The sequence below is a fragment of the Bos taurus genome, chromosome Y (genome assembly GCF_002263795.3).
Source record: "Bos taurus isolate L1 Dominette 01449 registration number 42190680 breed Hereford chromosome Y, ARS-UCD2.0, whole genome shotgun sequence".
Classification (NCBI taxonomy): Eukaryota; Metazoa; Chordata; class Mammalia; order Artiodactyla; family Bovidae; genus Bos; species Bos taurus.
In genome coordinates this window covers 18,357,006-18,427,674 of record NC_082638.1, presented here as the reverse complement: position 1 = coordinate 18,427,674, position 70,669 = coordinate 18,357,006, and the positions used below count along the sequence as shown (strand labels likewise).

The window sequence follows — 70,669 nt, the reverse complement described above, 5'->3', positions numbered from 1 at the left end:
AGAAGAGGACACTGACTTGATCAATTACCGAGTGAAAACATCAACCGGGGCAAAAAAAAAAAAAAAAGAGTGGTGCTTACCAAAGTCCATTATCCTGGATCAGTAAACCAAAGTTCCGCATGTGTGCAAGTTGCTTTTCAGAATTGTTGGTGTGTGAGTGTGTGAGTGTGTGTATGAGTGTGTGTGTGCGTGCACGTGCGTGCAAACACATGTGCGCTGGGCAAAATGTGTGTGTGAACTCTCTGAACTGGCCTGGCTGGGGGATGGAAGAATGCACACTGAAAACATGAAAGAGCTTGTGTAAAGTACGACGATCTTGGGGCGGCAGAAACACTGGAGAAAAGCCCTGGAGGAAAGCCCAGGGATCTCACCCACGGAGCAAGCTGTACATGTAAACAGGCATGTAAGTGTAAACACGGATCCCTGAGGAGAAAGGAGAGGCAGGCCAAAAGCACCTGAGGCAAGTCAGGGAGGATGCTAAGGAGCAGAGCCAGAGTGGGCCAGACTCCCCGGCACAGAAGAGGGGCTACGCACAGCCCTTAGGACACCCGGCCACAAAGGGTTTTCTGTCCTCAGGTGAAGGAGCATTCTTTCCCCGACATGACCAGCCATATGAACACAGCTTGCCCTTTTCTCTAAGGTTTGGGAACTGTAGCAGCACTTAGCGCTGCTATGTGCAGCCTTTGCCAGTTTGAAACATCACTCCTTAAAAGGGTGTCCTAGGTTGATCCTCTCACCTGTCCCAGTCCCACAGGCCTGGGCTGATGGGGTAGGCTGGCGTGTGTTCTCACCTGGGGGCTGGATGAGAACAGAGCTACTTTGAAAGCGCCTCTGTACAATAAATGGGCAGACTTCAATTCCTCTGGCACTGGTGAGTCATGGCTCTTAGCGGGACACTGTTCTTAGCATCTCCGGATTGAGAGATGTTTCATCTCTAAATCTCTCTCTACACAGAGAAGTCCAGGTTTGTGTCACATTTGGACACGTGGGCAACAGTCTTTTACGTGAAGCGCGGAACTCGTTATTTCCCGAAAGAATACATGCATTAAGTTTTCTGCCAAGAAATGTGGCATTCTCTCTGTTTCACCTGTGAAAATCTCACCACAAACTTCCCAAAAGGGAAATGGAATTCTCTATATGTTATATGAATCATGGGTGCACGTGTTATTTGCCGGCATGAAATTTGGAATTCTGTGTATTTCCCGTATGAAAACCTGGGTGCTGACTTTTGCACATGAAATCTGGAATGTCGTGTATTAAACTTAGGAACATCAGGCCACTGATTTTAGCACACAAAATACGGAATTTTGATGACTTTACGTATGTAATCCGGGGCACTGATTTTTCCTCTGTTGAGTACGGATTTCCTTACATGTCTTTATCTTTCCTCTGTAAGAAAATCGTGGCAGAGACTTAGTCCATGAGCTAATGAACTGTTTATATTTCATGTAGGAGAATCTGGGTCGTGATTTTCCTACATGAAACATGCAGTTCTCTGTATTTAATGAATGAACATCCAGGCACCGATTTTCCTAATGAATGAACATCCGGGCACCGATTTTCCTGCCTTGAATATGGGTTTCTCTATGTCGGCATTTGAAACTCCAGGCACGGAGCTTTTCCCCGCGAAATATGAAATTCTGGTATTTCACGTTGAATTGGGCATAAACAAGGTAACACGAAATACGGAATTTTTCATCTTTCTCATTTGAAAATCTGTGTGCTGACTTGCGTTATGAGTTACAGAACACTGTATATGTAACAACTGAAAGAATTGGCCTCGATTTTCCTACACAAAATATGGAATTTTCTATTTCATACATAAAGTGATTTTCACGCTTGAGGTATGAAGTCACTGTCAATGAAAACACGAAGTCAATCCTTGTTCAAGGTGATGAACAGGTAAGTCAAAAACCTTGAGCATGTGACCACACCTGAAAGGGGAACCCTGAATGTTCTGAAACTCTGAGACTGGATAAAACCTGGTCTTTTATGCAAAATGGGGGGACAGAAGTACTAACTAAGAGCCCTAACCCCAAGACCTGGATGTTTCCTCTTTAGCCACACTCACTCTTGAGCAGGGTTGCTTTAAAAAGCCACATGTAAGAACAATCAGTCTGGGGACAGCGGACAGCCGTGGTCAGCCGGCCTGGTGTGAATTCACAAGCAAGCTCTAAGGCAGGTCAAGTGGGGATTCTAGATCCTGGCTGCTACCATTCAAAATGCCAATTAGACATTCACGGATTATGTGACCCCGGACAACCTGTTTGACCTGGCCAGATCTCAGTGTGCTCATCTGTAACATGGGAGTGAGGACGTCCCTGAAACCCCACTGGTTGAGACCTAGCCTTCCAATGTGGGGGGTACGGTTTTGATTCCCTACTCAGGGAGATAAGATTCCCCAAGCCTTGTAGTCAACGACACCAAAACGTTTTGAAAGAAGGAAAGTACAGCAATATTACAACAAATTCAATAAAGACCTTACAAATTGTCCACACTAAACAAAAGTGTTACTGATATGAAGCCCAATGAGACATTAGGCTTTCTCTCAAAAGACATTAGGTGTTCACTCAAAAACCCGCTTTCATTCTACAGCTGTCTAGCAACTCCTGTTCTAGGCCCCAGCAGGGAGCAGAAGGGACTCCCCAGAGAGCTGCAATTCTGGTGGTGATTTTCACTCCCCGGGTTCTCCAGACATGAACCTGCACATCACTCCAGAGCACCCTCATCCGACAGCAAGCTTTACTTGCCCGGATTAGACAGTGAGCATGAAAGCACTCGGCAAATTAAGAGAGAAGTAGAGAGGAGGGCTGGGGTGGTGGACGGGACGCTTTGGGAATCTGGGATTACCAGGTGCAAACTCTTATACGTAAAATAAACAACAAGGTCCTCCTGTGTAGCACAGGGAACGACAATCAATATCCTGTGGTAAGCCATAATGGAAAGGAATATGAAAAAGTATGCGTGTATATAACTGAATCATTGTCTTGTACCGTCGAAATTAATACACCCTTCTACATCACCTATACTTCAATAAAATAAATTTTAAAAGACAGAAGACAGAACCTAAATGGAGAGTGTGCCCACAAGTGAACACAGAGCAGGCAAGCCTGGCCACCACATCCCTAACAAGGACCAGGCCAAGAGAACAGGTGAGTTGGGGAGGGATTCCACCACTTCCTGGTCCCCTTTAATTCCTGGAAAGACCCAAAGCTGGGCTTCCCCAATCCAACCACGGGCACTCACTCTGCTAGCGTACTCGGCGGTGCCTGCAGCGACATCAGCTGAAGCGGTGGCGATGGGCGCGCTGACCGAAGATGCAAGGGTGCTCGTGGGTCCTGAGCTGGGGACCAGGGGCGACGAATCCGTGTTGGTCACCAGGGTGATGGTGGAGGTTGATGGCTTCTGTGTGATCTCGTTCTGCTGGACACCTGAAAAAGCAAATGTGCTTGGTCTCCCCACCGCCTGGGGAAGGCTGTCCCAGCTCCAAGCGGCGGTGGGAGCAGGGCCCAATCCACACTCTTCGAGTTTCTCTGCTTTCAAGGGAAAACGACTCTCACCTTAGCCAAATTTGAGCAAGGCTCCACGGAGCCCTTTCTCAGTAAGGCCTGCACCTGGGTCTTTAAGTTTCCAACAGCTCAAGGCTGCATGCCTTGGATGACCCCCACCCCTTTAAAGTCCCCACCTACGAAAACTCAAGGCTGCCAATAGAAGTGACTATGTGCTCCACTCAACACTTAAGGATAGGGCCCGTTGCCCAGTCTCTACGGGAGGGCAGAAAGCCCGCCTTTAAGAGGTAACAGGGTTAGCAAACCCAGATATTCCGCATGGACCAACACCCCCTGCGCACGTTCTGTCAAACTGTCATTTTCTGACTCTATAGACTTCCCATGATTCCCCTTGCCTATTCCCAAATTCTCCCTTTAAAACCCCAGTTCCTTGTGTACACATTGGTGTTGGTGTCAGTTCATGCTGGGCATTTGGCCCTCCTGCAATAGTAAATAGTGGACTAAAATCTATCAAAGAAGAATGAAACTGCAGGAATCAGCCTGCCTAACTTCAAGCTATACTACAAAGCCACCGTCATCAATGCAGTATGGTACTGGCACAAAGACAGAAACATAAGTCAATGGAACAAAAGAGAAAGCCCAGAGATACATATCCGCACCTACGGACACCTTATCTTTGACAAAGCAGACGAGGATGTACAATGCAGAATAGACAATCTCTTCAGCAAAGGGCGCTGGGAAAACTGGGCAACCACGCATAAAAGAATGAAACTACAACACTTGCTAACACCGCACACAAAATATAAACTCAAAATGGATCGAAGATCTAAACATGAGACCGCAAACGATTACACTGCTGGAGGAAAATTTAGGCAAAACACTCTCTGGTGTAAAGCACAGTAGGATCCTCTCTGGCGAACCTCCCAGAATAATGGGAATAAAAGCAAAACTAAAACAAATGGGACCTACTTAAACTTAAAAGCTTATGCTCAACGAAGGAAACTACAAGCAAAGTGAAAAGACAGAATTCAGAATGGGGGCAAATAATAGCAAATGAAGCAACTCGTACAGAATTAATCTAAAAAATATACAAGCAACTCCTGCACTCAATTCCAGAAAAGTAGGCGACCCAGGCCAAAATAAAAAAATAATAATAATCATGGGCCAAAGAAGTAAACAGACATTTTTCCAAAAAAGAAATACAGATGGCTATCAAACACAGGAAAAGATGCGCAACATCCCTTACTATCAGGGAACCGCAAATCGAAACCACAACGAGGTACCATCTCAGGCCGGTCAGAATGGCTGCTGTCCAAAATCTACAGACAATAAACGTTTGAGAGGGGGCAGAGAAAAAAAGAAACCCTCTCACACTGTCTGTGTGAATTTCAAACTAGCACAGCCACTATGGGAACAACGTACAGACTGCTCAAAAACCTGGAATTAGAACTGCCATACAACCCAGCAATCCCTCTGCTGGGCATACACACCGAAGAAACCAGAATTAAAAGACTCTCGTGCCCCAGTGTTCGTCGCGGCTCTCTTTACAACAGATAGGACGTGGAAGCAGCCTAGATGTCCATGGGCAGACGAACTGGAGACGAAAGCCGGGGTAGATATAGACAGTAGAATATTACTCAGCTCTTAAAAAGAATGCATTTGAATCAGTTCTAATGAGCTGGACGCAAGTGGAGCCTCTTATGCAGAGAAAAGTCAGTCAGAAGGAAAAACCCACGCATATATATGGAATTGAGACAGATGGAATTAACAGTGACCCTATATGCGAGACAGCAAAAGAGACACAGATGTAAAGAACAGATTTCGGGACTCTGTAGGAGAAGGCAAGGGTGCGATGGTTTGAGAGAATAGCATTGAAACATGTATATTATCACATACGAAATACATCGCCAGGCCAGGTTCGATGCACGAGACAGGGAGCTCAGGGCTGGTGCACTGGGATGACCCAGAGGGATGGGATGGGGAGTGGGAATCAGGACGGGGAATGCATGTACACGGCTGATTCGTGTGAACGTACGGCAAAAAGCACCACAATAATGTCAAGTAACTCACCTCCAATTAAACTAAACTTTTTAAAAAACGTACAGGATAACAAAGAGTGAGCAGAAAATACTTTAAACGAGTGAGAATAAAAACACAGCGTATCAGAATTCGTGAGATGCAGATCTAGACGTGCTTATAATTTTAAATGCTTGTATTAGAAAAGAATAAAAGCCTAAGCCAGTGGAAAGAGAAATGGCAAACTCCGTCAAGGCTTTCAGCAAAGGCCACATAGAGGAAACGTGAGGGAGGGGTGTGATTAGCCGGTGCAAACTTCTTGCTGTCACATCTTGTGTTCTTGAGGTGAGCTGGTGGCCAGCTAACTGTGTCCTGCAATCCTCAAGGGAAACAAGTATGATTCCCTATCCCCTGAAAGGAGATTCCCCAGATTGACTTTCACCCTCCAAGGTCCTGGTTGCGAGAAGGGGGTCCCCGTATAGCCTGGTAGTCCCAGCTGGAAGAGGCAGGTCTCAGTTCTCTGTGCCCTCCTCTTACCAAGGCCCCCACACACTGCCCGGCCACCTGCCATGAGGGAGCCAGGTACCCAGCACGCAGCTGACCCTCAGCCTCCTCCGTCTACCCAAATGGGGAGCTCGGTCCTGTAGACTGTGGCCCATGGACATTGCCACAACCATTCGGACATGGAGGTGGGCATGGGACACGGTGGCCGTTGCTTTGAAACCTGGGCCAGGCCGCTGAGTGGCTCCAGCAAGGCCTCCGGGACTCTGCAAGACACAGCCTTTCCTCACGCTTGTCCAAGCACCACAGTTCATTACCCAGCCCAAGGCCCAAGGGCCTGGAAGGCCCTGTGGGAAGGCTTTGATATCTCTCTCAGTGCATTCAGCTGAGAGGCTTTCTGTTGGTGGTGTTGGGTTTGCGAACTTCCCTAATGGTCTTGGGCTGAGGCCTGCAGCTCCGTTTTCCATCCTGCCTCTTCTACAGTGTCTTCCTGGATGAGCTGAGTCAACCTGTGACTAAAAGATGGTAACGTGGACCATCGGGGGCCATTTCCACTGGCCCGATGACCACATCCTACTCTCTTTCTATAACGCAGGGCTTTCAACGTGACAATGTCGTGTGATGTAAAAGCCTTCATCTTCCTCGAACTCAAGTATTTAACTCAGCATACTCTCCTCAAGAACATGTACTGCAAACGGGGCTACCATTTATTTTTTCACTGCCGGAATTATACTTGACATGTGATGTACTTCCAACCATTATTTTGGGGCCATAGTCACGTTACAGTGTTTCTTTGGTTTCTGCTGTGCGTGAATCAAGTTTTAGCTGTACGTGTATCCCGTCAATTTTGGATTTCCTTCCCATTTAGGCCACCACAGAGCAGTCGAGTCCCTTTCTTCTTTCACTTTTTCTTTTTATTAAATTTAACTGGGGGTTAATTATGATACAATATTGTAATGGCTTCTGCCATGCATCAACATTAATAAGCCATAAGTACACAGGGGTCCCAGCTATCCTGGAGCCGCTCCCACATCCCTGCCTACGCTATTCTTCGGGATTGCTCCAGAGCACTTGCTCTGCATTCCCTGATTCATGCAGATGAAAACCAGAAAGATGATTTTTCTGCATAAAATATGCAATTGTCCTTCTTTCACATGTGAGAACATGGGTGCAGAGGTTTCTACCTGAAATAGGAAATCGGTATTTCATGTATGAAAATCGACTTGCATCATTTTCTTCATCATATGTGGAATCTTGTGTCTCCCAGACGTATATCTGTGCACACGTTTTCCTACATGAGTGGGGAATTCTATATATTTTACATATGAAAAGTTGAGCCTACAATTCCCTTCTTGAATCCTGAAATTGTATACATTTCGTATATGAAGATCTCAATGAAAGTTTACTGACATGAAGTGTGAAATTAAGATCTGGCGAACCAATATGGAATTGGAATTATCTCTATTTCATAAATGAAATTCTGGGCACCACTGTTTCTTCGTGAAATACTTAACTCCTTGTATTTCTCATGCATAAATCAAGGACTGTCCACCATGAAATAAGGAGTTCTCTATATTTCCTGTATCCAAATCTAGGCATGATTCTCTCTCATGGAAGATGGACTTCTCTATATTTCACATCTGAAGATCAGAATGAACATTTTCCCGTTAGAAATAAAGACATCTATGCATTTCATGCGATCCACTGGTTCTTCAGTCTCTGAAACACCTGTTGGCATTTGTGGCTCTGTGTGTTGCACGCATGTGTGTACTTGTGTCACATGTTTGTGTGTGTGTGTGGGGAGGGAGGTGGGGTGTGGTGGGTCTGTGAGTGTGTCAGGACTAAGGGAGGTAGGTGCTCAGTGTGAAACAGCAGACGTCCTAGGAGAAAGAGCGTGAGCAGTGGAAACTGTCCAGGCACTTAACCTGAGTGTGCCCACCTGAGCTAGGCGGCCCGGACGTAGGAGTAACTAATGGTCAGGAGGAGCACTTTGGTCCACTTGAAACACTTGCAGGAATAGCTCTGTGCCTCTGGCAAGTGCATCTGCAGGCGCACATCCTTAGCTACGTGGGCGCCTGCCCTAAGCCACGGGCCGGGGGAAAGGCCGAGGGCTGACAGACCGTAGGCCAGGGGCTCCAGGCTGGTTGGGCTTGGGGCTGCAACGTGGGGCTTGGACAGCTAGCCGAGGAAAGTGCTCTGCCTCTTCCTCAGAGGAGGGCTGCATTCCTGACAACTGCTCAAGCCTAAGGCACAAGTTTAGCCGTGACTCTGCAGCAGGTGCACATGGGTGAGGTCGGCGTAAGCCCGCCCCCACCCGGGCCCCCGCCCCGCTTCCCCATCCCCCTCCACCGCGCACTCCTCCCCCAAACCCCCTACCCTGCCCGCCTCCCTCCTACTCCCCCCACCCCCACCCCGTGGCTTGCGGTTTGGATCGGAGGAGAGCAACTCTGTCCCTGAGGTACCCAGGAACCCTGTCTTCCTGAGTGGGTCCCTGAGCACACGAGCGGGCTGCCCCAGGGGCAACTTCAAGCTTGAGGACTGTTGCAGCTTCAGGTGGCCCTGGCTCTCCCAGTCGCTGCTCGGGCGCGGCTGCACTGCTAGGCAGGCAAAAGGCTTGCCAGGACACGCCCTCTTTGCGCTGGGCCGACATTAGCCGCCTGTCACAGGCTGGCAGAGGGCCCAGGATTCCAAGGGGCGTGTCCAAGGAGCGAACCGCTTTAGACTCCATTTGATTGGTTCTGGGATGAGGTCAGGAGGTCAGGGTAGAGAGTTCAGCCCCTTCCCGTCGCCATAGTAGGCGGGCCTGGTGGCAGAGGGTTCTGCGCATGCGTCTCTCCCTTTCGCCGTTCCCTGGCTCTTGCCCAGTAACCGGTCGGGAGTAGGACCACGTAGACTGCGGCCGGCGGGCGGCCCGTGAGGGCCGTCTGCCGTGCTCTAGCGTCCAGCTTGTTTGCAGTTCCGGGCTTCGGCGAGAATACCATGGAGAGTGAGACGGGGCCAGAGGAAGGCGGCAGCACTCCGGGATCCTGGATCTTAGTTGTGAGCCCGGGTCTTCATGAGGGAGGGGCCCTGGGGCCTTCCAGTCCGGTGGGGGCGGCAGAGGCGATGCAGGCCGCAGGTGGTGCGCCAGGCGAGGAGGCCGCCCTCTTCTGGGTGGAGGCAGTGGAGGAAGGTACGGCTGTGGAGGAGGGAGAGGTGGCGGGACTCGGGCAGGAGTTCCAGCTGCTGGTGTTGGACGTCATGGAGGAGGTGGAGGTGGTGGCATACGAGGAGCAGGAGCAGGTGTCCTCGGAGGAGCATGTCCACGACCATCCAAGGCCCGGAGCCCTGAGTGACCGGCCTGCACTGGAGGCGCTGGCGGCCCTGCAGCTGGAGCTGGAGCCCGTGAATAAGAAAGCCGAAAGGGCGCATGCTCGCCTGAAACATAAGACCAGTCAGCGGCGGAAGGTGCATCTAGAGCACAGAAGCGCCATCATCCAGGGCATCCGTGGCTTCTGGGTCGAAGTTGTATCCCTTGGTGTGGTGCTTGTGAGTTTTGTGTTTGTTTGTTTGTTTGTTTAAGCCGGGCTATGGCAGGAACAGTTTACAGATCTGGCAGTTCTGGTACCGTATTTACTTTTCTGGATGGTGGGTATTGGTTACCGTCCTGCATATCTGTTCCTGATCGTAGGTGTGATGTCCTTGCTGTTCTGGCTAGCCCAAATTGATAGTTGGGCTATACTTTGAGAGGTCCCTATCAGAATTGTCATTAGCACCAGGGTCTCTTCGGAGAGAAGGCTTGTCTGGAATGGGGGAGGGGTGGGGAAGTGTAAGTGGTCCTACGGGTTCTAGCTAGGAGTGCTTGTTTTCCCGAAGTAAGCTAACTTTCAAGGGGCTGAGATGAAGCTTATCCGGTTAGGAAGAGAACCTCCTCGTGGTAGGGCATTCATGGGCACAGCCTTGGACCTTGTGCGGCATTCATATAGCCCCGCGTGAACCGAAATGTGACGAGTTAACCAGTAGCAAGTTGAAGTCAAACAGGGAGGGCCATTCTACTCTTTAGGCTAGCTTTGTTCTCCCAGCACTTTTACCTCTAGCATCTAGAGGCTCCTTGACCTAAAGCAGTTTATGAACCACCCCCAAATGTCAGTTTTGATGAGCAAGCAAGATGCAGACATGCTTCACTTCATGACCAACTTGGAGGTCAGGCAGGGGACACTGATGATTGTGGAGGGGAGGTGACTGGGGAGGGGAGAGGGCATGGTCTATCCCTAACACAGGAAAGGACAGCTCTTCTGTAAAGAGGTTTCACACCCACCCCACCCCGCACACTTTGTCCTGGCAGGTGGAGGAATTCAGGCATCCCACTCATCACTGCAAGATCACATTGTCCTTTCGGAGGAATAGGTATTTCCAGAATGAAGTGATTGTCAAGGAGTACCTGATGAAGGTCACTGGTGAGAAGCTGCTCCCTGGATCTTGGGTGGGGGCGGGGGTGGGTAGGGGTGGCGGGCGGTGGCCCGGTGGTTGGGGGCAGAAAAGTCTAGGTTGAATCGAAAAGTGATTTAGGTCTTTCTCCCAAACTGCTTTTCCTGCAGGATACCACGCATCTCGTTCCACTCCAGTTCAGTGGCACCAGGGCTTTGAATGGAAGGCATACAGGCGCAGGCACCACGACAGCAGCGTTAACTTCTTCAACTGGTTCTTTGACCACAATTTCACAGGATCTGACTGGATTGCTGAGGTGGGGTCCCACGTGGCCACTGGGCCAGAACTGGTGACTTATGTCGGAGTTGTTGGCCGTGCACGGGAGGGCTCATGGTCTGGCCAGGCCTGTGCTGACCTTGCTCATTTCCCTGGCAGATCATCATAAGGGATCTGTGGCCCAATCCTTTGCAGTACTATGTGAGGAGGAAGGCTGCACCACAAAAGGTACCAGGAGGACGAGAGGTGAGGCGCCCAGGGGCCGAGCACTGGCATAAGTGTTGTCAAAAACTTGGGTCATTTATTCCACTTGTGAAGACAGTGAGACTCCGTGGAGTACAGAGTGACACCAGGGCATGAGGGAATCAGCAAGGGACAGCAAGGGTAGAGAACTGGGGTGAAGAACAGGTTCTAAGTAGAGAAGCTTGAGGTGGATGAAGTGGCCTGGACAGGCCAAAGCCACTGCAGTTTATATCTGAGGCAGCTGCACATGGCTGAACCGTCATTCCATGGCCAACAAGTCCAGCCTCAGGCTGCTCTTAAATTGGGACCCACCTGCTCTTCCTCATGAAGTCCCATTTCCAAAAAGGCCTGTGAGTCTCCTTTGTGCAAGGCGGTTCCCCCAGTGACCCATCATTTGATTCGATTCTGATCACCACACTCGTTTTGGTTTTTAATTTGCGTTTGCATCTTTTTCCTGCCACCCTCATTCTGAGCATACTGACCACTCTGCAGGATTATGGAGAATCCTCTTTTATTTATTTTAACTGGAGGATTATGACTTTACAATACCGTGACAGGTTTTGCTGTACATGGGCCAACATGAATCACCGATAGGGATACACGTGTCCCCCCAAATGCCGAACCCGCCACCCACCGACCTCCCCTGCCTGGCTGTCTGGGTTGCCCCCAACATGACTTTGGTTGCCTTGCTGCACGCGTCAAACTCGCACTGATCATCTGTTGTGCATAAGCTAATGTAAACGTTTTGGGGCTACTCTCTCACATTGACCCACCGTCACCACCTCCCACTGAGGCCAAAGTCTGTTCTTTATATGTCTGTTACTTCTTTGCTGCCCTGCATGTTGGATGTTCAGCACCACGTACAAGGTCCTCAACTCCATATATTTGTGTGAACGGACAGTGTTTGTCTTTCTCTTTCTGACTTACTTCACGCGGTATAGTAGGCTCCACGTTCATTCCATCTCATTAGAACTGACATGGACGCGTTCCATGTTAGTGCTGTGTAAGACACCGCTGTGTATGTGTACTCCAACTTCCTTATCCCTTCATCTGCTGATGGACACGTAGGCTGCTTCCACGTCCTAGCTATTGTAAATAGTTCTACGCTGAAGACTGGGATACCTGTTTTTTACTCTGTGCTTCTAGGGCATGTAAACGTCCACAGACACACCCCCCTGGGAACTGACTTGAAAGAATCAAGCTGTCTTTAGAGTTTCCGGGGAGGGTAAGTGTACATATCTCTGTCTCTCTGTTTTGAAAGGAACCCGATCCCCCCAGCTTTTGAGACACTTAACGATGGCGTGCCCCCCTTCACCTAAAACAGAAAACCGAAGAAGCTGCTTCACGTGAAGACCAATGGCCAGCATAGTTCTCTTGGACGGGAAAGTAGTGAAGAGTGGTCTGGTGCTGAAGTGGATCGACAGTGAGACACCAGTAACCCTGAATTCACTGCAAAGGAAAAATAAAAAGCATCAGCTGCATGCGTGCGTGTATTGTTTGGGCAGGTCCTCAGGACAAACACTTCAGCTGCATGTACGAGTGTCAGTTCACCGCGTGGGAATTACCAGTCTGTGGAGATTCATAGAGGGGGCTAAGTCGTATGTTGGGGTTGTGTCAGGGGGTGACGTTCTTCCTGTGGGGTGGGGGTTGGGGAGGACGGAGAAGGAGGATGAGGGGCCTATTGACTGTGGGTCTGGCAATTTTACAAGGGAAATGTGGCTGTTCGTGGAAAGGGTCTGGTGAACAAGGGCCAGAGATTGAAACAGTGGAATGCAATTCTGTTGGAAGGTGGTGGCCCAGGTATCTTCTCTGTTGCCTATCATCAGACACTTTAATAAGGGTACAGAACAAAGGAAAAGCCTTATCATTGAACTCGCTATGAACCTCGAAGGCCACGTGTGTATGAGTGTGTATATGAGTGCACGGTCAGCTTTGCTGAGAGTCTGCTTCCCAGAGCTAGGGTTCCAGGTAACATCTTAGGGCATTGTGTATAAGGTATATGGAGGGGGGCTGTGGCCTAGGGAGAAAGTGAGGGGTGGGAAGGCAGTGAGGATACTAGTTTCTGGCAAAGGTGACCAGGGGAAAAGAGAAATTGCAAGGAATCAGATAAAGGAAAACAGATCCCGTCGTAGATGTTAGAGCTCATGTGAACTCTGTTATTTTTTCCAAGAACTCAGCTTCGGTATAGCGTGTCCAGGGGCAGAAGTGAGGGGAAAGAGGCTGTTAGGGTGAGCCTATGCAGCCATGTGGTCTGTGTCCCATGCTGCTGCTGCTGCTGCTGCTGCTGCAGCTCAGGGGTCAATATCCCTTTTTCCAGGAAGGCTTAAGGTCTTTGCCCAAGGCCCTCTGTCAGGCCAAGCTGTAGAAAAAGCATTTTTTCTCACCAGCCCTCTGGTGACAGTTTCTCTTCCTTGTGGAATGGCTCAGCACAGAATGTTTTCAACCACAAAGGAGCTGTCCTTCATCTAGGGCTTTGCCACTACTGTGTGGGCCAAGGGCCAGTGGGAACAGCTGGAGCACATGGAGCTCACTGAGGGACTGGTCGGCACTTAGGGTGGTCCTTCTGAAGTAGATGACTGCTTTCTGGAATCGCGTCCACCTCTGGATTGAGCAAAAGACAGACTGGCACAAATGGAGTAGGCAGAGTTCAGCGTCTGTCCCCCCACTGTTGTCCTCTCATCCCAGATAGAAGGGCTCCACCGTGGGCATGCCTGAGGGTGATGTCCCACATGAAGTTCTGTCTCGCATGAAGTTCTCACTCTACAACTTTTCTCCCTGAAGCAGCATCTCTTTTGAGGGCAAAGGGTAAAGTTCACAGGTTTTATGGATGTCCTCTTCACGGTGCCCTGCATGAGATCTCCTGCCCAGGGCCAGCTTTTGCATTTGACCATGTACACCCCAGCTTTGCCCCTTCTCCAGAGACGCATCTACAGCGCTAGAAGGCAAGGCTTGGCCGTCTCTGGGTGCTTTCTGAACAAGCAGCCCAGGAGACACTGGAAACATGTCTTCTTACTTTCTGAATCTGTCAACGTCCAAGAATCCGTGGGGCTCCGGCAGGCTGGTACCTGTCTTTCCCAGTCCTAGTTCAAAACAAAACAGAGCAGAAACTATGGTGTGATAACTCGACAGCGGGTGTGAGATGGCATACTGGGGCATGGTTTTCGGGACCTTAGACTGGGCTCATTCTAGGGACTGCATGGCATTTACCCACATTCAGAAGTTTCCGTAAGGCATTGCAAAGAAGTTAAAGACAAGAACAGTTTAGGACAGGGTCCCCCAGTGCCTAATATTTCCTGCCAGTGCTTCAGGACCAGGGTTGGCATTAGCTCTAACCTGTCCTCGAGTGGAGTGCAGAGATAGTCTTCGTTGACTGGATGGTCATCCTCTGGAGACTTGCCGTGACTTGTGTCCCAGGCTCTCTAGGGCTTTCACTTGGGCCCTAAAGGCTAGGTGCTCTTAGAGTTGACTGCACACTTGGATGTGTCGTGTGAGGTTTTCTTCCGCCGAATATCGATGCGTGTGAGACTCGCCGGTTTAGTGATGAATTCACGCGCATTCTGGCTCAACCAGCCTGAGCTGCATTTGCTTCCTGTGCCCTGGATGTGTTCATGTTTTCCTCTGTTTAGAATGAAGACTGGGTGTCTCCATTGTGTTTGCCCATGAATGTGAGTTGATGTTTCTTCCTGTGGGTCTGCCTATGCCTCCTGTCCTCTTTCATGTTGCACCCATGCTTGTGCCATTATGCACAGCTCTGCTGCCATATCTGTCTGAGTTCTTGCACGTCCCTATTCAACCTACATGCGTGGTGTTGCTCGTATTTACTCCTTCTTTGGTTAAGTTTGCGTATCTTTGTTAGACTGCATGTGAATTGGACCTATTCTTTCCTTCCTGGATCAAATGCTTCCAACATCTTGAATTGTGACTTTTTGAAAGACTTCCATGATATTTGTGCACATCAAGAAATGCTTTATCACAGGAATAGTTAACAGTGACCCACATGTGGAAACAAGAATACCCACACACTTACAGTAATGCCTGACGTGCAGGAATATCACTCATTGCAGGGAGAATATTGATTAGGATCACAGAGGGCAAAGATGTTGCAGGAATGCATATGTCAGGAAATGTTTTTGTTTTTCTCTGTCAGGAACGGTTTGGGGTTGACTTGTTAAGTGTTCTATAAACAGCGCCGCACGGTTGAAATACACTAACGTTTACCCCTACCCATGTGTCCTTGTGTTGATCATTCAACTGGCATTGCCCATGCAGAATTTCTTCATGATTGTCAGTAAATCATCCCCCAGGTGATAGGAATTGGGGCTTGCCTTTCTGTACAGAGAAAGTTGTGAAAGAGTTCTTGTCCTCAGTGACCTTCTATAGCCTAGGGAAAAGGCGGTGCGAGATCAATTTCAAGTTCAAAGTCCCTTGCTATTTCTGTGTCGTTTCTGGAAGGAAAGCCCAGGGAATGGAATCACACCAACCCGACTGGCACGGTGAACCAGTCCAAGGCAACAGGAGTAGAGAACACAGGCACAGGTCACTCCGCTGTCCACAGTGAGGACTTCCAACCCTGCCAACCTCTTTGGATATCAGTCCCACTCATGAGCCATTCCCATTCACCTTCCACGATATACCATAGAAGTAGAAGAGGACACTGACTTGATCAATTACCGAGTGAAAACATCAACCGGGGCAAAAAAAAAAAAAAAAGAGTGGTGCTTACCAAAGTCCATTATCCTGGATCAGTAAACCAAAGTTCCGCATGTGTGCAAGTTGCTTTTCAGAATTGTTGGTGTGTGAGTGTGTGAGTGTGTGTATGAGTGTGTGTGTGCGTGCACGTGCGTGCAAACACATGTGCGCTGGGCAAAATGTGTGTGTGAACTCTCTGAACTGGCCTGGCTGGGGGATGGAAGAATGCACACTGAAAACATGAAAGAGCTTGTGTAAAGTACGACGATCTTGGGGCGGCAGAAACACTGGAGAAAAGCCCTGGAGGAAAGCCCAGGGATCTCACCCACGGAGCAAGCTGTACATGTAAACAGGCATGTAAGTGTAAACACGGATCCCTGAGGAGAAAGGAGAGGCAGGCCAAAAGCACCTGAGGCAAGTCAGGGAGGATGCTAAGGAGCAGAGCCAGAGTGGGCCAGACTCCCCGGCACAGAAGAGGGGCTACGCACAGCCCTTAGGACACCCGGCCACAAAGGGTTTTCTGTCCTCAGGTGAAGGAGCATTCTTTCCCCGACATGACCAGCCATATGAACACAGCTTGCCCTTTTCTCTAAGGTTTGGGAACTGTAGCAGCACTTAGCGCTGCTATGTGCAGCCTTTGCCAGTTTGAAACATCACTCCTTAAAAGGGTGTCCTAGGTTGATCCTCTCACCTGTCCCAGTCCCACAGGCCTGGGCTGATGGGGTAGGCTGGCGTGTGTTCTCACCTGGGGGCTGGATGAGAACAGAGCTACTTTGAAAGCGCCTCTGTACAATAAATGGGCAGACTTCAATTCCTCTGGCACTGGTGAGTCATGGCTCTTAGCGGGACACTGTTCTTAGCATCTCCGGATTGAGAGATGTTTCATCTCTAAATCTCTCTCTACACAGAGAAGTCCAGGTTTGTGTCACATTTGGACACGTGGGCAACAGTCTTTTACGTGAAGCGCGGAACTCGTTATTTCCCGAAAGAATACATGCATTAAGTTTTCTGCCAAGAAATGTGGCATTCTCTCTGTTTCACCTGTGAAAATCTCACCACAAACTTCCCAAAAGGGAAATGGAATTCTCTATATGTTATATGAATCATGGGTGCACGTGTTATTTGCCGGCATGAAATTTGGAATTCTGTGTATTTCCCGTATGAAAACCTGGGTGCTGACTTTTGCACATGAAATCTGGAATGTCGTGTATTAAACTTAGGAACATCAGGCCACTGATTTTAGCACACAAAATACGGAATTTTGATGACTTTACGTATGTAATCCGGGGCACTGATTTTTCCTCTGTTGAGTACGGATTTCCTTACATGTCTTTATCTTTCCTCTGTAAGAACATCGTGGCAGAGACTTAGTCCATGAGCTAATGAACTGTTTATATTTCATGTAGGAGAATCTGGGTCGTGATTTTACTACATGAAACATGCAGTTCTCTGTATTTAATGAATGAACATCCGGGCACCGATTTTCCTGCCTTGAATATGGGTTTCTCTACGTCGGCATTTGAAACTCCAGGCACGGAGCTTTTCCCCGCGAAATATGAAATTCTGGTATTTCACATTGAATTGGGCATAAACAAGGTAACACGAAATACGGAATTTTTCATCTTTCTCATTTGAAAATCTGTGTGCTGACTTGCGTTATGAGTTACAGAACACTGTATATGTAACAACTGAAAGAATTGGCCTCGATTTTCCTACACAAAATATGGAATTTTCTATTTCATACATAAAGTGATTTTCATGCTTGAGGTATGAAGTCACTGTCAATGAAAACAGGAAGTCAATCCTTGTTCAAGGTGATGAACAGGTAAGTCAAAAACCTTGAGCATGTGACCACACCTGAAAGGGGAACCCTGAATGTTCTGAAACTCTGAGACTGGATAAAACCTGGTCTTTTATGCAAAATGGGGGGACAGAAGTACTAACTAAGAGCCCTAACCCCAAGACCTGGATGTTTCCTCTTTAGCCACACTCACTCTTGAGCAGGGTTGCTTTAAAAAGCCACATGTAAGAACAATCAGTCTGGGGACAGCGGACAGCCGTGGTCAGCCGGCCTGGTGTGAATTCACAAGCGAGCTCTAAGGCAGGTCAAGCGGGGATTCTAGATCCTGGCTGCTACCATTCAAATGCCAATTAGACATTCACGGATTATGTGACCCCGGACAACCTGTTTGACCTGGCCAGATCTCAGTGTGCTCATCTGTAACATGGGTGTGAGGACGTCCCTGAAACCCCACTGGTTGAGACCTAGCCTTCCAATGTGGGGGGTACGGTTTTGATTCCCTACTCAGGGAGATAAGATTCCCCAAGCCTTGTAGTCAACGACACCAAAACGTTTTGAAAGAAGGAAAGTACAGCAATATTACAACAAATTCAATAAAGACCTTACAAATTGTCCACACTAAACAAAAGTGTTACTGATATGAAGCCCAATGAGACATTAGGCTTTCTCTCAAAAGACATTAGGTGTTCACTCAAAAACCCGCTTTCATTCTACAGCTGTCTAGCAACTCCTGTTCTAGGCCCCAGCAGGGAGCAGAAGGGACTCCCCAGAGAGCTGCAATTCTGGTGGTGATTTTCACTCCCCGGGTTCTCCAGACATGAACCTGCACATCACTCCAGAGCACCCTCATCCGACAGCAAGCTTTACTTGCCCGGATTAGACAGTGAGCATGAAAGCACTCGGCAAATTAAGAGAGAAGTAGAGAGGAGGGCTGGGGTGGTGGACGGGACGCTTTGGGAATCTGGGATTACCAGGTGCAAACTCTTATACGTAAAATAAACAACAAGGTCCTCCTGTGTAGCACAGGGAACGACAATCAATATCCTGTGGTAAGCCATAATGGAAAGGAATATGAAAAAGTATGCGTGTATATAACTGAATCATTGTCTTGTACCGTCGAAATTAATACACCCTTCTACATCACCTATACTTCAATAAAATAAATTTTAAAAGACAGAAGACAGAACCTAAATGGAGAGTGTGCCCACAAGTGAACACAGAGCAGGCAAGCCTGGCCACCACATCCCTAACAAGGACCAGGCCAAGAGAACAGGTGAGTTGGGGAGGGATTCCACCACTTCCTGGTCCCCTTTAATTCCTGGAAAGACCCAAAGCTGGGCTTCCCCAATCCAACCACGGGCACTCACTCTGCTAGCGTACTCGGCGGTGCCTGCAGCGACATCAGCTGAAGCGGTGGCGATGGGCGCGCTGACCGAAGATGCAAGGGTGCTCGTGGGTCCTGAGCTGGGGACCAGGGGCGACGAATCCGTGTTGGTCACCAGGGTGATGGTGGAGGTTGATGGCTTCTGTGTGATCTCGTTCTGCTGGACACCTGAAAAAGCAAATGTGCTTGGTCTCCCCACCGCCTGGGGAAGGCTGTCCCAGCTCCAAGCGGCGGTGGGAGCAGGGCCCAATCCACACTCTTCGAGTTTCTCTGCTTTCAAGGGAAAACGACTCTCACCTTAGCCAAATTTGAGCAAGGCTCCACGGAGCCCTTTCTCAGTAAGGCCTGCACCTGGGTCTTTAAGTTTCCAACAGCTCAAGGCTGCATGCCTTGGATGACCCCCACCCCTTTAAAGTCCCCACCTACGAAAACTCAAGGCTGCCAATAGAAGTGACTATGTGCTCCACTCAACACTTAAGGATAGGGCCCGTTGCCCAGTCTCTACGGGAGGGCAGAAAGCCCGCCTTTAAGAGGTAACAGGGTTAGCAAACCCAGATATTCCGCATGGACCAACACCCCCTGCGCACGTTCTGTCAAACTGTCATTTTCTGACTCTATAGACTTCCCATGATTCCCCTTGCCTATTCCCAAATTCTCCCTTTAAAACCCCAGTTCCTTGTGTACACATTGGTGTTGGTGTCAGTTCATGCTGGGCATTTGGCCCTCCTGCAATAGTAAATAGAGGACTAAAATCTATCCAAAGCAATCGATAGGGTCAGTGTAGTCCCTATAAAGCTATGAGCAGTATTTGTCAGAGCACTAGGACCAGTCATTTCACAATTGGTATGGAAATCCAAAACACCTGGAAGAGCCAAAGCAATCTTGACAAAGAAGAATGGAACTGCAGGAATCAGCCTGCCTAACTTCAAGCTATACTACAAAGCCACAGTCATCAATGCAGTATGGTACTGGCACAAAGACAGAAACATAAGTCAATGGAACAAAAGAGAAAGCCCAGAGATTCATATCCGCACCTACGGACACCTTATCTTTGACAAAGCAGACGAGGATGTACAATGCAGAAAAGACAATCTCTTCAGCAAGGGGCGCTGGGAAAACTGGGCAACCACGCATAAAAGAATGAAACTACAACACTTGCTAACACCGCACACAAAATATAAACTCAAAATGGATCGAAGATCTAAACATGAGACCGCAAACGATTACACTGCTGGAGGAAAATTTAGGCAAAACACTCTCTGGTGTAAAGCACAGTAGGATCCTCTCTGGCGAACCTCCCAGAATAATGGGAATAAAAGCAAAACTAAAACAAATGGGACCTACTTAAACTTAAAAGCTTATGCTCAACGAAGGAAACTACAAGCAAAGTGGAAAGACAGAATTCAGAATGGGGGCAAATAATAGCAAATGAAGCAACTCGTAAAGAATTAATCTAAAAAATATACAAGCAACTCCTGCACTCAATTCCAGAAAAGTAGGCGACCCAGGCCAAAAAAAAATAATAATCATCATCATGGGCCAAAGAAGTAAACAGACATTTTTCCAAAAAAGAAATACAGATGGCTATCAAACACAGGAAAAGATGCGCAACATCCCTTACTATCAGAGAAACGCAAATCGAAACCACAACGAGGTACCATCTCAGGCCGGTCAGAATAGCTGCTGTCCAAAATCTACAGACAATGAATGTTTGAGAGGGGGCAGAGAAAAAAAAAACCCTCTCACACTGTCTGTGTGAATTTCAAACTAGCACAGCCACTATGGGAACAACGTACAGAGTGCTCAAAAACCTGGAAATAGAACTGCCATACAACCCAGCAATCCCTCTGCTGGGCATACACACCGAAGAAACCAGAATTAAAACACACTCGTGCCCCAGTGTTCGTCGCGGCTCTCTTTACAACAGATAGGACGTGGAAGCAGCCTAGATGTCCATGGGCAGACGAACTGGAGATGAAAGCTGGGGTAGATATAGACAGTAGAATTTTACTCAGCTCTTAAAAAGAATGCATTTGAATCAGTTCTAATGAGCTGGACGCAAGTGGAGCCTCTTATGCAGAGAAAAGTCAGTCAGAAGGAAAAACCCACGCATATATATGGAATTGAGACAGATGGAATTAACAGTGACCCTATATGCGAGACAGCAAAAGAGACACAGATGTAAAGAACAGATTTCGGGACTCTGTAGGAGAAGGCAAGGGTGCGATGGTTTGAGAGAATAGCATTGAAACATGTATATTATCACATACGAAATACATCGCCAGGCCAGGTTCGATGCACGAGACAGGGAGCTCAGGGCTGGTGCACTGGGATGACCCAGAGGGATGGGATGGGGAGTGGGAATCAGGACGGGGAATGCATGTACACGGCTGATTCGTGTGAACGTACGGCAAAAAGCACCACAATAATGTCAAGTAACTCACCTCCAATTAAACTAAACTTTTTAAAAAACGTACAGGATAACAAAGAGCGAGCAGAAAATACTTTAAACGAGTGAGAATAAAAACACAGCGTATCAGAATTCGTGAGATGCAGATCTAGACGTGCTTATAATTTTAAATGCTTGTATTAGAAAAGAATAAAAGCCTAAGCCAGTGGAAAGAGAAATGGCAAACTCCGTCAAGGCTTTCAGCAAAGGCCACATAGAGGAAACGTGAGGGAGGGGTGTGATTAGCCGGTGCAAACTTCTTGCTGTCACATCTTGTGTTCTTGAGGTGAGCTGGTGGCCAGCTAACTGTGTCCTGCAATCCTCAAGGGAAACAAGTATGATTCCCTATCCCCTGAAAGGAGATTCCCCAGATTGACTTTCACCCTCCAAGGTCCTGGTTGCGAGAAGGGGGTCCCCGTATAGCCTGGTAGTCCCAGCTGGAAGAGGCAGGTCTCAGTTCTCTGTGCCCTCCTCTTACCAAGGCCCCCACACACTGCCCGGCCACCTGCCATGAGGGAGCCAGGTACCCAGCACGCAGCTGACCCTCAGCCTCCTCCGTCTACCCAAATGGGGAGCTCGGTCCTGTAGACTGTGGCCCATGGACATTGCCACAACCATTCGGACATGGAGGTGGGCATGGGACACGGTGGCCGTTGCTTTGAAACCTGGGCCAGGCCGCTGAGTGGCTCCAGCAAGGCCTCCGGGACTCTGCAAGACACAGCCTTTCCTCACGCTTGTCCAAGCACCACAGTTCATTACCCAGCCCAAGGCCCAAGGGCCTGGAAGGCCCTGTGGGAAGGCTTTGATATCTCTCTCAGTGCATTCAGCTGAGAGGCTTTCTGTTGGTGGTGTTGGGTTTGCGAACTTCCCTAATGGTCTTGGGCTGAGGCCTGCAGCTCCGTTTTCCATCCTGCCTCTTTTACAGTGTCTTCCTGGATGAGCTGAGTCAACCTGTGACTAAAAGATGGTAACGTGGACCATCGGGGGCCATTTCCACTGGCCCGATGACCACATCCTACTCTCTTTCTATAACGCAGGGCTTTCAACGTGACAATGTCGTGTGATGTAAAAGCCTTCATCTTCCTCGAACTCAAGTATTTAACTCAGCATACTCTCCTCAAGAACATGTATTGCATACGGGGCTACCATTTATTTTTTCACTGCCGGAATTATACTGGACATGTGATGTACTTCCAACCATTATTTTGGGGCCATAGTCACGTTACAGTGTTTCTTTGGTTTCTGCTGTGCGTGAATCAAGTTTTAGCTGTACGTGTATCCCGTCAATTTTGGATTTCCTTCCCATTTAGGCCACCACAGAGCAGTCGAGTCCCTTTCTTCTTTCACTTTTTCTTTTTATTAAATTCAACTGGGGGTTAATTATGATACAATATTGTAATGGCTTCTGCCATGCATCAACATTAATAAGCCATAAGTACACAGGGGTCCCAGCTATCCTGGAGCCGCTCCCACATCCCTGCCTACGCTATTCTTCGGGATTGCTCCAGAGCACTTGCTCTGCATTCCCTGATTCATGCAGATGAAAACCAGAAAGATGATTTTTCTGCATAAAATATGCAATTGTCCTTCTTTCACATGTGAGAACATGGGTGCAGAGGTTTCTACCTGAAATAGGAAATCGGTATTTCATGTATGAAAATCGACTTGCATCATTTTCTTCATCATATGTGGAATCTTGTGTCTCCCAGACGTATATCTGTGCACACGTTTTCCTACATGAGTGGGGAATTCTATATATTTTACATATGAAAAGTTGAGCCTACAATTCCCTTCTTGAATCCTGAAATTGTATACATTTCGTATATGAAGATCTCAATGAAAGTTTACTGACATGAAGTGTGAAATTAAGATCTGGCGAACCAATATGGAATTGGAATTATCTCTATTTCATAAATGAAATTCTGGGCACCACTGTTTCTTCGTGAAATACTTAACTCCTTGTATTTCTCATGCATAAATCAAGGACTGTCCACCATGAAATAAGGAGTTCTCTATACTTCCTGTATCCAAATCTAGGCATGATTCTCCCTCATGGAAGATGGACTTCTCTATATTTCACATCTGAAGATCAGAATGAACATTTTCCCGTTAGAAATAAAGACATCTATGCATTTCATGCGATCCACTGGTTCTTCAGTCTCTGAAACACCTGTTGGCATTTGTGGCTCTGTGTGTTGCACGCATGTGTGTACTTGTGTCACGTGTTTGTGTGTGTTTGTGGGGGGGTGTGGGGGGTGGGGTGGGGTGTGGTGGGTCTGTGAGTGTGTCAGGACTAAGGGAGGTAGGTGCTCAGTGTGAAACAGCAGACATCCTAGGAGAAAGAGCGTGAGCAGTGGAAACTGTCCAGGCACTTAACCTGAGTGTGCCCACCTGAGCTAGGCGGCCCGGACGTAGGAGTAACTAATGGTCAGGAGGAGCACTTTGGTCCACTTGAAACACTTGCAGGAATAGCTCTGTGCCTCTGGCAAGTGCATCTGCAGGCGCACATCCTTAGCTACGTGGGCGCCTGCCCTAAGCCACGGGCCGGGGGAAAGGCCGAGGGCTGACAGATCATAGGCCAGGGGCTCCAGGCTGGTTGGGCTTGCGGCTGCATCGTGGGGCTTGGACAGCTAGCCGAGGAAAGTGCTCTGCATCTTCCTCAGAGGAGGGCTGCATTCCTGACAACTGCTCAAGCCTAAGGCACAAGTTTAGCCATGACTCTGCAGCAGGTGCACATGGGTGAGGTCGGCGTAAGCCCGCCCCCACCCGGGCCCCCGCCCCGCTTCCCCATCCCCCTCCACCGCGCACTCCTCCCCCAAACCCCCCTACCCTGCCCGCCTCCCTCCTACTCCCCCCACCCCCACCCCGTGGCTTGCGGTTTGGATCGGAGGAGAGCAACTCTGTCCCTGAGGTACCCAGGAACCCTGTCTTCCTGAGTGTGTCCCTGAGCACACGGGCGCGCTGCCCCAGGGGCAACTTCAAGCTTGAGGACTGTTGCAGCTTCAGGTGGCCCTGGCTCTCCCAGTCGCTGCTCGGGCGCGGCTGCACTGCTAGGCAGGCAAAAGGCTTGCCAGGACACGCCCACTTTGCGCTGGGCCGACATTGGCCGCCTGTCACAGGCTGGCAGAGGGCCCAGGATTCCAAGGGGCGTGTCCCAGGAGCGAACCGCTTTAGACTCCATTTGATTGGTTCTGGGATGAGGTCAGGAGGTCAGGGTGGAGAGTTCAGCCCCTTCCCGTCGCCATAGTAGGCGGGCCTGGTGGCAGAGGGTTCTGCGCATGCGTCTCTCCCTTTCGCCGTTCCCTGGCTCTTGCCCAGTAACCGGTCGGGAGTAGGACCACGTAGACTGCGGCCGGCGGGCGGCCCGTGAGGGCCGTCTGCCGTGCTCTAGCGTCCAGCTTGTTTGCAGTTCCGGGCTTCGGCGAGAATACCATGGAGAGTGAGACGGGGCCAGAGGAAGGCGGCAGCACTCCGGGATCCTGGATCTTAGTTGTGAGCCCGGGTCTTCATGAGGGAGGGGCCCTGGGGCCTTCCAGTCCGGTGGGGGCGGCAGAGGCGATGCAGGCCGCAGGTGGTGCGCCAGGCGAGGAGGCCGCCCTCTTCTGGGTGGAGGCAGTGGAGGAAGGTGCGGCTGTGGAGGAGGGAGAGGTGGCGGGACTCGGGCAGGAGTTCCAGCTGCTGGTGTTGGACGTCATGGAGGAGGTGGAGGTGGTGGCATACGAGGAGCAGGAGCAGGTGTCCTCGGAGGAGCATGTCCACGACCATCCAAGGCCCGGAGCCCTGAGTGACCGGCCTGCACTGGAGGCGCTGGCGGCCCTGCAGCTGGAGCTGGAGCCCGTGAATAAGAAAGCCGAAAGGGCGCATGCTCGCCTGAAACATAAGACCAGTCAGCGGCGGAAGGTGCATCTAGAGCACAGAAGCGCCATCATCCAGGGCATCCGTGGCTTCTGGGTCGAAGTTGTATCCCTTGGTGTGGTGCTTGTGAGTTTTGTGTTTGTTTGTTTGTTTGTTTAAGCCGGGCTATGGCAGGAACAGTTTACAGATCTGGCAGTTCTGGTACCGTATTTACTTTTCTGGATGGTGGGTATTGGTTACCGTCCTGCATATCTGTTCCTGATCGTAGGTGTGATGTCCTTGCTGTTCTGGCTAGCCCAAATTGATAGTTGGGCTATACTTTGAGAGGTCCCTATCAGAATTGTCATTAGCACCAGGGTCTCTTCGGAGAGAAGGCTTGTCTGGAATGGGGGAGGGGTGGGGAAGTGTAAGTGGTCCTACGGGTTCTAGCTAGGAGTGCTTGTTTTCCCGAAGTAAGCTAACTTTCAAGGGGCTGAGATGAAGCTTATCCGGTTAGGAAGAGAACCTCCTCGTGGTAGGGCATTCATGGGCACAGCCTTGGACCTTGTGCGGCATTCATATAGCCCCGCGTGAACCGAAATGTGACGAGTTAACCAGTAGCAAGTTGAAGTCAAACAGGGAGGGCCATTCTACTCTTTAGGCTAGCTTTGTTCTCCCAGCACTTTTACCTCTAGCATCTAGAGGCTCCTTGACCTAAAGCAGTTTATGAACCACCCCCAAATGTCAGTTTTGATGAGCAAGCAAGATGCAGACATGCTTCACTTCATGACCAACTTGGAGGTCAGGCAGGGGACACTGATGATTGTGGAGGGGAGGTGACTGGGGAGGGGAGAGGGCATGGTCTATCCCTAACACAGGAAAGGACAGCTCTTCTGTAAAGAGGTTTCACACCCACCCCACCCCGCACACTTTGTCCTGGCAGGTGGAGGAATTCAGGCATCCCACTCGTCACTGCAAGATCACATTGTCCTTTCGGAGGAATAGGTATTTCCAGAATGAAGTGATTGTCAAGGAGTACCTGATGAAGGTCACTGGTGAGAAGCTGCTCCCTGGATCTTGGGTGGGGGCGGGGGTGGGTAGGGGTGGCGGGCGGTGGCCCGGTGGTTGGGGGCAGAAAAGTCTAGGTTGAATCGAAAAGTGATTTAGGTCTTTCTCCCAAACTGCTTTTCCTGCAGGATACCACGCATCTCGTTCCACTCCAGTTCAGTGGCACCAGGGCTTTGAATGGAAGGCATACAGGCGCAGGCACCACGACAGCAGCGTTAACTTCTTCAACTGGTTCTTTGACCACAATTTCACAGGATCTGACTGGATTGCTGAGGTGGGGTCCCACGTGGCCACTGGGCCAGAACTGGTGACTTATGTCGGAGTTGTTGGCCGTGCACGGGAGGGCTCATGGTCTGGCCAGGCCTGTGCTGACCTTGCTCATTTCCCTGGCAGATCATCATAAGGGATCTGTGGCCCAATCCTTTGCAGTACTATGTGAGGAGGAAGGCTGCACCACAAAAGGTACCAGGAGGACGAGAGGTGAGGCGCCCAGGGGCCGAGCACTGGCATAAGTGTTGTCAAAAACTTGGGTCATTTATTCCACTTGTGAAGACAGTGAGACTCCGTGGAGTACAGAGTGACACCAGGGCATGAGGGAATCAGCAAGGGACAGCAAGGGTAGAGAACTGGGGTGAAGAACAGGTTCTAAGTAGAGAAGCTTGAGGTGGATGAAGTGGCCTGGACAGGCCAAAGCCACTGCAGTTTATATCTGAGGCAGCTGCACATGGCTGAACCGTCATTCCATGGCCAACAAGTCCAGCCTCAGGCTGCTCTTAAATTGGGACCCACCTGCTCTTCCTCATGAAGTCCCATTTCCAAAAAGGCCTGTGAGTCTCCTTTGTGCAAGGCGGTTCCCCCAGTGACCCATCATTTGATTCGATTCTGATCACCACACTCGTTTTGGTTTTTAATTTGCGTTTGCATCTTTTTCCTGCCACCCTCATTCTGAGCATACTGACCACTCTGCAGGATTATGGAGAATCCTCTTTTATTTATTTTAACTGGAGGATTATGACTTTACAATACCGTGACAGGTTTTGCTGTACATGGGCCAACATGAATCACCGATAGGGATACACGTGTCCCCCCAAATGCCGAACCCGCCACCCACCGACCTCCCCTGCCTGGCTGTCTGGGTTGCCCCCAACATGACTTTGGTTGCCTTGCTGCACGCGTCAAACTCGCACTGATCATCTGTTGTGCATAAGCTAATGTAAACGTTTTGGGGCTACTCTCTCACATTGACCCACCGTCACCACCTCCCACTGAGGCCAAAGTCTGTTCTTTATATGTCTGTTACTTCTTTGCTGCCCTGCATGTTGGATGTTCAGCACCACGTACAAGGTCCTCAACTCCATATATTTGTGTGAACGGACAGTGTTTGTCTTTCTCTTTCTGACTTACTTCACGCGGTATAGTAGGCTCCACGTTCATTCCATCTCATTAGAACTGACATGGACGCGTTCCATGTTAGTGCTGTGTAAGACACCGCTGTGTATGTGTACTCCAACTTCCTTATCCCTTCATCTGCTGATGGACACGTAGGCTGCTTCCACGTCCTAGCTATTGTAAATAGTTCTACGCTGAAGACTGGGATACCTGTTTTTTACTCTGTGCTTCTAGGGCATGTAAACGTCCACAGACACACCCCCCTGGGAACTGACTTGAAAGAATCAAGCTGTCTTTAGAGTTTCCGGGGAGGGTAAGTGTACATATCTCTGTCTCTCTGTTTTGAAAGGAACCCGATCCCCCCAGCTTTTGAGACACTTAACGATGGCGTGCCCCCCTTCACCTAAAACAGAAAACCGAAGAAGCTGCTTCACGTGAAGACCAATGGCCAGCATAGTTCTCTTGGACGGGAAAGTAGTGAAGAGTGGTCTGGTGCTGAAGTGGATCGACAGTGAGACACCAGTAACCCTGAATTCACTGCAAAGGAAAAATAAAAAGCATCAGCTGCATGCGTGCGTGTATTGTTTGGGCAGGTCCTCAGGACAAACACTTCAGCTGCATGTACGAGTGTCAGTTCACCGCGTGGGAATTACCAGTCTGTGGAGATTCATAGAGGGGGCTAAGTCGTATGTTGGGGTTGTGTCAGGGGGTGACGTTCTTCCTGTGGGGTGGGGGTTGGGGAGGACGGAGAAGGAGGATGAGGGGCCTATTGACTGTGGGTCTGGCAATTTTACAAGGGAAATGTGGCTGTTCGTGGAAAGGGTCTGGTGAACAAGGGCCAGAGATTGAAACAGTGGAATGCAATTCTGTTGGAAGGTGGTGGCCCAGGTATCTTCTCTGTTGCCTATCATCAGACACTTTAATAAGGGTACAGAACAAAGGAAAAGCCTTATCATTGAACTCGCTATGAACCTCGAAGGCCACGTGTGTATGAGTGTGTATATGAGTGCACGGTCAGCTTTGCTGAGAGTCTGCTTCCCAGAGCTAGGGTTCCAGGTAACATCTTAGGGCATTGTGTATAAGGTATATGGAGGGGGGCTGTGGCCTAGGGAGAAAGTGAGGGGTGGGAAGGCAGTGAGGATACTAGTTTCTGGCAAAGGTGACCAGGGGAAAAGAGAAATTGCAAGGAATCAGATAAAGGAAAACAGATCCCGTCGTAGATGTTAGAGCTCATGTGAACTCTGTTATTTTTTCCAAGAACTCAGCTTCGGTATAGCGTGTCCAGGGGCAGAAGTGAGGGGAAAGAGGCTGTTAGGGTGAGCCTATGCAGCCATGTGGTCTGTGTCCCATGCTGCTGCTGCTGCTGCTGCTGCTGCAGCTCAGGGGTCAATATCCCTTTTTCCAGGAAGGCTTAAGGTCTTTGCCCAAGGCCCTCTGTCAGGCCAAGCTGTAGAAAAAGCATTTTTTCTCACCAGCCCTCTGGTGACAGTTTCTCTTCCTTGTGGAATGGCTCAGCACAGAATGTTTTCAACCACAAAGGAGCTGTCCTTCATCTAGGGCTTTGCCACTACTGTGTGGGCCAAGGGCCAGTGGGAACAGCTGGAGCACATGGAGCTCACTGAGGGACTGGTCGGCACTTAGGGTGGTCCTTCTGAAGTAGATGACTGCTTTCTGGAATCGCGTCCACCTCTGGATTGAGCAAAAGACAGACTGGCACAAATGGAGTAGGCAGAGTTCAGCGTCTGTCCCCCCACTGTTGTCCTCTCATCCCAGATAGAAGGGCTCCACCGTGGGCATGCCTGAGGGTGATGTCCCACATGAAGTTCTGTCTCGCATGAAGTTCTCACTCTACAACTTTTCTCCCTGAAGCAGCATCTCTTTTGAGGGCAAAGGGTAAAGTTCACAGGTTTTATGGATGTCCTCTTCACGGTGCCCTGCATGAGATCTCCTGCCCAGGGCCAGCTTTTGCATTTGACCATGTACACCCCAGCTTTGCCCCTTCTCCAGAGACGCATCTACAGCGCTAGAAGGCAAGGCTTGGCCGTCTCTGGGTGCTTTCTGAACAAGCAGCCCAGGAGACACTGGAAACATGTCTTCTTACTTTCTGAATCTGTCAACGTCCAAGAATCCGTGGGGCTCCGGCAGGCTGGTACCTGTCTTTCCCAGTCCTAGTTCAAAACAAAACAGAGCAGAAACTATGGTGTGATAACTCGACAGCGGGTGTGAGATGGCATACTGGGGCATGGTTTTCGGGACCTTAGACTGGGCTCATTCTAGGGACTGCATGGCATTTACCCACATTCAGAAGTTTCCGTAAGGCATTGCAAAGAAGTTAAAGACAAGAACAGTTTAGGACAGGGTCCCCCAGTGCCTAATATTTCCTGCCAGTGCTTCAGGACCAGGGTTGGCATTAGCTCTAACCTGTCCTCGAGTGGAGTGCAGAGATAGTCTTCGTTGACTGGATGGTCATCCTCTGGAGACTTGCCGTGACTTGTGTCCCAGGCTCTCTAGGGCTTTCACTTGGGCCCTAAAGGCTAGGTGCTCTTAGAGTTGACTGCACACTTGGATGTGTCGTGTGAGGTTTTCTTCCGCCGAATATCGATGCGTGTGAGACTCGCCGGTTTAGTGATGAATTCACGCGCATTCTGGCTCAACCAGCCTGAGCTGCATTTGCTTCCTGTGCCCTGGATGTGTTCATGTTTTCCTCTGTTTAGAATGAAGACTGGGTGTCTCCATTGTGTTTGCCCATGAATGTGAGTTGATGTTTCTTCCTGTGGGTCTGCCTATGCCTCCTGTCCTCTTTCATGTTGCACCCATGCTTGTGCCATTATGCACAGCTCTGCTGCCATATCTGTCTGAGTTCTTGCACGTCCCTATTCAACCTACATGCGTGGTGTTGCTCGTATTTACTCCTTCTTTGGTTAAGTTTGCGTATCTTTGTTAGACTGCATGTGAATTGGACCTATTCTTTCCTTCCTGGATCAAATGCTTCCAACATCTTGAATTGTGACTTTTTGAAAGACTTCCATGATATTTGTGCACATCAAGAAATGCTTTATCACAGGAATAGTTAACAGTGACCCACATGTGGAAACAAGAATACCCACACACTTACAGTAATGCCTGACGTGCAGGAATATCACTCATTGCAGGGAGAATATTGATTAGGATCACAGAGGGCAAAGATGTTGCAGGAATGCATATGTCAGGAAATGTTTTTGTTTTTCTCTGTCAGGAACGGTTTGGGGTTGACTTGTTAAGTGTTCTATAAACAGCGCCGCACGGTTGAAATACACTAACGTTTACCCCTACCCATGTGTCCTTGTGTTGATCATTCAACTGGCATTGCCCATGCAGAATTTCTTCATGATTGTCAGTAAATCATCCCCCAGGTGATAGGAATTGGGGCTTGCCTTTCTGTACAGAGAAAGTTGTGAAAGAGTTCTTGTCCTCAGTGACCTTCTATAGCCTAGGGAAAAGGCGGTGCGAGATCAATTTCAAGTTCAAAGTCCCTTGCTATTTCTGTGTCGTTTCTGGAAGGAAAGCCCAGGGAATGGAATCACACCAACCCGACTGGCACGGTGAACCAGTCCAAGGCAACAGGAGTAGAGAACACAGGCACAGGTCACTCCGCTGTCCACAGTGAGGACTTCCAACCCTGCCAACCTCTTTGGATATCAGTCCCACTCATGAGCCATTCCCATTCACCTTCCACGATATACCATAGAAGTAGAAGAGGACACTGACTTGATCAATTACCGAGTGAAAACATCAACCGGGGCAAAAAAAAAAAAAAGAGTGGTGCTTACCAAAGTCCATTATCCTGGATCAGTAAACCAAAGTTCCGCATGTGTGCAAGTTGCTTTTCAGAATTGTTGGTGTGTGAGTGTGTGAGTGTGTGTATGAGTGTGTGTGTGCGTGCACGTGCGTGCAAACACATGTGCGCTGGGCAAAATGTGTGTGTGAACTCTCTGAACTGGCCTGGCTGGGGGATGGAAGAATGCACACTGAAAACATGAAAGAGCTTGTGTAAAGTACGACGATCTTGGGGCGGCAGAAACACTGGAGAAAAGCCCTGGAGGAAAGCCCAGGGATCTCACCCACGGAGCAAGCTGTACATGTAAACAGGCATGTAAGTGTAAACACGGATCCCTGAGGAGAAAGGAGAGGCAGGCCAAAAGCACCTGAGGCAAGTCAGGGAGGATGCTAAGGAGCAGAGCCAGAGTGGGCCAGACTCCCCGGCACAGAAGAGGGGCTACGCACAGCCCTTAGGACACCCGGCCACAAAGGGTTTTCTGTCCTCAGGTGAAGGAGCATTCTTTCCCCGACATGACCAGCCATATGAACACAGCTTGCCCTTTTCTCTAAGGTTTGGGAACTGTAGCAGCACTTAGCGCTGCTATGTGCAGCCTTTGCCAGTTTGAAACATCACTCCTTAAAAGGGTGTCCTAGGTTGATCCTCTCACCTGTCCCAGTCCCACAGGCCTGGGCTGATGGGGTAGGCTGGCGTGTGTTCTCACCTGGGGGCTGGATGAGAACAGAGCTACTTTGAAAGCGCCTCTGTACAATAAATGGGCAGACTTCAATTCCTCTGGCACTGGTGAGTCATGGCTCTTAGCGGGACACTGTTCTTAGCATCTCCGGATTGAGAGATGTTTCATCTCTAAATCTCTCTCTACACAGAGAAGTCCAGGTTTGTGTCACATTTGGACACGTGGGCAACAGTCTTTTACGTGAAGCGCGGAACTCGTTATTTCCCGAAAGAATACATGCATTAAGTTTTCTGCCAAGAAATGTGGCATTCTCTCTGTTTCACCTGTGAAAATCTCACCACAAACTTCCCAAAAGGGAAATGGAATTCTCTATATGTTATATGAATCATGGGTGCACGTGTTATTTGCCGGCATGAAATTTGGAATTCTGTGTATTTCCCGTATGAAAACCTGGGTGCTGACTTTTGCACATGAAATCTGGAATGTCGTGTATTAAACTTAGGAACATCAGGCCACTGATTTTAGCACACAAAATACGGAATTTTGATGACTTTACGTATGTAATCCGGGGCACTGATTTTTCCTCTGTTGAGTACGGATTTCCTTACATGTCTTTATCTTTCCTCTGTAAGAACATCGTGGCAGAGACTTAGTCCATGAGCTAATGAACTGTTTATATTTCATGTAGGAGAATCTGGGTCGTGATTTTACTACATGAAACATGCAGTTCTCTGTATTTAATGAATGAACATCCGGGCACCGATTTTCCTGCCTTGAATATGGGTTTCTCTACGTCGGCATTTGAAACTCCAGGCACGGAGCTTTTCCCCGCGAAATATGAAATTCTGGTATTTCACATTGAATTGGGCATAAACAAGGTAACACGAAATACGGAATTTTTCATCTTTCTCATTTGAAAATCTGTGTGCTGACTTGCGTTATGAGTTACAGAACACTGTATATGTAACAACTGAAAGAATTGGCCTCGATTTTCCTACACAAAATATGGAATTTTCTATTTCATACATAAAGTGATTTTCATGCTTGAGGTATGAAGTCACTGTCAATGAAAACAGGAAGTCAATCCTTGTTCAAGGTGATGAACAGGTAAGTCAAAAACCTTGAGCATGTGACCACACCTGAAAGGGGAACCCTGAATGTTCTGAAACTCTGAGACTGGATAAAACCTGGTCTTTTATGCAAAATGGGGGGACAGAAGTACTAACTAAGAGCCCTAACCCCAAGACCTGGATGTTTCCTCTTTAGCCACACTCACTCTTGAGCAGGGTTGCTTTAAAAAGCCACATGTAAGAACAATCAGTCTGGGGACAGCGGACAGCCATGGTCAGCCGGCCTGGTGTGAATTCACAAGCAAGCTCTAAGGCAGGTCAAGTGGGGATTCTAGATCCTGGCTGCTACCATTCAAATGCCAATTAGACATTCACGGATTATGTGACCCCGGACAACAATCTCTTCAGCAAGGGGCGCTGGGAAAACTGGGCAACCACGCATAAAAGAATGAAACTACAACACTTGCTAACACCGCACACAAAATATAAACTCAAAATGGATCGAAGATCTAAACATGAGACCGCAAACGATTACACTGCTGGAGGAAAATTTAGGCAAAACACTCTCTGGTGTAAAGCACAGTAGGATCCTCTCTGGCGAACCTCCCAGAATAATGGGAATAAAAGCAAAACTAAAACAAATGGGACCTACTTAAACTTAAAAGCTTATGCTCAACGAAGGAAACTACAAGCAAAGTGGAAAGACAGAATTCAGAATGGGGGCAAATAATAGCAAATGAAGCAACTCGTACAGAATTAATCTAAAAAATATACAAGCAACTCCTGCACTCAATTCCAGAAAAGTAGGCGACCCAGGCCAAAATAAAAAAATAATCATTATCATGGGCCAAAGAAGTAAACAGACATTTCTCCAAAAAAGAAATACAGATGGCTATCAAACACATGAAAAGATGCGCAACATCCCTTACTATCAGGGAACCGCAAATCGAAACCACAACGAGGTACCATCTCAGGCCGGTCAGAATGGCTGTTGTCCAAAATCTACAGACAATGAATGTTTGAGAGGGGGCAGAGAAAAAAAGAAACCCTCTCACACTGTCTGTGTGAATTTCAAACTAGCACAGCCACTATGGGAACAACGTTCAGATTGCTGAAAAACCTGGAAATAGAACTGCCTTACAACCCAGCAATCCCTCTGCTGGGCATACACACCGAAGAAACCAGAATTAAAAGACTCTCGTGCCCCAGTGTTCCTCGCGGCTCTCTTTACAACAGATAGGACGTGGAAGCAGCCTAGATGTCCATGGGCAGACGAACTGGAGATGAAAGCTGGGGTAGATATAGACAGTAGAATATTACTCAGCTCTTAAAAAGAATGCATTTGAATCAGTTCTATTCTCAGCCCTGTACCCTGGCGACTCAGAAACCAGTTTGTTTTCATGTGTGTGTGTCTGTGTGTCTGTGTTTGTGCGTGTGCTCTTCTAAGCCCTGTGCCCTTGAGACTGTGCAAGTGGTTTGTGTCTGTGTGTTTGTGTGTGTGGCATTCTCAGCTCTGTGCACTGGCTACTGTGCAACCAGTTGTGTGTGTGTGTATGTATGTGTGCTGTTCTCAGCCCAGTACCCTACCAACTGTGCAACCGGTTTTTGGGTGTGTGTGTGTATGTGTGTGTGTGTTTGCTCTTTTAAGTCCCGTGCCCTTGCGACTGTGCACCTGGTTTGTGTCTGTGTGTTTGTGTGTGTGCTGTTCTCTGCCTGGTGCCCTGGCTACCGTGCAACAAGTTTGTGTGTGTGTGTGTCTATGTGTGTGTGTGTGCTGTTCTCAGCCCTGTGTCCTGACAACTGTGCAACAGGTTTGTGTGTGAGTGTGTGTTGTTCTCAGCCCTCTGCCCTTGCGAATATGCAACAGGTTTGTGTGTGTGTGTGTGTGTGTGTGTGTGAGTGTGTGTGTGTGTGTGTTGGCATTCACAGCCCGGTGCCCTGGCGACTGTGCAACCAGTTTGTGTGGTTGTGTGTGTTTGTGTGCTATTCTCAGCCGTATACCCTGGAGATTCTGAAACAGGGGTGTGTGTGTGTGTTTGTGTGTGTGTGTCGTTCTCAACCCTGTGTCTTGGCAACTGTGCAACAGGTTTGTGTGGTTGTGTGTGTGTGTGTGCTGTTCTCAGTTCTGTGCCCTGGCTACTGTGCAACCAGTTGTGTGTGTGTGTATGTATGTGTGCTGTTCTCAGCCCAGTACCCTTACAACTGTGCAACCGGTTTTTGGGTGTGTGTGTGTGTATGTGTGTGTGTGTGCTCTTCTAAATCCCGTGCCCTTGCGACTGTGCACCTGGTATATGTCTGTGTGTTTGTGTGTGTGCTGTTCTCTGTCTGGAGCCCTGGCTACTGTGCAACCAGTTTGTGTGTGTGTGTCTATGTGTGTGTGTGTGCTGTTCTCAGCCCTATGCCCTGACAACTGTGGAACAGGTTTGTGTGTGAGTGTGTGTTGTTCTCAGCCCTCTGCCCTTGCGAATATGCAACAGGTTTGTGTGTGTGTGTGTGTGTGTTGCCATTCACAGCCCGGTGCCCTGGTGACTGTGCAACCAGTTTGTGTGTCTGTGTGTTTGTGTGCTGTTCTCAGCCCTGTACCCTGGAGATTCTGAAACAGGGGTGTGTGTGTGGGTGTGTGTGTGTGTGTTTGTGTGCCATTCTCAACCCTGTGTCCTGGCAACTGTGCAACGGGTTTGTGTGGTTGTGTGTGTGTGTGTGCTGTTCTCAGCCCTGTGCCCTGGTGACTGTGAAACCAGTGTGTATGTGTGTCTGTATGTGTGGGAGTGCTGAACTCAGTCCTGTGCCCAGGAGACTGTGCAACCAGTTTGTGTGTGTGTGTGTGTGTGTGTGTGTGTGTGCTGTTCTCAGCCCTGTCACCAGGCGACTGTGCAACGAGTTTGTGTGGTTGTGTGTGTGTGTTCTGTTCTCAGCCCTGTGTCCTGGAGACTGTGCAACCAGTTTTTGTGTGTATGTGTGCCATTCTCATCCATGTGCCCTGGCAAATATGCAATCAGTTTGTGTGTGTGTGTGTGTGTGTGTGCTATTCTCAGCCCTGTGCCATGCCAACTGTGCAATGATTTGTGTGTGTATATGTGTAGGTGTGTGTGCCAATCTGAGCCTTGTGCCCTGGCGAGTGTGCAACCAGTTTGTGTATGTGTCTGTTTGTCTGTGTGTGTGTGCTGTTCTCAGCCCTGTGCCTGGCGACTGTGCACAGGTTTGTGTGTCTGTGTGTATGTGTGTGAGAGCTGTTTTAAGCCCTTTGATCTGGCGACAGTGAAACCAGTGTGTGTGTGTGTGTGTGTGTGTGCCATCTGAACCCTGTGCCCTGGCGACTGTGCAACTGGTTTGTGTGTTTGTGTGTGAGTGTATGTGTGCTGTTCTCAGCCCTGTACCCTGGCAACTGTGCAACCTGTTTGTGTGTGTGTGTGTCCGTGTGTGTTAGATCTCTTCTGAGCCCTGTGACTTGGCGACTGTGCAACCAGTTTTATGTGTATGTGTATGTGTGTGTGTGAGTGCCATTCTCAGCCGTGTGACTGGCGACTGTGCAACCGGTGTGTGTGTGTGTGTGTGTGTGTGTGTGAATGCTGTTCTCAGGCCTGTGACCTGGCAACTGTGCAACAGGTCTGTGTGTGTGTGTGTGTGTGTGTGTGTGTGTGTGTGTGTGTGTAAATTCTCAGCCCTTTGCCCTGGTGGCTGTACAACCGATTTGTGTGTGTGTGTGTTTGTGGTGTTCTCAGCTCTGTGCCCTGGCAACAGTGAAACTGGTTGTGCCTCTGTGTGTGTGTGTGTGTTGTGTGTGCATTTCTCAGCCGTGTGCTCTGGCAACTGTGCAACCGGTTTGTTCATGTGTGTGTGTGTGTGTGTGTGTGTGTGTGTGTGTGTGTGCCATTCTCAGCTCTGTGCTTTGGTGACTGTGCAACCGGTTTGTATGTGTGTGTGTGTTTGTGTGTGTGTGAGTCTATGTATGAGTGCCATGCTTAGCCTTGTGCAATGGCAAATGTTCAACCGGTTTTTGTAAGTATGTGTGTGTGTGTGCTCTTCTAAGCCCTGTGCCCTTGCAACTGTGCACCTAGTTTGTGTCTTTGTGCTTGTGCGTGCGCTGTTCTCAGCTCTGTGCCCTGGCTACTGTGCAGCCAGTTTGTGTCTGTGTGTCTGTGTGTGTGTATGTGCAGTTCTCAGCCCTGTGCCCTGACAACTGTACAACCGATTTGTGTGTGTGCTGTTCTCATCCCCGTGCCCTGGCCACAGTGCAACTAGTTTATGTGTGCGTGTGTGTGTGTGTGCTCTTCACAGGATTGTGCTCTGGCAACTGTGAACCCGGTTTATATATGTGTGTGTGTGTGTGTGTGTGTGTTCTGTTCTCAGCCCTGTACAGTGGCGACTGTGCAACTGGTTTGTATGTGTGTGTGTGTGTCTGTGTGTGTGTGTTAGAGCTGTTCTGAGCTTTGTGCCTTGGCGACAGTGCAACCGGTTTATGTGTATGTGTATGTGTGTGTTGGAGTATGTGTGTGTGCCGTTCTCAGGCCTGTGCCTGGTGAGTGTGCAACTGGTGTGTGTGTGAGTGTGTGTGTGCTGTTCTCAGCCCTGTGCCCTGTGACAGTGTAACCGGTTTGTGCGTGTGTGTGTGTGTTTTTGTGTGCCATTCTCAACACTGTGTCGTGGCGACATTGCAAATGGTTTGTGTGTGTGTTTTTCTGTGTGAATGTGCCACGGGTTTGTGTGAGTGTGTGTGTGTGTATGTGTGTGTGTGTGTATGTGCCATTCTCATCCCCATGCCCTGGCGACTATACAACTAGTTTGTGTCTCTGTGTGTGTGTGTGTGTGTGCCGTTCTCAGCCCTGTGCCTGGTGACTGTGCAACCGGTGTGTGTGTGTGTGTGCTGTTCTCAGCCCTGTGCCCTGGTGGCAGTTCAACCGGTTTGTCTGTGTGTGTGTGTGTGTGTGTGTGTGTGTGCGTGTGTGTGCCATTCTCAGCCCTGTGCCCTGGCGACTGTGCAACCTGTTTGTTTGTGTGTGTGTGTGCGCGTGCGTATGTGTGTGTGCCATTCTCAGTTCTGTGTCATGGTGACTGTGCAAACCGTTTGTGTGTGTGTGTGTGTGTGAGTGTGTGTGTGTGCCATTCTCAGGCCTGTGCTTGGTGACTGTGCAACCAGTATGTGTCTGTGTGTGTGTGCTGTTCTCAGCCCTGTGCCCTGGCGACAGTGCAAACGGTTTGTGTGTGTGTTTATGTGTGTGTGCTCTTCTCAGCCCTGTGCACTGGTGACTGTGCAACTGGTTTGTGTGTGTGTGTGTATGTTTGGGGGTGCTGATCTCATCCCTGTGCTCTGGCTACTGAGAAACCGGTTTGTGTGTGTGTGTGTGTGTGTGTGTGCTCTACATAGCCCTGTGCCCTGGCAATTGTGCAACCAGTTTGTGTGTGTGTGTGTGCTGTACACTGCGCTGTGCCTGGCAATTGTGCAGTTTGTGTGTGTGTGTGTGTGTGTGTGTGTGTGTGTGTGCTGTTCTCAGCCGTGTGCCCTGGCGACAGTGCAACCAGTTTGTGTGTGTGTTTATGTGCCTGTGCTCTTCTCAGGTCTGTGCGCTGGTGACTGTGCATCCGGTTTGTGTGTGTGTGTGTATGTGTGGGAGTGTTGATCTCATCCCAGTGCTCTGGCGTGTGTGTGTGTGTGTGTGTGTGTGTGTGCTGTACATAGCCCTGTGCCCTGGCAAATTCCAAGCAGTTTGTGTGTGTGTGTGTGTGTGTGTGTGTGTGTGTGTGTGCTTTTCTCAGGCTTGTGCCCTGGTGACTGTGAAACCGGTTTGTTTGTGTGTGTGTGTGTGTGTGTGTATGTTTATGTGTTTGTGTGAGTGCTGTTCTCAGCCCTGGGCACTGCCTACTTCCTAAGCCTGGATCTGCTTCCAACTTCTCATTCTTTGTGTTTTCAGACCTGATACTCTCTCCAAGTTTCTTTATCACTACCAAGTGAAGTAACATTTGCTGCCTTCATTGCGTCTGTGAGATCTTCATTGCTTTTATCACAAACATGCTCTTAATACAAGTTTTTACAGGGGATGGGGAATGAGAGCCTAAAACTGGATTCTAAGTCAAAATGACAATACCTCGTATTTGGCAGAATTTAAATTACCAAATGTTTCACTTTCCTCATCTCAGGTTCTTCCTCAAAAGCAAAAACAGCGTCAGCAGGGGCCTTCCTGTCCTTTTTCCTTTTCACAGGCAAGGGCTGGGAGTCAAGAGAGTATCACAGAGGGGGTCACGGAGAATGACATGGGAATGATGCCTCTGGCCACGTCTTGGCTTAGCCAAGTTGAGACCAGATGGCTTGGTCTCCCTAAGCCCTCCCTGGGCCAGTCTGGTAGGGCAGTGTGCCCAGGAAAGTCTCTCAGGTTTGGAATACCCTACTCTGTTTGTGGGTGGTGAAAATCTTAGGGACTACTAGAGCACAGAATAAAAGCCTCCTTTCAGGGGACAGCACCCACCAGAGTCTAGGAACTCAGGTCTGTGGGTACAGCCAGGTCATCTAGCATGAAGGGGCAAAGGTGCAATATTCAGGGAGAAATCCAGTAAGGCCTAGATTTACACCCTACCTCAACTCAACAGCTGTCCTCCAAGGGCTCACTCAGGCTCAGACCATCTCCCAGGAGGAAACCTCCCAATACTGCCTAACCTCTATAGGGGCAAGTAGGCAGATTCACTGATGGGTGTCACTGGCAGGATCTGGGGAGCAGCTGTGCACAGAGGCCTCTTCCACATGTGAGGCAGGAGATATGAAGGATGTGGGGACCCTGATCCGGTGCCATGACTGCAGAAGCAGAGCTCTGGGACTCTCCACCATGGCCTGGGCTCTGAGGCCCACTCTGCAGGAAGGGGATTGGCTGGCAGCCCCAGGCTGACTCTTTTCTCCCTCTGCCCTGAACTCCCCTGGATTCATGATCTTGACATCTCCTCTTTGCACATCTTCCTCCTCTCAGGGTCCTGGCCCCAGTCGGTCCAGACACAGACACTCAAGAGTCTACAGCTCTGGGACAGAGGGTACATATATTCTGCTCTGGAGACAGCAGTGATACTAATGGTTACAGTCAGGTGTGCTGGGATCAGCAGCACCCAAGGGCTACCCAGCACCCACAATGCATAACGTCGTCCTTGCCCTTTGGGTCCCTCTCCATTCTCCACTCGTTGTCTGGCCACGTGGCCTCCCTGGCCTCCTCCAGCTGCAGGTAGAGAACTCACTCTGTTGCCTGAGTGCTTTGTTTCCAGGAGCCCCTCACTCCCAGGGGTCCCGCACTTAGGAAAAGAAAAACATCCCTGGGCTCACCGCTGGACTATTGGTGGGGACAGCTTTTGGGTGAGGGTAGAGCAGGGTGGGGGTAGGGTGTGGGTAGGGTTGGATTGGGGTGGGGTGGGCGTGTGGGAGGGGTGGGGGTGTGGTGGGGGTGTTGGGGTGTGATGGACATGGGTTGGGAGTGGGGTGGGTTGGGGTAAGTTTGTGGGGTGATGGTGTTGTAAGGGTAGGGGTGTGGGGTGGGTGTGGGGTAGGGGAAGTTGGAAGAGGCCCTTGTGGCTGGGTGTCCTAGGGGCGCCTGGGGGCACAGGTAGACAGTTGCACACATAAAGCTACACAGATAGAAAGAACAGGGGGCCTCACTCAGAATGTTTTGGGCTCTAAGGGGTGGTAGGCAAGCAACAGGGGCACAACATTGGCAAAGAATGACCTAGATAGGTGCATACTGAGAAAGCGGTTCCACAAGTTAGCTGAGCCCAGAGGCCCTTGTTTTCTGGTCCCCTGAAGGAATGCAAAGGCAATGGATCAGGCCAATGTGACTGGTACTGTGAAGCTGTCCAAGGTGATGGGAGAATGTAGAATGCAGGCGCATGTCACTCAGCTCTCCAGGGCAAGCACTTCCAACCCTGACCGATGCTCTGCAGGTCAGCCCCCTTTATGAGCAAATGCCAAGATTTTGTAACCTTTGAGGATAAGTCACAAAGTTAGAAGTGCAACCTGACATGATCGATGAGCAAGTGAAAGAAAACAACCAGGACAAAGAAAGTTGGGTGCTTATCAGAATTCATGTGCCTGGAGAATAAGCATGTACTTCTGCATATGTGCAAGTTTCCTCTCAGGCATGTAAGTGTGTAAATGTGCATGTGTGTGCACATGTGAGTGCAGAAGAGCCTTCCAGTATGTTTGTGAGTATTAGCTGTCAGAACTGACCTAGACAGGTGATAGAAGTTGGATAGCGAAAACATGAAAGTCTCAGGGAAAGACACATAGACTGTGGCCAGCAGGAGCACAGAAGCCAGGGTACCAACCCCGTTTCCTCACTGAGCAACCAACTTCTAAGTGAAATCATAGTGGTGCACCCAGGATGCCTGGCAGAAAGGAGAGGCAGAAGGAAAATGCCTGGGGAAGACCAGTGAGAGTGCAGAGGAATCGAGACACAGAACAGGCTGCAATCCCAGAACACAGAAGCCATGGTGAATGATCCACAGCCCCTGGGACACCCAGCTACAAGTGTCTTTCCATCCTTCTCTAGTGTCAGGCGTTCTTTCCCTAACCTTGCCATGAGCATGAGCACCCCTTGCCTCTTTTATGAAGTTTCAGAGATGGATCATCACTGCAGCATAAGCACCTGCTACCTGCAGAGTCTTCCAGTTTGAAACATCACTCTTTGTACTCTTTTTAGAATGCATCTATATCGGGTATCAGGACTATAGGATGGATGGCTTACCTTGATCCTCTTGCTGCTCCCGGCAGCACAGGCTTGGGCAACTGGGCAGGCTGGTACGTGTTCTCACATGGAGAACAGAACCACTTTGAAAGGGCCTCAATAGGCTAAATGGGCAGACATGCATTTCTCCTGCACCAATGAGCCATGGAACTTAACAGTGAGTTGTCCTTAGCATCTCAGTGGCAGGAGTTCAAACAAGTTTCAGTAAGTTTCCTCATGCCAGTAGAGCATGCCCCGTTTCTCTCTCTGTGCAAAGTGAGGCCAAGCCTTTACAGGTCTGTGCAGTGTTCACGTCTGTCCAGCGAGGGAGGGAGGGTAACCCGTCCCCTTCTGCGGTTCAGCAGTGACTGCCCACTGTTGGCTTTCAAGTTTGAGAAAGCACTCTCCAAATGTGTGGACTAAAAACTCTGATCTCCTATTGGTGCAACTCACTCAGAAGTAGAAGAGCTTGCCTTTACTTCAAGGATAAGCGTCTCTCTTGAGCACTACTGTCCAGAGAGTGGCAAACCACAACACCACCACATAGAGAGATGGAGACACACAGACACCAGCGCCTGGTACACACACAGAAGGATTGCCCAAAACAGTGATATGCCAGAAACAGAGATAAAGAGACACAGAGTGAGCTTTGTACCCTAAGGGTCTGGTGTCCCTGAACAGTGGAGATCAATTGTAGCAAACGGTAGGGTTTTTCCCTACTCCCATAGCATCCGGACAGCAACAGGCTCTGTCCCATGGAGAAAAGTACCCAGCCACGTGGACCCCCTGGATATCCTTTGGATACTGAGGGAGAGCTCCCAGTTATTGCCTGTCCCGGAGGACACAGGAGTGTGCTGTTCTGATTGTGGAGCAGGAACCCGTGGTTGGTTGTCTGCCACCCATTTCCAGATCCAGGTCAATGACAGTGCCTGAGGTAGCAACAGAGGCAAAACATGCTACCTCCCTGGAGCAGAATGTGGCCACGTGGGGTCACTGGAGCCCAGGAAGCACGGAAGAGGTCTAGGGGCGTGTCCATAAGTGTGCCACCCACTACCCTCTCGGTCGTTGGTCTAGATTTGGGCCAGTAGCCTGTGAGTGGCTTACAGCCTAGGGCCCCTCCTGTTTGGCTTATCACCCAGGGCCGGTTCACCATGTCCTGGGCTGTCTGCCACCCATTTCTTCAGCTCCAGACCACCCTACACACACCAGCCCCTGCTCCCCAACCATCACCCTCACTCCCCGCCCCCAAAGAGCTAGTGGGCCCCACAGGTTTACTGCAGCCTCTGCCACCATTGCGCACCACTTGCTGTGCTATTATGTCTCGTCCCTTCACATCTGCACCAGCTGGGGATCAGGGCCAGGCCCAAGAGGAGAGAGTGAGGCAGTCAGAGGAAGGAGGGAGCATCCTGGGACCCCAGACCTTTTTAATTGTGAGCCCAGGTGCTCAGTGGGCAGGGGCCCCACAGCCTGTCTTTGTGATGCTGTGCATAGCCTGGACCTTCCAGCCACCAATTGTTACGCCAGGCAAAGAGGCAACCCTCTTCAGGGTGGAGGCAGTGGAGGACAGCAAGGCCCTGGTAGATGAAGACGTGGTGGGGATCGAGTGGGAGTTTCAACTATTGGCGGAAGACAGCACCAAGGAGGTAGAGGTTGTGACAGATGACGAGCGGCAACAGGGGTTCTCCCAGGAGCTGGAGGAAAAAACGGTGGAGGAGCAGGGCTGGGAGAGGCCCGGAGGCCCGAGTGAGCTTCCAGCGCTAGATGAGCTGCAGGCGCTGGCCGCCCTTCGGGTGGAACTGAGCTCTGAACATGAGAAAAACCACAGGGCCTACATTCGATTCATGCACAAGAGCCATCAAAGGAGGAAGAGTCACTTGGCTTGGAGGAGTGCCATCATCCAGGGCATCCCTGGCTTCTGGGCCAAAGCTGTATCCTTTTTGCTGCTTCTTGGCGTCCGCTGCTCAGGAGGAGGAGGAGAAAGAGCAGGAGGAGTGTTAGGGGCGAGGGCACTGGAGGCCCCTGAAGGAAGTGTGGTCCTGGGCAATTGGCAGGCTCTAAAGGGACACCCCAGTAGAATCTGGGCAGGGCCACACCTGTGTTGGAGCCATGACTTTGAGTCTCTCCTTCTGGCCTGCATCTGAGAAGGAGCAGCACCTGAGGCCTCTAAGTCAGGAATGACCAGAGACAGTTCACCAGATGAGCCTTGGCAGACAGTTCTCATTGTAAATGTAGAGGTTCCCAGGAAATAGCTGAGACATGGGAGTCTCATTCTCTCTCTCTCTCTCTCTCTCTCTCACACACACACACACACACACACACACACATACACCCACACACACCAACCCCTTTGCTTTCAGACATGGTTTGTTACAATGACTACAAGTCTGAAAATGTAAGCAGTGACATGCCACTACCCAGCATACACAGGTCTGGAGGAGAACAGTAGCGGTCAGAAACAGCCCCTGCTTAGAGAATGCAGATCACCTCAGATGCAGAACACCACAAAAAACCCACAACTGCCAGGAGCCAGCATGGGAGACCCCACACATGACAAGGTCATGTGGGAGAGGTCTGACAGGCAAGGCGAGTCAGGACTCGAGGGCCCCCCTGGACCTGCTTGAGCATCTACCCCCAAACCAGAATCTGTCTGTTTTACAACTTTCACAAACTCCTCTGATATTAACGAGGATACCCACGAGGGGGGATATCCACGACCACCTTTCTCTGAAGGAAATCAACTTAGAGCTCTAGTTAATAACTCTCCTGGGTACAGTGGGTGTGTTCCAATTCAAATCCCTTGGATAGCTTTCTAACTTGCCTGATAGGTTTTCCCAGACTCTTAACAGCTACACATGTGATTATTCACAGCCTCCCAACCACAAGAGGTATGGGAGGCTTAAGATAGTCCAACAATGCAGAGCTTCTCGGGGAGTTAAAATCATTAGAATAGAACTAGTAGAGGATTTATTTGTTGAGCTAACCCTTGCTGCCAAGTTTCCATACCCCTTACCCACTATGTCCCTGGGAGTATATCGATTAATATAGTTGGTATATAGAAATATAAGTAGTAGCTTTGATGTTAACAACCTTAGACCCTTGAGTTAATAAATTCTTTCCTTGTTATCCCCCACTGCTCCTGTTGCCCTATAGGAATGCAATTCTATCTAGTCCTTTCAGGGAGTGGCGCCAAACTTTAGAAAAATAAACCTTTGGAGAAAATAAGTTTTTCTGGTTGCATAACCTTTATCACAAGAACAATGTTAGCAGACCTCCTGGCCAGAAGATGATATAAATCACCTAAAGCCTTAGTGTATAATAAGTTTGCAGAAAGAAAGCCTGGTTTCGATAAGGATCAAGGACTGCTGACCTCGCATGACTCTGCACCCTCTATTATCTTTTATGTACAACTTAGGGTATAAAAGCTCCTTTTGAAAATAAAGCTACAGGCCTTGCTCATCAGGCTTGTTCTCCCTGTGTCATTCTTGTTTCCTTTTCTCTCCTTTTCTCTCTCTGTTCTTCCTTCAGGATGACGAATTGGAGCGTGGGTGTCCTCTGAGTCCACTTACCTGCCCGGGCTTCTAAGACTCAATCGGGAGGACACCTAGCGTCTTCAGGGAAAGGATGCTCTGCGTCTTCACCCCACTGAGAGGGCGCCTGTGGCCTCCGTGGACAGTGCAATATGGTGTCACGGGCTTTATTTATTTATTATTATTTATTTCTGTGTAAACCAGATAGATCAAGCCTCTTTCTCTCCCCTCTGCTGTCCTTTCACCGACGCCATTCTCCTGAGGGAATCCCTGGATCCAACCGGGGCTGGACCCCGGTACAGAGCCATGAGTGTGCCTGATGGTATGGAAGGGCCTGAGGACAACAGTGGTAGCCCGGCAAGCAGAAGTTCCCGGCATCCTTGCAGATGCCTGTTCTGGTGTCCTTCTTCCACCCGAGATTACGGCTGATGCTCCTGGCTCTTCTTGGCTCGGCATGTGGCCTGAAAGCAGATTATGAACCACCCTCAAGTTTGCATCATGATCAGCAACCAAGATAAAGACTTTCTCAGCTACATGATTGACTTGAAGGTCAGTGAGGGAGACTGAGGATGGCTGGGTATGGGACTTGGCAGAGAGTAGGAGGATCACGTTATCCATGTTCCTGCACTGTGAGTCTTTGGAGAGGCGTCGTGGAAGCTGTTAATGTCTGCCTGGGAGGCAAGTTGAGGCCCGTATAAGCTTGCACCTTTCCCTCCTCCCTATTCTGGCTGGTGCAGGTGCAGAGATATCCACGGTTCCACTGCAAGCTGATCTTTTCCTTTTGGGAGAACCCCTACTTCTTGAACACGGTGATCATTAAAAAGTATTACCTTGACATCACTGGTAAAACGTGCCTCCCTGGGTGTTGAGTGTGGGTGTGCAGGGTTGTGGATAACCCATCTTCAGGATCCACCCCAGTTTCCCTGTCTTTTTGCAGGTCATAGGGCATGTTGTTCCACTCCAGTCCACTGGATCTGGGGCTTTGAACGGGGAGCACTCAGCCACAAGTTGCACACCAGGAGCCTTAAGTTTCTCAACTGGTTGTCAGGCTACAACTGCTCAGAATTGAACAGGATTGCTGAGGTGGGGATACTTTGGGCCTGCACACAATTGGTGATTGATGTTGGAGTTCTTGGCTGCTCATGGGATGGTTCAGGGCCTGGTCAGTCCCGGGCTGACCTTGCTTGTGTTGCCAGCAGATCATCAATGAAGACGTATGGAATGATCCCCTGAAGTACTACTCCAGGGAGGAAGGTTCCTCCATGAGAGGTAACTGACAGAAACACATATGGTGAGGGGGTCTGGAGGTGGGCTGAGAAGAGATAGCCGTGTAGTAGCCATGACACTGTCCTTTCCCAAACGGGGTTGCTCAGGCTCGTGGAAGCTGGCTGTGGAGCCTGAATTTGAGCCATGCATGTAGAAGGTGGCCTCCTGAGACTTGAGGCTTGAGGACTCATTGTGTCCGTGAGTGCAGCAAGCCTCCCTCACGTCAGCTGTTGTTGCAGTGCAAGAGTCCTAGATGATAGTACCAGAGGCAGGGTGAGTTAAGTTTCTTTGTCAGAATCATTCTTCCATGGGTCCTGCCATCCCCGGGATTCCTGCTGCTGACTGAGGTGAGATTGCCTGGGCCCTTCACTCCTGCCCCTTACCCTGGGAAGGCCTATCATTGAAAGGGTGTCCTCTCTGGGGTCCCAGTGCACCTGTGTGCTGACTTTGGGATCTTGTGTGAATTTCCACATCCACCACTTGGTATCTCATCACCACCTGACATGCTGCACTGGAAGCAGCTTCAGGGTGCCTTGGGAAAATACGGAAGAGATCGTGGGGGAGGTGGACAGGGAGACCAAAGGGCAGGGCATGGTGCCTACTGACGCCATCTCCAACATTGTTAGACATGAGCGTCTTCACCTCCTGAAATATCTGTGTTCCCCGTTTGCGTTTGTGTCCCCATGCCGAGCATGTGTGTGTATGCATGCATGTGCCTGTGTTGTCTGTGTTTATTTGGATGTGTGTGAATGTTTCCAGCCCAGGGCAGACGCAGAGATGAAGGTGACAGGAGAGGAGGTTTCAAGGAACCAGAAGAGGAGGCAGGAGGCATCCCCAGTCTCAAGGTGGTTGGTTGCCGTATTTTCACAGTGACCCTGTCCTGGATGGTAATGAGGAAAGGACGGCCAGTGATAACTCTGGACCATGGCTCCAGAAATCTTGAATTAGACCAAATACAAAACACATTCACCATTTCCACCATGTTAATGTGTGTTTGGACCGGGAAGAGGGGGTGCATGGTCTGAGGATTCACCCAGGGCAAATCAGGTAGGGTGGGGCTTTGAAACCACTGCCTGTGAAGCCTTCGGTCTGTGGGGACTTGGGCTGGGCTGTGGAAATGGTGGATGTGGTTACAGCATGACCCGGGATGGTGAGGAGGCTAAGGTCCTGCAGAGATGGGCAGCGATTCAAAGGAGAAAGAGGCACAGATTGCCTGCTGCACTGGAGACTTGTTCCACAAACGTGAGAAGGAGACATGAGAAGAACACAAACGTGTTCAAGGAGAAGGGAAGGTCCTTGAACAGTGCAGCACATCAACCAGCAAGCTCCCTCCCCGAAGGTGGTACACACTGGCACGTGGCAACACAAAACGCAAGATGTGCTAAAGTAAGCTGTATGTGCAAAACCACAGGAATCCTAGGAGAGACAGGGTATGAGCGTGGCATCCCTCCAGGCACTTCCAGCCTCCCTGGCAATGCAGAAAGGTGAGGAAAGCGCAGGAGTGGGTGTACATGTGTGCCTCTCTGCCAGGGTGTGCCTGCGAGGGAGGGAACAGGGAGGAAGCAAGAATGGTGGGCTAATTGGATGTCCCAAGGCACCTCAGGAGAGTGGGAGACACAGAAGCCCCTGGGAGCAGTTTGAGCCTGCTGGTTTTCAGGGACTAGGGTCTAGGCAATTAGCAGTCCTGCCAAAGATACTCCATGGCTTATGCTGAAAGTCCTAATGTGTATTCCTTCTTTCCTCTGGGGTCTTGCCTCTGGCTTTGGGGGCCTGAGGGGCAAAGGTGTGCATCTGCCCCTGAGGGAGGAGGTTTCTGACAGTATCGCTGAAGCAGAATTTCTGATTTTGTCTGCACCAGGTGACACTCAGAAGGACCTTGCCTTCCAGGTGACCGGTTTGGATGCCCCTGGGCCCAACCGGGTCTGGCTTCCTTGGCACATGGGCTGTGTAGGCAAGCAGGGATGCCTGACTGTAGGGAGTCCTACCTGGGTCTAACAAGAGCAACTGAAAGAGAGTCTTGGCATTTAGCAAATCAGTGAGGCCTTGGTGGTTCAAACCCTCTTGGTGCATTTCAAATAGAAAAGCTGCTTTCTGCCCAAGGGAGGCATGAGCTGTGGGCCCAGAGCGGGCAGGTTTCCCAGGGCATCATCTGATCAGGGACTCTGTGTATCTGTGTAGTGTTAAACAGAGGGGATGACGTGTAGGGATGCCACTTTACCTGTACAACCTCAGGACTTGTATCAGAAGAGAGCCTGTATCTGTGTGCACCTTCTTCAGAACACTGGATCAGAACCAGGCCTATCACAGTCACAGTATCTTTGGCCTTTCCAGCTACATGGAGATAGCACTTGGGGACACAGGTAGACAGTTGCACACATAAAGCTACACAGATAGAAAGAACAGGGGGCCTCACTCAGAATGTTGTGGGCCCTAAGGGGTGGTAGGCAAGCAACAGGGACACAAGATTGACAAGGAATGACCTAGATAGGTGCACACTGAAAAGCAGTTCTCCAACTCAGAAGAGCTCACAGGTCCTTGTTTTCTGGTCCCCTGGCATGCACAGGCAGTGGATCAGGCCAACGTGACTGGTACCATGAAGCTGTCCAAGGTGATGGGAGAATGCAGAACACAGGTTCATGTCACTCAGGTGTCCAGGGCGAGCCCTTCCAACCCTGCCCGATTCTCTGCAGGTCGGTACCTGTCATGAGCAAATGCCAAGATTTTGTAACTTTTGAGGATAAGCCACAGAGTTAGAAGTGCAACCTGACATGATCGATGAGCAAGTGAAAGAAAACAACCAGGACAAAAAAAGTCGGGTGCTTACCAAAGTTCATTTTCCCAGAGCAGAAAGCCTATACTTCTGCATATGTGCAACTTTCCTCTCAGGGATGTTACTGTGTACACACGCACGTGTGTACACATATGTGCCCAGAAGTGCCTACCAGTACACTTGTGAGTATGAGCTGTGGGAACTTACCTAGCCAGGTGATGGAAGTTGGATAGTGAAAACAGGAAGGTCTTAGGGAAAGGTACATGGACTCTGGCCAGCAGAAGCCCTGAAGCCAGGGAATCGATCCCTGTAATCTCACTGAGTGAACAAGTTCTAAATGGAAGCACAGTGGTGCACCCAGGATGCCTGGCAGAAAGGAGAGGCAGGAGGGAAGAGCCTGGGGAGTGTGCAGAGGAAAGTCCACTATACCTGCAATTTATGAAAAGTCAAAAATGTACCTAATGAGCTGGAAGGAGAAACTACCTAATTAATGGAATTATTTAGCTGAGGAGATTTCCAGCCAAACAGCCAAAAGTACTGCCTGGTTTCCTCTTGCTGCCTATAGTAAAATATGAAGGGAAATTAAAAAAAAAAAAAAAAAACTTTAAGAAAAAGACTATTAAAAAATGAGACAGAATTTGCTGATTTGGAAATTTTTCAGTCTTTTAAGATGACCGAAGATGCTAAAATTAATGGCTATCAAGCAAAGATCATATCCAGGGCATTAGAGTAAGGTGGTCCAAATATAATATTGTACATCATCTATATGTCAGTTCTTAATATATTTTTTTAATTAACTTGCTCTAAAGATTTGTGTGATGGTAAAATTCTCTGTTAAGCCTCAGAAAGGTGGAAGGGGATGTTAATGGCATTATTTAGTCAGGCCAATGCCCTCCAAAGAGTTTAGACGTGTAACTCAGAGATCACTTCAGTCACACAATACGACTTCTACTAAGTTTCAGAGTGTTATCCCTCAGCCATCTCAGCAGAAAACCAAGGCAAAATAGGCCTATGAAGACATGTGTGATTGTGGTTTTAGAGTGGGGTGCTTTCGAAGAACACCAGTAAGATTATCAGGAGGCACACCAAGTTTTTATGATAACATATTTAAGTTTAGCTTAGATTGAAAGGACCAACAACAATACAAAATAAGAGAACTCTGGACTTCTACCTTCGACAAGCAGGAAGCAGACTAGGGAGACTGTTTCACTGTATCAACCTTTCATGCAATGGAATCATGTTAGAGGGCAGAATTAAAAAGTCAGAGACCGAAGCTTAGAAGTTTCCAGGCCTTGAATCCTAATCCAAGGACTGCCAACAAGAACCCGTGGGATTTCAGAATTGCTACTATTGACTCCCATCTCCCCTCCTCTTTCTGGAACAGGAGTGTCTATGAAGGTTATCTATGCCTGACCCACCACTGTATGTTGGCTGTTAAAGTGAGCAGATTGACTCATGCCTTTTGTTCACAGATCCTCAGGTCTAGAGGAACTATACTTGTATAATTTGAACTGTTGTATTGGAGAAGACTCGAGAGTCTCTTGGACTGCAAGGAGATCAAACCAGTCAATCCTAAAGTAAATCAGTCCTGCATATTCATTGGAAGGACTGATCCTGAATCTGCAGCTCCAATACTTTGGCTACCTGATGCAAAGAACTGACTCATTGGAAAATACTCTGATGAGGGAAAGCTTGAAGGCAGGAGGACGAGGGGACGTGAGAGGATGAGATGGTTGGATGTCATAAACAACTCAATGGATCTTGAGTTTGAGTAATCCCCCAGAGTTGATGATGGGCAGGGAAGACTGTCCTGCTGCAGCCCATGGGGTCGCAAAGAGTAGGACACAAGTGAGTGACTGAATACTTGAGATATTGCACAACTGGACCCTGATCCATATCTGGACCTGACTTAAATGACAAGGTCCTAAACTTCAAGTTAATGCTATAATGGATAAAATCTTTGAAAGCATTGGCAGGAAAATGCATTTGGGACATACAAGTATGTAAACAATTTGTGGCCATGTGTGTACCACGTGATTTTAAATTATGTCCACAAATCCTTACCATCAAGGGTGGATCTTATACTCCACTTCACATGTGGGCTGGACTTAGTGGCTCATTTCTAACGTTAGAATATTGTAGAAATGAAAATGAAGTGTCTGAGACTAGGTCATAAAAGGCACTGCATCCTCCTTGCTCATCCTCTTGGGTCACTCACTCTAGAAGCCTTCTTATCTTGAGAACACTCAGGTAGCCCAGCAGAGAGGTCCATGTGAAAGAACTTAGGCTTTCTCCTAACAGACAGCAAGGAAACTGGTTTCAACAGCTATGTGAGTAATCCATCTTGGAAGGAAATCCACCAGCCCATGTCAAGGCTTCAGAGGAGGGCAATCTCATGAAACCCGGAGCCAGAACATTCAGCTGAATTACTCCTGGACTCCCAACTTTCAGCAGCGGTATGAGATAATATTGTTTTAAGCTATTAGTTTGGGGTAATTTGTTATGCAGCAGTAGTTCACTAATGCACTGCCAACTTTGGGCAATGTCTTTATCTAGGGGTGCCTGTCAATTTAGTTCAATCTAAGCCAGAGCCTGCTATGTGAGCTTAGTAAAAATACCCCACCCTTGATCTGACCACCCTCAGTATCAGATCAAATTTCTTGTCACTCACCTCAATATCTTATCAGCCTTGCCTAGCCTCAGCAATGATCCTCTCAGTTTAACCAGAATCCACCCTCACCCATCAGTTCAATTCAGTTCAGTAGCTCAGTCGTGTTCAACTCTTTGCATCCCCATGAATCGCAGCATGCCAGGTCTCCCTGTCCATCACGAACTCCCAGAGTTCACTCAGAGTTCACTCAGACTCACTCCATCGAGTCAGTGATGCCATCCAGCCACCTCATCCTCTGCCGCCCTGTTCTCCTCCTGCCCACAGTCCCTCCCAGCATCAGTCTTTTCCAATGAGTCAACTCTTCGCATGAAATGGCCAAAGTACTAGAGTTTCAGCTTTAGCATCGTTACTTCCAAAGTAATCCCAGGGCTGATCTCCCTCAGAATCCTTACGGTCCTCTTAATAAGTTTCCATCCACTGACACCCACCCTGTTATTGTTGTTGTTCATTGCTTTTCAGTCCCCCAGTCTCTTTGCAACACCATGGACCCGCCCTGTTGCTTAGCTATAAATCCCAGCTGTGTTCCTGCTGTAGTCAGACTCGAGCTCAATCTCTCTACCCCATTATAAGACCCTGCTGTAGTAGTCTTACCTTGAATAAAGTTTTTCTTACCACCTTTGCTGCTGCTAAGTCACTTCAGTCATCTCGACTCTGTGCGACCCCATAGACAGCAGCCCACCAGGCTCACCCACCCTGGGATTCTCCAGGCAAGAACACTGGAGTGGGTTGCCATTTCCTTCTCCAATGCATGAAAGGGAAGAGGAAGTTAATTCCAATACTAGAAATGAGAATGGAATGAGATTCTGAGAGGATAATATTCAACCCTGAGTGGAATGACTTTTGTTTCAGGAAGAGTCCAGTCAAGCAAAAACCTGGGGAAAGAAAGGGAGGAAGAAAGGAAAGAAAGAGGAAGAGAGAAGGGGAAGAAAGGAAGAAAAAGAAAGAAAGGAGAAAGAAAGAAAAGTAAATGTCTCAACAGATGTTGTAAACTATCCAATAAAACAATTTTCTTTAAATTTTAAAAATAGAAATAGAAATTTGTAGCCATATACTCATTGCATTTGATGGTACTAAGAACAAGAAAACCCATTTACATATCATGCTTAGAAGTCCTGGCCAACACAATAAGATTAGTTTAAAAAAAAAAAAAAAACTAAAAATATACCATGTTATTTGTAAAAAGAAAAACAGAAGAAATAATTTAAAAAAACGTTTTATTTCTATAAATACTAATTTTACTTACAAGCCTTTGGCAACATGAATTAAATATTAAATTTTATCTGAGAGAGCAAGCAAAATAGAATCCTCCTGTCCCCTTCTCCTCCTGCCCCCAATCCCTCCCAGCAGTAGTTGGCAATAAATAACAACTTATATTCTTTAGGAGCATACTTCAGAGCAAATAACAGTAACAATATTGATAACACTAAGGAAGAATAAAAACACATAACTAAACCATTTCATATTTTTACTATAGAAATAGAATAAATGAGCTACATATATAAAAGTCTGCACGTTTAATTATACATAGAAGTTTTCACCTGAGACCAGAACAACACACACTCTTTCTGCAAAAGTGGTTTAAGCTTACACTTAACAAAGTGCTTTGGCCTAAGCAAACTAACTGGAAAGTCCTAGTAAAATATTCAAAGTGCAAATCAACCAGTCAAGTATGGAGTAAATAAATACAATAGACTTTACACTCAGAAAATTACCTAAAATGCAGACAAGACTCGCTACAGCTTAGTCATCTGTAGTCCTTCCTGTTCAGTTCTGAAAGGGATGCTAAGCCCTTGGTGATTATCACTTCCCAGCATTTTGTGAAAGCTTAGAGAATGTAAATAAATTGAGGAAGGGTGAAAAAAGAGTGGGGAGAGATAAGGAGGAGAAAGGAAGGGAAAACGAGATATTTCTCCTGGCATAGGTCTACAGCCAGGATCCCAGGTTCCTTGAATTGTGCACAGATTGTTTGTTACCTGTGCCGGAAGTGGAGAAGAGATGGCATTAAAACATACCTGCTGCTGCTGCTGCTAAGTTGCTTCAGTCGTGTCCGAATCTGTGCAACCCCAGAGCCAGCAGCCCACCAGGCGTCCGCATCCCTGGGATTCTCCAAGCAAGAACACTGGAGTGGGTTGCCATTTCCTCCAGTGCATGAAAGTGAAAAGTGAAAGTGAAGTCGCTCAGTTGTGTTCAACTCTAGAGACCCCATGGACTGCAGCCAACCAGGCTCCTCCATCCATGGGATTTTCCAGGCAAAAGTACTAGAGTGGCATGCCATTGCCCTCTCCAAGACATGCGTAAGGAGACTCAACTCCAGGAACCCACAGAGGCAGTGAAGTGTACTGATGTTCAGGAACCAATACTTGGAGGGTACCCCGCAGGTCTGTCAATGGGACCTTGGAGACCATAAGCAAAAATTTTCCACAAGTATAATCACAGATTAGTTCGATAGATTAGAGCAAGGAGAATAACTCTATGACCTGATAAATACCGAATTAAACGAGACAATTCTTGCACATCAGACTGTATCAAGTAAGACCAAAATTCAGTATGAGTTTGATAAAATGGGAAATTACACACACAAAGAATTAATTGTTAACCACAATACATTTGTGTCCAAGGCAAGATAAGGCACAACACTGAAATCTTCATATGTTCAACTAGGGTAAGACACAGGTAACTGGAAAAGGTAAGGAAAAACTCTATAAAGGGTTTAATCACCCTGAACCATTTTTATCCACTACATTTACTATTCTCGGACAACTCCATTGTAGTTTAAGAGTAAGAGAACTAAATTTAGCCCAATTCATAAATCTAACAGATTCCCTGTGTTTGAGCCTTTTCAGTTAAAACTATGGGTCAAGGACAAATCAAACTAGATGTCAAGGCTTTTTTCCCTTGAGAATCTTAACTTGCTTTACTATTGTGACTTAGACAGACATGGCTACTTCACTGTGACTAAAGGCCAGCCAAATGGGAAAGGGGATGGAATGAATCAAATTACCCTTTTGATCACTCAACAGGAGATCCACGGGCACCAGGCCTCATTCTGTTAACTATCTCTGCTTCTGCAACTGTAGTCAATGATACACAGGGCTTGTTTGATGCTTACAGGAGCCCCTCACCAACCACAGGCATTTCAATGGTTGGCTTCCTTGAGATGTCCCTGGGGTAGGTAAAGACACTCTGAGACAGTGTTCCTTCTGCCTTGGCTCCATGCCTGGAGTGAATGTGTGTCTCTTCCTCAACTGGGACAAGAAGTCACAGCTCTCCACTGACTAAATCCCTTATCTGCTTCAAACTCACATCACAGATTCTCCATCAACTTCTCCACACCAGGCTTTTGGAGCCAGGTTATCTTAGATCAGCAAAACAGAGGCACTTCGGAGAGTTCAGCAGCACAGGGGACTATACCATAAGAAAGTCATTCCAATCTGGCTGTATAGTTAATACTGAGATCTTGAAGGCATGAAAACAGTTGAAAATTACGTTTCTAAAACACTCAACAGATTATATGTATAGCAGAGGTTTTGAACTTACAAACAACATGAAATACTGAAATAGGTTGTTACTTTTCCTCTCTCCCCCTCTCTCATTCTTTCTCTCACACACACGTGAGCACATACTTTTTTACATATTAAGATAATTATATGAAAAACAGGTAATATATTTTTAAAAAACATCTCAACATTCAGGTTAATTAAAACTGTTCTTCATGAATTAAAAAAAAAAAACATAAATTACCCATTGGTTTCACTATATTTGATACTATTGAATACTGCTATAATTTAGATTTTTTTGTTTTTAATGGGGATTTTAAATTTGACTGAAATACTTGCTTCAGACTTACTGAAAGTAGAATTAAGGGTTTTTTGGTTTTTTTTTCCAACTCCTACTTTTAGATTGGGGTGGGGGGTGATGGTTCAGAATCAGATGTGTTCACAGTAATGGATGGTACTTCCACCAATCCTGGTTGAAGAGGTTCCAGTGATACCTGAATAACAACTTTTGTTTCAGGAGGTAATCCTTTTAGCTGCTTAGGCTTCTTAAACATTTGTTTAGCTGTTTAGGCTTCTTGAACAATGGGTCTTGTGCTCCATTTTCTCTTTGTAAGTTAAAAACTGTAGCCAACATTTGGAACACTGGTGAAAACTCTTTACCCAGTGCCCTCTATAATGACACATGTATGGTGTTGCAGTTTTAAAAATTTTGAGACAAAACGGACAAAGCAGATTCTTAGTGTTACCATGGTATGCTTTGAATTGTGCATCCACATCTGCAAAGACTGATGATCTGTAATTGCAAACCTGGCATACATAGGGCATTTCACCAGGCTTATGATTGTCTTTCATGTGCTATAAGAGAACCTGATCTGTCTCAAAGGACAACTCACAGATTTTACAGTCTGCAGAGGGCTTCTGGGAAATGTGAATACTTTCAGTGTGACACTGCAGCTGGAAGGGAGTAGGAAACTGGTGGTGGCAGTGCTGGCAGGAGGTGTGGTTTTTCCAGCTGTCACCTCTCTGCCTTTCAAGTCCCAAATGGTGCTTCATGTGATTCAGAAACTTGACGTTTTTTAGAACTTTCAAGCAGCTGAGGCATTTAAAGGCTGTGTGAGTTTTCGGTTCTGGCTGCCCATCTCCTATATGCTGTCCATAGTAGAAGTCACCAAGTAACACAATCAGATTTCCTTCTGTGGGATCAACAATCTTGTTTTGACTTGCTAAACTTGGAAAGTCAGTTTTTTTCAGCCCATTTTTCCCTAAAGGACTTACAGGCTTACAATGAGCATTGTCCTTTGGAAAAGCTGTTGGATGAGGTTCTCCATTCTGAACATGGCTTAATGAGGTATGAACACTGTCTGGTGTGCTTTGCTCAGTAGTCACTGTATGAAAAATACCAGAAAGGGATAAAGCTAAAGAATGCCCCCTATAATTCCATCACTGTGTTTAGGCCTTTTGGGATCTGTGCTATTTGTTTCAGAAGTGGAAAGTAGCTTTGATACACGAGGACTTTTATTCATATCTCCTGAAGAAACTGCTGTTTCTACTGGAGGCTGCAATGAACCTGTGAAGATAATCAAAGGAGAATATAATTCTGAAACGCTATTAGGCACTATTTGTGGTGAAATATTTTATAATCAGCTTCAGACAAAGGCTCAACAATGATAGGACTATCTGTTGATCTTGATTCAGAATCAGAACCTGGCAAGACAGTCCGTGCTGCTGATGTAGGAGTCGCATGACTAACAGGCTGTAATTTGTGAGCATTATCTTTCTTGAAGTGATCACACATTTTTCTCCTTGAACATGAACCTGGGGTAACTCTGTTCAATGTTTGAAATGACTGGTTTTGAATTTGAGGTCATCCCAAAACAGATCACATCAGCATTTTTATTTACATGTTCTACCCCAACAAAGATCAGTTCAGCATCTTCATCATCTACTTGTTTGGTTTCTCCTACACTTTTCTGTGGTTCTGGCTCTTGTTCTTCACATAACATACATGGTGGTTCCATATTTTAAATATTTTTTTTTATTCTTGAAGGGCGTGGCCACCAATCCCAGTGCTTTCTTTATATAACCTGCCACCTAAGTATAAACATACTACATATTAGTTAAGTACAGAAAAATGCTGTATTTGATTATCTCCAAAACTCTAGGTAGTTATAAACACCATTATCTTACAGATGAAGACACTGAGTATCAAAGAGGCTAAATGACAGCTGAAAAACCTATAAGTCTACATGACTCTAGAATCAGAGCATTGTCCCATGTTGATTTTAATCTCTTCTATTTTAAAAAAAGAAAGAAGGAAAGAAAAGGAAAAAAAACACAAAACACCACTGATCATTAGGTGAAATTACATGTAAAGGATGAGTATTTTTACAAAAGCACTATTGTACAGTGTTTAGAAACATGGACTTTGGAGTCAAAGAAGATTGAGCTGGAATTCTAAGTTAGCCACACACCAGCTGCATCTTTTTGGGCAAATTTATAACTTTTTAATGTGTTTCTGTATCTTAAAGACAAACATGCTTATTTCTTAGACTTAAAGTTAACAGCTCTTTTAAAAAAGCATCAGCTATTTAATGGCATCTTGTTTTGTAGTAAAATTGGAAGAAAACGTATCTTAAAAGCACATTACAACTGATTCACACATACTAATTTCATAAATGTTAATACAGAAAATAGGTAGCAGATTCAAAGTATAAAGTATCTAGACATAGTTAACAAACAGCATAATTCAATGTCAAGCACTTAATACAGGCCTAGCAAATTGAGAATGAACTCTCTTGATAATCTCACCCCAATTCCACACTGATATATTCTAAATTTCTGCCTCTAATCCTGACTAAACTTAAATCCAACAATGCTTCATCCTTCATTTTACATGTCTCTTCCCCACATAGCATACAAAGTGATGCCAATATTTCTCTAATACCAGTATTATACAGAGACATCACACACACACACACACACACACACACACACACACACACACACACACACACACACACACACACCCAATATCCCTTATGAATATAGAGGCAAGAGTACTCAACAAAATACTGGCAAAAAAAATCTAACAACATATAAAAAAGATCATATACCATGATCACGTGGGATTTATGCAGGTGTGCAAAGTTGGTTCATTATATGAAAGTCAATCAACATAATGCCATTTTAATACAATAAAGGACCAAAAACACATATGCTTACAGAAAAAGCATTTCCCTGAACCCAGCACCTTTTCATAATAGGCGTTATAAAAAACACTTAAGGTAGGAGGAGCTAAGATGGCGGAGGAGTAGGACGGGGAGAACACTTTCTCCCCCACAAATTCATCAAAAGAACATTTAAATGCTGAGTAAATTCCACAAAACAACTTCTGAATGCCGGCAGAGGACATCAGGCTTCCAGAAAAGCAACCCAAGTCCTTGAAAGGAGAGAGAAGAAATACAGCTCCACTCACCAGAACACCGACACAAGCTTCCCTAACCAAGAAACCTTGACAAGCCACCTGTACAAACCCACACAGAGCGAGGAAACACCACAATAAAGAGAACTCCACAAACTGCCAGAATACAGAAAGGACACCCCAAACTCAGCAATTTAAACAAGATGAAGAGACAGAGGAATACCCACCAGATAAAGGAACAGGATAAATGCCCACCAAACCAAACAAAAGAGGAAGAGATAGGGAATCTACCTGATAAAGAATTCAGAATAATGATAGTGAAATTGATCCAAAATCTTGAAATCAAAATGGAATCACAGATAAATAGCTTGGAGGCAAAGATTGAGAAGATGCAAGAAAGGTTTAACAAGGACCTAGAAGAAATAAAAGAGAGTCAATATAAAATGAATAATGCAATAAATGAAATTAAAAACACTCTGGAGGCAACAATTAGTAGAATAACAGAGGCAGAAGATAGGATTAGTGAATTAGAAGATAGAATGGTAGAAATTAATGAATCAGAGAGGATAAAAGAAAAACAAATGAAAAGAAATGAGGACAATCTCAGAGACCTCCAGGACAATATTAAACGCTACAACATTCGAATCATAGGGGTCCCAGAAGAAGAAGACAAAAAGAAAGACCATGAGAAAATACTTGAGGAGATAATAGTTGAAAACTTCCCTAAAATGGGGAAGGAAATAATCACCCAAGTCCAAGAAACCCAGAGAGTCCCAAACAGGATAAACCCAAGGCGAAACACCCCAAGACACATATTAATCAAATTAACAAAGATCAAACAAAAAGAACAAATATTAAAAGCAGCAAGGGAAAAACAACAAATAACACACAAGGGAATTCCCATAAGGATAACAGTTGATCTTTAAATAGAAACTCTTCAAGCCAGGAGCGAATGGCAAGACATACTTAAAGTGATGAAAGAAAATAACCTACAGCCCAGATTATTGTATCCAGCAAGGTTCTCATTCAAGTATGAAGGAGAAATCAAAAGCTTTCCAGACAAGCAAAAGCTGAGAGAATTCAGCACCACCAAACCAGCTCTCCAACCAATACTAAAGGATTTTCTCTAGACAGGAAACACAAAAAGAATGTATAAACTCGAACCCAAAACAACAAAGTAAATGCAACAGGATCATACATATCAGTAATTACCTTAAATGTAAATGGGTTGAATGCCACAACCAAAAGACAAAGACTGGCTGAATGGATACAAAAACAAGACCCCTACATATGTTGTCTACAAGAGACCCACCTCAAAACAGGGGACACATACAGACTGAAAGTGAAGGGCTGGAAAAAGATTTTTCATGCAAATAGGGAGCAAAAGAAAGCAGGAGTAGCAATACTTATATCAGATAAAATAGACATTAAAACAAAGGCTGTGAAAAGACACAAAGATGGTCACTACATAATGATCAAAGGTTTAATCCAAGAAGAAGATATAACAATTATAAATATATATGCACCCAACACGGGAGTGCCGCAATATGTAAGACAAATGCTAACAAGTATGAAAGGACAAATTAACAATAACACAATAAGAGTGGGAGACTTTAATACCCCACTCACACCTATGGATAGATCAACTAAACAGAAAATTCACACGGAAACACAAACGTTAAACAATACAATAGACCAGGTAGACCTAATTGATGTCTATAGGACATTTCATCCCAAAACAATGAATTTCACCGTTTTCTCAAGCGCACATGGAATCTTTATGGTACTAGTGAGATATATTTGGTAGGAGCCATTATAAATGTCACTACAAAGTGCCTTTTAAAGAATACAAGAGACTGACCATATGACCTGGGAGCTCCACTCCTAAGAATGTATATTAAAAAAGAAGAAGAACAAAATATTTTTGGAAAACAAAAACATGTAAGTCAACCATGTAGTGCAGGAAGATTAACAACATCCTATAATGGCTGATACTCTTGCCTGGAAAATCCCACGGACAGAGGAACCTTGTAGGCTGCTGTCCATGGGGTTGCAGAGTCGGACAGGACTTAGTGAATTCCTTTTCAATATTTACTTTCATGCGTTGGAGAAAGAAATGGCAACCCACTCTAGTGTTCTTGTTGGAGAATCCCAGGGATGCGGGAGCCTGGTGGGCTCCTGTCTTGTCAGTTCGCACAGTCAGACACAACTGAAGTGACTTAGCAGCAGCAGCAGCAGCATACATGAAAAACCAGGCTTCCCTTGTGGCTCAGCCTGTAAAGAATGTGCCTGCAATGCTGGAGACCTGGTTTCGATCCCTGGGTGGGGAAGATCCCCTGGAGAAGGAAAAGGCTATTCACTCCAGTATTCTGGCCTGGAGAAGTCCATGGGCTGTATAATCTATGGGATTGCAAAGAGTCTGACACGACTGAGTGACTTTCACTACCACTACTATACATGAAAATCAAGAAACTGATGCAGCCACTATTGAAAACAGTAAGCAGTGCTTTTTTTATAATAATAATAATACATTTTTTTTTTTTTTTACTGAAGGGTAATTGCTTTACAGAATTTTGTTGCTTTCTTTGAAACCTCAATGTGAATCAGCCATATGATACATATATCCCCTCCTTTTGAACCTCCTGCCCATCATCTCCTTCCCCGGTATAGAGTTTTTTAAAACTCCAAAAATACAGTTACTATATGATCCCACAGTAACACTACTGGTCATATATCCAGTAAGATGAAAACTCCCATCAGAAAGGAGATATGCACAACAGTGTTTATAGTAGCACAATGTACAGTAGCAAAGACATGGAAACAACCTTAAATGCCCATAGATAGGTGAATGGATAAAGACAGATATATTATGCATGCAATGGAATATTAGCCATAAGAAAGAATGATATAAAGCTATTATTTTCAACATGCTAAATAATTCAGAGAAAGACATGAGGAGCTTAGGTGGGTTCAGGTCACCTTGACACATCCTTTGGACCGCAGTTCATGGGAGGTCTTCATCTTTCCCTCCTGGGTATCTAGAGTCAGCTGTTGTATAACAGCTCTAGAGCCTTGTGGCTTCTGAGTCACCTTAGTCATTTTGAAGACTCACAGTGGTCTACTCCAGAGCCCCTCATATCAGATTAGATCAGTTGCTCAGTCGTGTCCGCCTCTTTGTGACCCCATGAATCGCAGCACACCAGGCCTCCCTGTCCCTCACCAACTCCCGGAGTTCACTGAGCCTCACGTTCATTGAGTCAGTGATGCCATCCAGTCATCTCATCCTCTGCCGTTCCTTTCTCCTCCTGCCCCCAATCCCTCCCAGCATCAGAGTCTTTTCCAATGAGTCAACTCTTCGCAGGAGGTGGCCAAAGTACTGGAGTTTCAGCTTTAGCATCATTCCTTCCAAAGAAATCTCAGGGCTGATCTCCTTCAGAATGGATTGATTGGATCTCCTTGCAGTCCAAGGGACTCTCAAGAGTCTTTTCCAACACCACAGTTCAAAAGCATCAATTCTTCGGTGCTCAGGCTTCTTCACAGTCCAACTCTAACATCCATACATGACCACAGGAAAAACCATAGCCTTGACTAGACGAACCTTTGTTGGCAAAGTAATGTCTCTGCTTTTGAATATGCTATCTAGGTTGGTCATAACTTTCCTTCCAAGGAGTAAGTCTTTTAATTTCATGGCTGCCGTCACCACCTGTAGTGATTTTGGAGCCCAGAAAAATAAAGTCTGAAACTATTTCCACTGTTCCCCCATCTATTTCCCATGAAGTGGTGGGACCGGATGCCATGATCTTCGATTTCTGAATGTTGAGCTTTAAGCCAACTTTTTTACTCTCCACTTTCACTTTCATCAAGAAGCTTCTGAGTTCCTCTTCACTTTCTGCCAGAAGGGTGGTGTCATCTACATATCTGAGGTTATTGATATTTCTCCCGGCAATCTTGATTCCAGCTTGTGTTTCTTCCAGTCCAACGTTTCTCATGATGTACTCTGCATATAAGTTAAATAAACAGGGTGACAATATACAGCCTTGACGAATTCCTTTTCCTATTTGGAACCAGTCTGTTGTTCCATGTCCAGTTCTAACTGTTGCTTCCTGACCTGCATACAAATTTCTCAAGAGGCAGATCAGGTGTTCTGGTATTCCCATCTCTTTCAGAATTTTCCACACTGAGCACCCCTATATATACCCTTCCCCAGGTGGCCACACCCTTACACTTTATGAGATCAGCAAGTAACTTCCACAGCCAACTGTGGTCCTGAGTGAGCCTTGACATCACAAAGCCTCATCCTGATACGTCTAGGAGAGGATGGGGAGCAACTTAGAGAAAGTTACCCCTCCCAATTCTTTTAACCACACCCTCTAGCTTCCTAGAGTTTTGGGCCACTTTTAAAATTTCTTATTTTACATGCTCTTTGTCCAGAAGCTTAAAAGGGAAAATTTACGTAACTTTCTTTGTAGTAAACCTCCTGCATGGCTGAATAGACAATAAACACGGAATTAGAAAATGACGATTGTTAAATATTTGGAAGATAGCTGACAAATGATTCATTTACCTTATTTATGCAGAGTCCAACGTTAAAATAAGAAAAGAAGATGAACAACGCAATAGAAGAGAATTGTGAAGTAAACAAGAATACAATGAAATACAAATTACCCAGAAAAAGAAGAGGAAAATTGCCAAAAATCAGGAAGAAATGTCAAACTGACTTGGTAATATAAAAAATGCAAACAAAAACAATAATGGAATGTGATTTCTCACCATGCAAATTACAAATTGCCAAAGTTCAATGAGAAAGTTAATATATACCAAATTTTCCCTCCAAATGGAGGATGACAAATTGGAAAAGGAATGTTTCAGCAGTGTTGTAAAAGCATAGTGTGACGCAACTTGCTGAAGGTCAATATGATATTATCTAGTAAGTTTATAAATACATAGAGCCACTTAGCAAGACCCTGTTTGGAATTTACATTTCAGAAATATCTCTGCAATTTCACCTGGATTATATATCTAATGCTCACTGCAAAAAAAAAAAAAAAAAAATCCCCATCATCCTAGAGAATTTCTTTGGTACCCTTACCCACACTGTCCTTCCCCATGCAACCCCTGTTCTCAGTTCTATTAGTGTAGATTACTTCTGCTTCATTTAGAACTTCCTTTAAATGGAGCCTAGAGTATGTACACATGTAGTTGCTTAACAATGTTGTGTTGCTTTCTGCTGTACAGCAAATCTAATTAGGTGTGCAATGTATAAACATAACCTCTTTCATTTAATTTCCTTCTAAATTTAGGTCATCACAGAGCATGGAGGACAGTTCTCTGTGCTACACAGATAGTTCCCATTAGTTATCAAGGCATTATTTTCCAAAATATACAAACGGCTATGTAGCCCAGTATAAACACACACACACACATACACACAAAACAGAAAACACACACACACACACACACACACACACACACACACACACCTCAGTAAAAAAACAGGCAGATCTAAATAGTCATTTCCCAAAAGAAGTCATACAGATGATGAAAAAACACTTGAGAAGAGGCTAAGTTCAGGTTAGTCACTCAGTCGTGTCTGACTCTTTGTGACCCCATGGACTTCAGCACGCCAGGTCTCGCTGTCCATCACCAACTTCCGGAGTCCACAAAACTTATGTCCATTGAGGCAGTGATGCCATCCAACCATCTCATCCACTGTCGTCCCCTTCTCTGTCTGCACTCCATCTTTCCCAGCATCAGGGTCTTTTCAAATGGTTCAGCTCTTCACATGAGGTGGCCAAAATATTGGAGTTTCAGCTTAAACATCAGTCCTTCCAATGAATACCAGGCCTGATCTCCTTTACGATGGACTGATTGGATCTTCCTGGAGCCCACGGGACTCTCAAGAGTCTTCTCCAACACCACAGTTCAAAATTATCACTTCTTTAGTGCTCAGCTTTCTTTACAGTCCAACTCTCACATCCATACAGGACTACTAGAAAAAACATAGCCTTGACTAGACGGACCTTCGTTGGCAAAATAATGTCTCTGCTTTTTAATAAGTTGTCTAGGTTGATCATAACTTTCCTTTCAAGGAGTAAGTGTCTTTTAATTTCATGGTTGCAGTCATCATCTGCAGTGATTTTCGAGCCCCCCAAAATAAAGTCAGCCACTGTTTCCACCATTTCCCCATCTATTTGCCATAAAGTGATGAGACCATGATCTTCATTTTCTGAATGTTGAGCTTTAAGCCAACTTTTTTTCTCTCCTCTTTCACTTTCATCAAGAGGCTCTTTAGTTCTTCTTCAATTTCTGCCTGTAGAAAGGGTGGTGTCACCTGCATATCTGAGGTTACTGATATTTCTCCCAACAAACTTGATTCCAGCTTGTGCTTCCTCCAGTGCAGGGTTTCTCATGATGTACTCTGCATATGAGTTAAATAAGCACGGCAACAATATACAGCCTTGATGTACTCCTTTCCCTCTTTGGAACCAGTTTGCTGTTCCATGTCCAGTTTTAACTCTTGCTTCCTGACCTGCATACAGAGTTGTCAAGAGGCAGATCAGGTGGTCTGGTATTTCCATCTCCTTCAGAATTTCCCACAGTTTATTGTTATTCACACACTCAAAGGCTTTGGCATAGTCAATAAAGAATAAATAGATGTTTTTCTGGAATTCTCTTGCTTTTTCATGATCCGACAGATGTTGGCAATTTGATCTCTTGTTCCTCTACCTTTGCTAAAACCTCCTTGAACATCTGGAAGTTCATGGTTCACGTATTGCTGAAGCCTGGCTTGGAGAATTTTGAGCATTAATTTACTAGTGTGTGAGATGAGTGTAATTGTTCTGTAGTTTGAGCATTCTTGGACATTGCCTTTCTTTGGGATTGGAAGGAAAACTAATGTTTTCCAGTCCTGTGGCCACTGATGAGTTTTCCAGATTTACTGGCATATTGAGTGCAGAACTTTCACAGCAGCATCTTTGAGAATTTTAAATAGCTCAACTGGAATCCCATCACCTCCACTAGCTTTGTTCATAGTGCTGCTTCTGAAGGCCCACTTAACTTCACATTCCAGGATGTCTGTCTCTAGGTGAGTGATCACATCATTGTGACTATCTGGGTATTGAAGATAGTTTTGGGACAGTTCTCCTCTTCATGTCTTCTTAATGTCTTCTGCTTCTGTTAGGTCCATATCATTTCTGTCATTTATTGAGCCCATCTTTGCATGAAATGTTCCCTTGGTATCTCTAATTTTCTTGAAGAGATCTCTAGTCTTTTCCATTCTTTATTTCCTTCTATTTCTTTGCGCTGATCACTGAGGGAGGCTTTCTTATCTCTACTTGCTATTCTTTGGAACTCTGCATTCAAATGGATATATCTTTCCTTTTCTCCTTTGCTTTTGGCTTCTCTTCTTTTCACAGCTATTTGTAAGGCCTCCTCAAACAGCCATTTTGCTTTTTTGCATTTCTTTTTCTTGGGGATGGTCTTGGGCCCTGTCTCCTGTACAGTGTCATGAACCTCCATCCATAGTTCATCATCACTATTCATTAGAGAAATGCAAATCAAAACTACAATGTGGTATTCCTTCACGCCCGTTTGAATAGATAGCAACAAAAATTCTACAAGCAATAATTCCTGGAGAGAATGCGGGGAAAAAGGGAACAATCTTGCACTGTTAGTGGGCATGTAAATTGGTACGGCCACTATGGTGAACAGTATGGCAGCTCCTTTAAAAACTAAAAAATATAATCACCTTATGACCTACTCCTGAGCTTTTTTTCTGGAAAAAACCTTAAAACCAAAAGATGGATGCACCCTAATGTTCATTACAGCATTATTTCCTTGAGGCACGACACGCAACATTTTTTAATTATAGCAAAAACAGAAAAAATTTTAAAAAAAGAATAAAAAAAGTATAAAGCAAGCAGTCTCTAAAGATGTGGCCAAATTACTCAGTATTTGTAAAAGGAAAATCTTCAGTATAAGTAAACAAAGCAAGAACCACATATCAGAACCAAGTTATGTGTTAAAATTGAAATAACAGAAAGTATTTTATAGTGAAAGAACTAACACACCCTGATATTTTATCTCCCCAGCTCAGGAACTCAGAATTCTGAGCCAGTGGTAAATGAAATCATGGGTGATTTTTTCTTTTTTTTTTTCCTACCAAATTTACATTTTCTGTTATGAGCATGTATTAATTTTTTAATAAAGTTATACAGTGTCTTTTTCAATATGTGAAGAATGCATCTGGATTTTATAAATTTCATTCATAAGCATTCTTCTGTTTCTCCATGAGAAGGCAGCATAACCACAGTAAATATTTCTTCATACACATTTATACATATGTGTGAATACATTCGGATTTTATAAATTACATTCGTTATCATTTTTCTATTTCTGCTTGAGAGGGCATCATATGCATCCGTTCAGTTCAGTTCAGTCGTTCAGTGGTGTCCGACTCTTTGGAACTCATGAATTGCAGCACGCCTGGCCTCCCAGTCCATCACCAACTCCCGGAGTTCAATCAGACCCACGTCCATTGAGTCAGTGATGCCATCCAGCCATCTCATCCCCTGTCGTTCCCTTCTCCTCCTGCCCCCAATCCCTCCCAGCATCAGAGTCTTTTCCAATGAGTTAACTCTTCTCATGAGGTGGCCAAAGTACTGGAGTTTCAGTTTTAGCATCATTCCTTCCAAAGAAATCCCAGGGCTCATCTCCTTCAGAATGGAATGGTTGGATCTCCTTGCAGTCCAAGGGACTCTCAAGAGTCTTCTCCAACACCAGAGTTCAAAAGCATCAATTCTTCTGCACTCAGCTTTCTTCACAGTCCACCTCTCACATCCATACTTGACCACTGGAAAAACCATAGCCTTGACTAGATGGACCTTTGGTGGCAAAGTAATGTTTCTGCTTTTCAATATGTTGTCTAGGTTGGTCATAACTTTTCTTCCAAGGAGTAAGCGTCTTTTAATTTCATGGCTGCAGTCATCATCTGCAGTGATTTTGGAGCCCCCCAAATAAAGTCTGACACTGTTTCCACTGTTTCCCCATCTATTTCCCATGAAGTGATGGGACCGAATACCATGATCTTCATTTTCTGAATGTTGAATTTTAAGCCAACTTTTCCCCTCTCCTCTGTCACCTTCATCAAGAGCATAGTAAACATTTATTCATACCCACATATACATATGAGAGAATACATCAACATTTTATGAATTACATTCATACTTATTATTCTATTTCTCCAAAAGATGAAACATAAGCACAATAAATATTTGTTCATACCCACATATACTCTGGAGAGTCTCTTGGATTGCAAGGAAATCAATCCAGTCAATCCTTAAGGATATTACTCTTGAATATTCACTGGAAGGGCTGATGTTGAAGCTGAAACGTCAATTCTTTGGCTACCTTATGTGAAGAACTGATTTATTGGAAAGGCCCCTGATGCTGAGAAAGACTGAAAGCAGGAGGAGAAGCAGACAACAGAGGATGAGATCGTTGGTTTGCATCACCCACTCGGTGGATCTGAATTTAAGCAGGCTCAGGTAGTAGGTAATTGGACAGGGAAGCGTGGCATGCCACAGTTCATGGAGTTGCAAAGAGTTGGACACGACCGGGCAACTGAAATGAACTGACACATACATATAAAACCCTTATAAAGACTCAAAATGGACATACTATACCAAGAGTGCTTTATAAACACCTTTTAATAATATATTTTAGAAAATAACCATAGATGAATAGCTCTATGTATGGTTAAAATGATACAGGAATACAGTTACAACAATAAGGCCATATCAGTCAACATGCATCGTCCGAGAGCTGATCATACTAAATGAAGTGAGGCACACAGGTAAACATATATACCAAAAAATATCATAATATCCAAACGTGGAATCTAAGATATGACACAAATGAACATATGTATGAATCAGAAACACACTCATAGACATAGAGAATAGACTTACAGCTTCAAGGCAGAGAGAATTGGGGGAGAAATGGAGTAAGAGACTGGGGTTAACAGATATAAAACAAATTATATGAAATGGAATGACAAGTTCCTACTCTAAAGCACAGAGGACTACATTCAGTATCCAATTACAAATCATAATGAAATGTGATTTAAAAAGTCATATATATATATATATGACTTTTAAAATATATATATATATATATATATAAATCATACATATATACATATATATATATATGACTTTAAAATATATATATATATATATATATATATATATATATATATATATATATATATATGACTTCCCTGGCAGTCCAGAGGTTAAGACTACAGATTTCCACTGCAGGGGATGCAGATTCAAACCCTGGTCAGGGAACTAATTCCACTTGCTGCACAGTGTAGCCAAAAAAAAAAAAAAGAGAGAGATTAAATAAAAGAATGTGTGTGTGTGTGTGTATATATATATATATATATATATATATATATATCCACACACAAGGTATATATATATACATATATGTCTATAACAGAATCACTTTGCTGTAAAGCAGAATTTAACACAAAATTATAAATGAACTATACTTCAGTTAAAAAGTAGCATGACTGAGGAAAGAAAAGATTGCTATATTTCATTGTGTGTAAAGTTAATATCCAAAGAAAATTGCTGTATACAAACAGGGCTGACTACTTAATGGCAGGCTTGCTGAAATACTTAAGGAGACACATACTGAAATGCACCAAGGAAAAAGATTGATTGTTGATTAGATAGAAGGATGGACAAATGGGTAGATAGGTGACAAAGAAAGTATTAAAATAGGTTACAAAACCAGACTTCTATGTATGCTGTGTAAAAGAGACCCACCTGAAACCAAGGGGCACATACAGAGTGAAAGTGAAGGGCTGGGAAGAGGTATTTCATGCAAAATGTGAGCAACAGGAATTAGGAGTAGCAATACTCATATCAGATAAAATAGACTTTGAAATAAAGGGTGTGAAAAGAGACAAAGAAGGCCACTACATAATTGTCAAAGGATCAACCCAAGAAGAAGATATAACAATTATAAATATACATGCACCCAACATAGGAGCATTCAATACGTAAGGCAAATGCTAACAAGTATGAAAGGGGAAATTAAAAACAATACAATAATAGTGGGAGACCTTAAGACCCTACTCACACCTATGGATAGATCAACCAAACAGAAAATTAGCAAGGAAACACAAACTTTAAGTGATACGATGGATCAGTAAGACCTAATTGATTTCAAAAGAACATTTCACGCCAAAGCAATGAAATTCACCTTTTTCTCAAGTATTCTCCAGGATAGATCACATACTGGGCCATAAATCTAGCCTTGGTAAACTGAAAACAAAAATCAAAATCAAAATCATTTCAAGCATCTCTTCTGATCACAATGCAGTAAGATTAGATGTCAAAAACAGGGGAAAGAAACCATTACAAATACAAACATATGGAGGGTAAACAACATGCTTCTGAATGACTGACATAAAATAGAAGAAATCAGAAAAGAAATGGAAATACGCATAGAAACAAATGAAAATGAAAACACAACCCATACAAATAGCTGTGAAGAGAAGTGAAAAACAAAGGCGAAAAGGAAAGATATAAACATCTGAATGCAGAGTTCCAAAGAATAGCAAGAAGAGATAAGAAAGCCTTCTTCGGCGATCAATGCAAAGAAATAGAGGAAAACAACAGAATGG

General features: G+C 46.5%; 3 protein-coding genes and 1 pseudogene across 4 annotated transcripts; 3 read left to right on the top strand and 1 right to left on the bottom strand.

Moving 5' to 3' along the window:
* Nucleotides 1–8,903: 8,903 nt before the first annotated feature.
* LOC132344488 (testis-specific Y-encoded protein 3-like) lies at nt 8,904–12,433 on the top strand. Its single transcript, XM_059884102.1, has 6 exons — nt 8,904–9,533; nt 10,131–10,208; nt 10,351–10,462; nt 10,604–10,749; nt 10,869–10,955; nt 12,214–12,433. Exons 1-6 carry the CDS (start codon nt 9,006–9,008, stop codon nt 12,235–12,237), a joined length of 975 nt encoding a protein of 324 aa, XP_059740085.1. The 5' UTR covers nt 8,904–9,005; the 3' UTR covers nt 12,238–12,433.
* Nucleotides 12,434–24,605: 12,172 nt separating this feature from the next.
* Nucleotides 24,606–28,135, top strand: LOC132344487 (testis-specific Y-encoded protein 3-like). 2 transcript variants are annotated; one of them, XM_059884100.1, is made up of 6 exons: nt 24,606–25,235; nt 25,833–25,910; nt 26,053–26,164; nt 26,306–26,451; nt 26,571–26,657; nt 27,916–28,135. In XM_059884100.1, the coding sequence occupies exons 1-6, from the start codon at nt 24,708–24,710 to the stop codon at nt 27,937–27,939; spliced, it is 975 nt and encodes a 324-aa protein (XP_059740083.1). In that variant the 5' UTR covers nt 24,606–24,707; the 3' UTR covers nt 27,940–28,135. The 2 variants fall into 2 exon arrangements, with proteins under 2 accessions (XP_059740083.1, XP_059740084.1); XM_059884101.1 differs by lacking the exon at nt 25,833–25,910 and having other exon boundaries at nt 24,606–25,256.
* Nucleotides 28,136–43,120: 14,985 nt separating this feature from the next.
* On the top strand, nt 43,121–46,684 carry LOC132344632 (testis-specific Y-encoded protein 1-like). The gene is made up of 6 exons (XM_059884289.1): nt 43,121–43,259; nt 43,311–43,747; nt 45,818–45,895; nt 46,084–46,189; nt 46,284–46,429; nt 46,546–46,684. The coding sequence occupies exons 1-6, from the start codon at nt 43,136–43,138 to the stop codon at nt 46,621–46,623; spliced, it is 969 nt and encodes a 322-aa protein (XP_059740272.1). The 5' UTR covers nt 43,121–43,135; the 3' UTR covers nt 46,624–46,684.
* Nucleotides 46,685–56,258: 9,574 nt separating this feature from the next.
* LOC132344631 (zinc finger protein 280B-like) lies at nt 56,259–57,589 on the bottom strand (annotated as a pseudogene).
* Between the last annotated feature and the right edge of the window lie 13,080 nt (nt 57,590–70,669).

Excerpts from the sequence above, each read along its gene's own strand:
- LOC132344488 (XM_059884102.1), top strand. The coding sequence starts at position 9,006 with ATGGAGAGTGAGACGGGGCCAGAGGAAGGCGGCAGCACTCCGGGATCC. Across the intron at positions 10,209-10,350 it reads ACTTCATGACCAACTTGGAG|GTGGAGGAATTCAGGCATCC; the intron begins GTCAGGCAGGGG and ends TTGTCCTGGCAG. Across the intron at positions 10,956-12,213 it reads AGGTACCAGGAGGACGAGAG|GAACCCGATCCCCCCAGCTT; the intron begins GTGAGGCGCCCA and ends CTGTTTTGAAAG.
- LOC132344487 (XM_059884100.1), top strand. The coding sequence starts at position 24,708 with ATGGAGAGTGAGACGGGGCCAGAGGAAGGCGGCAGCACTCCGGGATCC. Across the intron at positions 25,236-25,832 it reads GTGGCTTCTGGGTCGAAGTT|TTTATGAACCACCCCCAAAT; the intron begins GTATCCCTTGGT and ends GACCTAAAGCAG. Across the intron at positions 25,911-26,052 it reads ACTTCATGACCAACTTGGAG|GTGGAGGAATTCAGGCATCC; the intron begins GTCAGGCAGGGG and ends TTGTCCTGGCAG.
- LOC132344632 (XM_059884289.1), top strand. The coding sequence starts at position 43,136 with ATGTCTCGTCCCTTCACATCTGCACCAGCTGGGGATCAGGGCCAGGCC. Across the intron at positions 43,748-45,817 it reads CTGGCTTCTGGGCCAAAGCT|ATTATGAACCACCCTCAAGT; the intron begins GTATCCTTTTTG and ends GCCTGAAAGCAG. Across the intron at positions 46,190-46,283 it reads GTATTACCTTGACATCACTG|GTCATAGGGCATGTTGTTCC; the intron begins GTAAAACGTGCC and ends GTCTTTTTGCAG.